This window comes from Synchiropus splendidus, chromosome 12 (assembly GCF_027744825.2).
Source record: "Synchiropus splendidus isolate RoL2022-P1 chromosome 12, RoL_Sspl_1.0, whole genome shotgun sequence".
Taxonomy (NCBI): Eukaryota; Metazoa; Chordata; class Actinopteri; order Syngnathiformes; family Callionymidae; genus Synchiropus; species Synchiropus splendidus.
Window position 1 is genome coordinate 20,516,937 of NC_071345.1, and position 60,948 is coordinate 20,577,884.

A 60,948-nucleotide genomic window follows, 5' to 3' on the forward strand; every position below is an offset into this window, starting at 1 on the left:
CCTGCTGAGAAGTGCACGCTCCTCCTGCCTTGCTGATGTTTGTAGACAGGCATTGCACTGTGTCTTGGACTGAGGCTTCAGGCTTGTCCGATAGAATCTGTTCTCTTTCTCTGCTGGCCTGCATGATATTCTGCTTCACACAAAGTCACTTGTTCTGGGTTCAATGTTCTAAAAATACTTGGCCCAACTAACTTAACTTCGCCAAAAAGTGTATGGCAGTAAATCGTAATCAAGACCACAAATATAACAGAAGTAGTAGTACCACGAGGGAGTGAGCAAAGATATGTGACCAATAAAAGAGCCTGTCTGCGATCAGATGCCACAACAATATCAATGAGTTAAAGCTGAACGGAGCTGGAGTTACATCACATGCTTTTGATTAAATAAATGAGTAAATACAAGGCAGAAATGCGTTCTTTGATCTGGACGCAGAAGTGTTTGTCTAGAAATGAAGGAAACCATACAGTAATTCACATAAACGATCATTTATCTATTGATAAAAATCAGGATGAGAGGAAGACACTTTATTTCATTTTAAGAAAAGACAGATTTTACCATGGTGTGACACTGGTAACAATCCATGTCTTCACAGCTGGTTGTTTAACTGAAACAATGAATTAAACTGTTGTAGCTCAATGATAGCCAGGATGACATCAGTTTTCTATACAAAGTTAAATTAAAACCCCAACTATATCACGACTAAATAATGTCAATTATTATGATATTAAAATGGCAAAATTCATATTGCTGATGAGCTCATGTTAAAAAAAATAATTCAACACAAATGTATTTGATTAAAAATATTATCACGCAGCGACAACAAAAAACTATCACAGTTTTTGTCCATTTGTACACAGTTGGATTGATGATGGGCAATAGGCAATTAATGAAAATAGTAATGATGCACAGTCAGAAAGATTAGCAAGAGAGAAATTAATTCCGGGTTTCCCATGCAACAAAAAAAGCCTTAATATTCATACATTGAAGTTTCACTCAACATACCATTTATTTAATTGCATATGCCGCTAGCTATTTGCTCAAATAATAGGTCATGAAATGCGTGCCATTCCTGTTTTAGCTGTTATGTTGTTTTTCATTTAGAGTTTACAATTGTGTAAAATGTAACACCATCTGTCATAAACTATCATGGACTAGTTTTAATTTGGGGACATTTGATTAAACATTACAATAATGTTCATTTCAAGCATTTTCAATAGAACATATACTGCACAGTGAAAGGTAGATTGATTTTCTTCGTCAAGATTTTGCATTTGTCGAGCGAAAGACTAAAGACGAAAGATTTCTGACATCATGCTGGTTTCTAAACAAAAGGGGAATAACTGCAGAGTGCTCTGACAGAAGAGAGGTGCTGGTTGCTACTCACAAATGGAACGCAGCTCCTCACTCGGCGTGTGTGGCGCAGAGAGAGAGTCATACCTAGTTATCAAACCCTCACAACCTCCTTAACCTGGCTACTTCCATCACCTAAGACAACCACCCCCATCCCACTCCCAGCCACCTCCACGCTGCTCTGGATTTAAAGAGCAGTGTGGGTCACGCTTTTGGTGATCCAACTAAACTTTGCCAGACAAAATGAAATGCTGTTTGTGTGTGTGCATGTTTGAGCATCTTTGAACATTGACATGCTCAAGACGACATCAAAGTTGTGTTTTTTCAGCCTCAGTCGAATGAGAAAATGTTTGGAATTATTTAAAGCGTATGTTACCCTGGTTATGCTCCCTCCTCACTTCCTGCTTTTTTAACTCACTTTTTGTCACATAGTCCTTTCTTTCTGTTCTCTCTGTGGTCAGTGCTGTGACGTTACTAAACTAGATGTGTCTCTGTCCTTCACAGATGTGACAAACCAAGAAGATGAGGCGGAGCAGATGGACTACACTGTCATGAAGCACTTTCAACCCTTAGGATCCATTCCCTGCAATGAACTCTAAATGACAACGCTAGAGCAGACGTTCTGGATGCTGATCTTAATTTTATCTAGTGTGTGTGCACACATACGTATGTGTATATTTGCTGCTACTATTTAAAACAAAACGTATGCGCCGCACGGCGTATGAAGTGGGAATATTTCAGTGATGTTCGGAGACTGGGTGGAAACCTTTTATTTAATGTAAGACTTCACTGGATGCTGGTGGTGGTTGACACCCTCTGAACACAAAAGTGAGTGATACACATCAGACCCGCCAGCGGTTTGCTGAGCAAACTTCATTTGTTGGTAGTTTGCGGTAACTGCATCTGATACGAGATTAGAATTCAAAACGCCGTTCTTCTTGGGTGCCCTGATATGACTGCTTGTGCAGGTTATATGCTGTGATGACAATGTGAAGGTGACTTCCATCCCAAATGAGGAGACCACATGTGAAGGCAACAGAACCGCAATGCTAAGAAATGGATGCAGTCATCCACTTCAGTGCTCTCATCCACAGCAACTCTTGGAGTTGATACTGACTGAAAACCACTAGCGTTTGCTGGTTTCACCTTCTCATGTGACTTCTTCTTGGTTGGAGAACAGATGTGTCTTTATTTTTTCTAAGCACAGAATTTTATTATTTGTATTTAAGAATGTTTGGCTCATTTCACAAGCTGTATTGAGACCAGGTTGACGAAAGGGATATCAGCGTGGGTATACACGTCCAGACAAGCTGATCAAAGATCAGTTCTCCAAAGAAATAGCCACAACATCACCACAGAAACAATCGGTATACACCTCCCTGGTGTCCCTTAGTAGATGACATTTTATTTATGGACGTTTTTGACTATTCTAGATTGTGGTATTTATATTCAGTGTTATGTTTTATCCATGCTAAACTCTTTTCAATAACTGATTGAACAAGAAGGATTGTCTGTGTGTGTGAGTGAGTGAACATGAGTGAGCGGATGGGGAAGACTGAAAAACAATGCTTTGACATTCCGGCTTATAACTGAAGCTGTGTTACTAAACCAGCCGCAGGGGGATCATGGAGGGTTGACCGATCAAAACCCAACCCATCAACATGTGCGGAAAATGATGGGCCAAAACAGGTGTCTTTTCATTTTGGACTCAGAGGCGGCGGACATCTGGTTTTGCACTTGTTTGGCCCAAGGACACGTTATGGTGAATACTGGAGGATACTTCAGTTCAGTTCTGACCTTGTCCCACTGTGGTGCGAGGGTCGCACTGTTCCCTGGAAAGTCTAGAGACCTCCCAAAATAAGTCCAGCAGTGCAGCCTACACGCCACTGCCCCAAACCTGACATACTTGAAATACTATGACTGACATTTCCCTCTTATCATATTATGGCCTTGGATCATAGTTACCTCACGCTTTTCATTTCCAATCAAGCAGTGATGGAACAGGTTAGTGAAAGGGAGGCTCAGCTCTGACCCTAAGTTACGGTATATTAAAATATGCATTTCAAATTCAACGTAAATTAACTTAAATTTTGGTAAAATTTGTGTGGTGTGGACTCAGTTTGCAGAGAGCGCTACACTGCACTTCAACACAGTCACTGGCTGAAAGATTTGAGAGAACTCTAGATGAAATTGCCCTCACATAGTGAATTTTGGTGTTGTCATCATAATGTTATAGCCATTGCTGTGAAGTGACTTAAGTCTAGACTGTTACTGATGAAATGGAACAGGACTGCAAATCATTTTTAGTGTCCTTGGAGCCTTTGTTTATTGGCAGTGTGTACAAAATGATGATTAATACTACAGCAGCCTGATCATGTGATGCATGCAGCCTGCTTTATCTTCACAGAACGCAAAACAGATGATGGGAAAATGGTTGGGTTACATCACCAGTGCGTGAGGATGGCCCATTAGCCTTCACAAGGCTAGAACTTGATGCTTAATTATTTGCACATGTTGCCCTCCAGACATAAATGATTACTGACACATATCTTATCAGCCAGCTCTCAACTGTGAAATCCCTGCACTTCATTATGACTCCTAAATCCTTTTTTTTCCCACTGTTGTGGGTTTCTCTCTTCTTCTGTTTGCTCATACCGGCAGATTATTTAATCAGAGAAACCTTTTTATTGGGTTTTCATTGCATTCCTGTGTACAGGTACAACAAAGTTGCTTTTTCTGGATCCTTCAGAAAAATCGAGTTGATCGAATAGCTGTTCTTCAGAAACCCTATCCTTTCACAAAATGAGCAGAGGGCTGCCGCCTCCACAGTCCCTTCAGACGAGCCCAAAGTGACTTTCACTGACACTAGCTGCTGGTTTCAAAGCTTCCGAAGAACTCTATTGTTGAGATCGTCCTCATTGTTTTTGAAATGACAAACAGCCTTTGGTTGAATTTGTAAAGCCACAAATGTTTAGTATAGTTTCAAGTTAATATATTTATTGTTATTGTAAAGTGTTTTTCATTATGAATACTATTAAGTATGAATACTACTTAATAGTTTCTAGTGTAACTATTAAAAAATATTTATTTTGCAAATGGCTTGGTCTCTTTCATTTTCTCTCATAATTTTCTTTAAAAAAATGCAGCACAACAAATATGGAGGACACCTGCTGTGGATCACACTGGGTCTTACATTTGTCTTGGGAAGCCGATGCATTTTAAATCAAGGTGGTTTATCTTTAGCATCACTGAATGAAATGGCTTCTCAGTTTCAGTCGCTGTTATCCACAGAGGGAAAATAACTGCACGGCTCCTGAACTGTTTATTATATATGTTATATATAAATTATTATTTATGGATCACACAGGAATTACACTTAATTGAGATATGAGTGAAAGGACATGTGCTACAAAACTGATTTTGCTTGTTCGGTGCAGTATATCATTATCTAACCTTTTGATGTTTGCAGCATGGCCAACAGATCTTAATACTTTCTGGCTGAAAAATACTTCTGAAGCAGTTCATATGGTGTCCTGAGCTTTCTTGAATCTGAAACTTCGAAGTAGATCTCAACTTATGGTTGTATTCTGTGGTTCATATGGTTCTCCAATTTTCGACAAACAAAGAATGTTTTCTTGGTCTTCTACAGAGATGTGTATCAGTTTAGTCATATTTCATTTCCTTTGTTAATCTGTGCTGCAACCTGAGGTTAATTTTTGATTTTTTTTTTTTATGGTTGATTCTCTCATTTGGGTCATTCATTCTACAGAAGTTATGTTTTTACTGTGAATGTTGAAGTGAATTATTTTCTTACCCTGTTACGCACAGTTTCATTTTCTCTCATAATTTTCTTTAAAAACATGCAGCACAACAAATATGGAGGACACCTTTGCCGCTCTGGATCACACTGGGTCTTACATTTGTCTTGGGAAGCCGATGCATTTTAAATCAAGGTGGTTTATCTTTAGCGTGACTGAATGAGATGACTTCTCAGTTTAAGTTGCTGTTATCCATAGAGGCAAAAGAACTGCATGGCCCCTGGACTGTTTATTATATATATGTAATATATATATTAGCCATTAGTTTTATTTGGTATGTGTAATATATATATTAGCCATTTGTTTCATTTGGTTAGGTTTGGGGCAGAGGCTGGGGAAAGCGTTATATCAATGAGAAATCTCAAAATGTCCCCACAAGGAACAAATACAAGTGTGTATGTGTGTTTGTGTATTTAACTTCATTTTCATTTAATATCCTGTTGCCTGTAATGTAATCCTTTTGTTTTTTTAGTATGATGAAACAAATATATATTTCAGACACTGATCACTCATATATGAAGTCTTCTGATCTTAACATATTTGTACATCAGACCCTGATGGATGTTAATGAAATATCAAGCAATAAAGTCACAGCTAGACCTTTGCTGTATGTTTGACCTCTATTATAGTAAATATTTGGTCTTGTTGCTCAGGCAAGTTCTGACCCCTTCCTTGTGATGTACAAGAACATATTGGTTCAGCAACACTCATCTGAACATGGCTAAGCAACACAAACACACTCACAAGGAGGTGAGCTATGTTTTTGATAACTTAATACCATTACCAGCATATGAGACAGGAAGTCTAAATTATTTATGGATCACACAGGAATTACACTTAATTGAGATATGAGTGAAAGGACATGTGCTACAAAACTGATTTTGCTTGTTTGGTTACAGTACATCATTATCTAACCTTTTGATGTTTGCAGCATGGCCAACAGATCTTAATACTTTCTGGCTGAAAAATACTTCTGAAGCAGTTCATATGGTGTCCTGAGCTTTCTTGAATCTGAAACTTCGAAGTAGATCTCAACTTATGGTTGTATTCAGTAGTTCATATGATTGTCTAATTTTCGACAAACAATGTTTTCTTGATCTTCTACAGAGATGTGTATCAGTTTAACTGTCAGACTTGAATTCCTTTGTCAATCTGTTTCTTATGGTTGATTCTCTCATTTGGGTCATTCATACTACAGTAGTTATGTGTTTAGTGTGAATGTTGAAGTGAATTATTTCCTTACCCTGTTACGCACACTTAATTTTGAATTAATTTTAATGGTCAACAATCATAAGGGTTAAAAACAGCTCTGTAGGAAACAGCACAGACAGTCACAAAGTTTTGGATACAATTGGAGCAAACATGAATCACATGACTCTCCAGAGCAGCTGTTTCATAAATCTTAAAGAGTGGAAGAACGTTCTCTCTAATCTAACCCGCTCCAGCAGTTTATGGTTGGCGCCAGTGAAACATTCTCACGCTGTTGCAGGTGCTTTATCCACAAATATATTTGATCACTCGTGACCAAGAAGCCTTGCATTTTGTTTTGTAAGAATTCTAATGCAATAAGAAGTTCCCAAGTTTTCACCCGAACTGCTGCTCACAACATCATGTCTTGCTTGCCTCAGTTTTAGCTTGAAGTCTAAATAAATGTTGAAATGATTGCACAGCTGTTCTCTAGGCAGTGGAAGTGTTAGCACTGAAATAGTAATAAAGACATGAACGTGTCATGAGAAGTCATGGCACAACACCGCCAAGTCCAGTGTTGCTTTGAGCAAAGTAAGAAATCTCGCTGTCAGTTGTTGTTTGCTGTTTTAACATGCCAAGAACATGCACATCTGCTGGATTCAGTCAATCACAAAAAAAAAAGAAGTTTTTATCCAGTTTCAATTTTACTTATATATTGTATTTTATATATGCAGTATACATTACAAATGAAGCTGCTTGAACAACACACACACACACCCAGACACAGTGATGTTTTTATGCTGTGTGGGGATATGTCATTTCATCATGCTTTCCCCATCCTCTCACCCTAAACCTAACTATCCAAAACAACTGGCTAACCTTAGTCAGGACTCTGAAACAAATTTAAATTCGATTGCAATGACCCAGTTATTTCGAAGTTTCAATCCTCAAATTGAGGATCAACCTCAACAAAAGATTGTCACAAAAACTACCATAGCTATACAAGTTAGCATACACGCACACACACACACGTTTGTCTTTCTATCTTAGTGAGAACCGTCATTGACATACCTTGACATGCATTGACATAACCCTTTCCCCAGCCTCTCCCCCTAAACCTAACAATCTCCTCACTTTGCAAAAATGTCCCCAGTCTGTTGATTAAAAACTCATACAGGTTCTCACAAAGATAGACGTACAAGAACGCACACGCACACACACAGACAAAAACCCCTTGAAGCTTAATGTCAAAAGAGTGCTCCGTAAAAACGAATCCACTTCTTCCATCCGCACGGATCAGCTTCACCAACGTAGTACATATGCCAGACTATAGAGGCGCTGTAATGCTCTAGCAACAAATAAGACAAATAACACGCTGCGCCATTTATTAGCACTTGATAGCATAAACAAACTGATCAACAAGATATATTGGAGTTTACGAACTGAGCTTTGATCAGAGTCGACAAGTGGCCAGAGGCATGAGAGAGTGCTTGGGGACAGAAGTGCTGTGTGCTCATCTGTCTCCTGTTTCATCAACTCCATGAAGAGTAATCCGTGTCAATTTTAGTTCCGTAAGTTCTTGTTTGTTATTGTTTGAGAAAATAAAGTTCACTCGTGTGTTTGTGACAGGCTTCTCTGTATGCTGTATCACGTCTGTCTCTTGCAATGACAGAGTAGATGAAGATTTCCTGTTAATATTAACAATAACATGAACAGCTGTTGCCGTGTGTATACTCCTGTCTTGTTTTATGATATGGGTGTGAGGTGGCAAAGCAGACGGGGCCTTGACATCATCATTTTCAAAAGTAATTCAATCCACTGTCCTCACAGTGAGGTGTTTTCTTATCGGTATATGATTATTCTCATGTTCATGTTCGTCTTTATTTTTGTTGGAACATTTACTGCAATGCAATACCGACTTTAACTCGTCAGATGCTCCATCCTCTGACAATGGCTCTTATTCCTAGATAGACGCAAACAAATCGCTCAATGTTGATATTGCTCACGACTTGCTCCACTTCTGCGCAGTTTGTTTACAGAGTCGGTACCTACAGTGTCATCACAAGATGGTGCCGGTGTTCTGACAACCGAGCATCACCCTCATCTATATCACAATGTAATTTATGGTGGTTATGTGGACATTTCGTTTTGTTTAATTTTTGCGTACATGAAATGAATGAACGAAAACACAGTGTTGCGTCTTTCTAAACATGTCTCCATTGTTGACTTGATGTTGGTGACCCTTTATCTTGTTCATATGAGTGTAAAAGAGTACACTCAAAAGTGAGTCTGTTTCAACTGCACCAACAAACTCGAGCTTTTCCATGTGTTGCCTGAAGATTGTGAAATACATGGATTGATATCCTGCCCTAATTATGCAGCAGTAGGTCCAGCTGCTTGGCTCTTCTTTGTCTGGTCAGTTCATGTCTCAGTGGGAGGGCGTGGTCAACCATTATGGGTAAAAACAGATGGTATAACCATGGTATTTCCAGACAGAGCGCTACAGTTTTCCCATGTGGCTTTTCAGTTGTTGAAACTGAGACAGTCTTCCGATGCAGCCATTAAGAATTTGCTGTTTTCAACATTTGTACTTTTACAATTGTAATTTGTACTTTACCTTTTTGTTAAATTCAGTTCTCATTCATCTGTTTAAATAGTACTAGTTTCATAATACTAGTTTCAACTTCATTCAAATTTTTCATATTCATATTCTTTTATATGTTCCAGAAAGCCAAGCAAATTCCATGGTTCGACGGTGTTCTCCAAGATTGACCTCCGCCAGGGTTATCTGCAAGTTCCCCTGCTTCCAGACAGTCGCGACCTCACAGCTTTTGTGACTCACATTGGAGTTTTCTGCTACATGCGCATGCTCTTCGGCCTCAGTTCTGCCCCCAGCTGCTTTCAAAAGATAATGACCACCATCACCATCCCAGGCTTGGTAGTGTACCTCGATGACATCGTGGTTTACGATGCTATACAAGCTCAGCGTGACGACCGCTTCAGCAAGGTGTTTGATGTGAACTGCGGCTGCCGCCTGAAGAAAGTGACTCATCCTGCAGTTCCTGACCACACTCACCCCAATGACGAAGACTGGGACTTCCCTGAGGCTCAGCCAGTGATCCCTGCTGACCATCCACCTGCACCAGATGTAGCAGTCAAACCTCAGCGATCTGTGATCCGGTCCGGACCCATCGGAGACCAGCTTACCTCACTGATGATGTGACTGAATTTTGAAGAACATTTACTATGGTGTAGCCTTTCATGGCTACACATGTGAACTGGTTTACTTTTATTTTTTGCCATTTTGCCCAGTCCTATCCTGAGGCATTGTCGACCAACCTGCTGTGCCCTGGACATGTCTATAGATTTGACCTCTGTGAACATCAGGGATGGTTCCTTGGTTGAAATGTTCTGAACAACAACCATGCCACGTCCAAAGAAAATGATGTGGCAGTGCAAGTGTGCTTTGGACGATAATGATGTTGGTGTCCAGGTCCAGATCAGCTGACAGACTGGCTCCAGACGGCTGTAGTGTCAGGTGTGAGCGACAGCCAGTGGCCGTGGATATAATGTCGGCTTGTTGTGGACACATGCACGAGGACCCCGAAATAGGATTCAGTTTAAAGACAGTTGTGTGACGCAACTTGTTGATAACCACACAATGTTTTTACACTCAATGGCACATCCAGGGAAGCTTGAAGAGTTTTATTCAGAGTGAAACAAAAACACATGAGCATACTATTTATGTACAATCTGTTTTCATGAAATTTCATCACGAACAAATGAATGATTATCTCAATCTCCTCTGATAAATGCCTTGCATGACACATTGTAATACCATTAAATCACATGGCTTCATTACTTATGATTCAGTCAGTATATCTTCTAACTTCCATTTCTCGGCGATTGAGAAGGAGCAAAGAAGAGCAGTTCTTATGATTCCTTCCCGTCAATAAAAAATCAGAAAAGAAAATACCTGATTTATACTTTGGCATAACAAACAGCTGAACTCTCCATAAGTCACATGTGATACAACCTCAGGGGCTTTCTTGGACAGAAGATCTGTTGCACCAACTGCTGCATCCACCAGTGAAATAAAGCGAAAAAAATGAGTGAATATTTAAAAATGATGAACATGGGAGACTTCCAGTGGTGCCGCGTGGAGTAGACGGAGGTTAGAGCGCTCATGTACCTTTTAAACTAAAAAATAAAATAAATAAAGTCGTGGATTTGGAAGGCTGGAGGTCGGAGGACGTCAGAACATTCACATCCTGGGGCTGAGACTACAGAAGGTGGACAACCTAGGTAGTTTTTATTGAAATTACTTGAAGTTTTTTCGACCAGGTGGACTGTGCACATTGCCTGAGGCCGCCCCTAGCCAAGTCAGAGCGGCGACCACAACCTGTCATCTCCCGTCTACATCGCTACCAGGTAAAGGACCTCCTGATCTGGGAAGCACAGCTAAGAGGAAATCTAAAATACCAACGACAGAGGATTCGGGTGGTGGAAGACTATGCTCCCGAGGTTCTGGCTCAGCGGGAAGAGAATCGACAAGTCATGATGGAACTTTACAACCGTAGACTGTAACCCTTGCTGTGGTTCCCTGATCGGCTTCACATCACACTCTCCAACGGCAAAAAGAAGTGACTGAAGAAGCCCAGAGTTTTCCGTTTAAATTCGAGTTTGATGGGTCTGTTTTCTCTAAGGATCCGTTTTTGGATGTATCATTTTATTATTATTATTATTATTGTGTACACTCTTATGTGTCTTCCATTTCAATGTTAGATCGGTTTTTTTTTTGTGTGCTCTGAATACCTTTATTTGTGGTTTTGGAGTGTTTAATATTTGGTTATAATAATGGAGCTGAAAGGGCCAGAACAGTGTGTTGCATGTAGAACGTCACTTTGGAAGAGCTTGCTGCCGCAGCTGTCTTTTGCTGGGGATTGAGGGTGAAGTGAGTAAGGACGGGGGATGAGCGTCAGTTAGGACTGGGACAATTTGTATTTTTTATGTGGACACCAATACATCTGAAGTCCTCTTTTTTTTTTTTAAAGGAAACACAGATACGAGGTTCAGACAATACACGTCTTATGTCCAAGGCTAAGGCCAGAGGTGTTTCCATCTTTATAAGTCAGAGTACTTCATTTGAGCAGCACAACATCTTTGCAGATAAAAATGGCTGCTATATTATAGTTTCAGGCAGATTGTTTAACTCACTGGTTGTACTGGTTGTCAATGTCTATGCGCCTAATTTAGACAATGTGGGTCTTTTTTTCTTTTCTGCATCTCAGATCTTAATGTTTATTCGCTTATACTGGGTGGTGACCTGAACTGTTGGCTCGATCCTCTCTCGGATAGATCTTCTCATAACTCTGCCCCTGCCACCATGGGCGAATATGTCTTATTCATCAAGTTCTTTCTCTTTGATGACGGAGTTTCGGACGTACAGCGTTCTCTCTATCCAACCAAAAAAAGAGTACTCTTTCTTTTCCCATGTTCACAAGACTTACTCCCGAATTGACTATTTTCTTGTTGATTATAGTCTCATTAACCATGTGACTTCTTGCAGCTATCAAGGTTTAGTGATATCAGACCACGGCCCTGTCACAATGTCAGTAAACCTTCCTGGTCGTTCGATCAGGATTTTTGCTGCCGATCACCGATACCGATCGGACAGAGTGGCATTCACCACCGATGCAGATCACATGGATTAACAATGAATTTGAAATAAAAATGATGAGACCTTCTGTGTACATGATGTGAAAAAAAGAACTATTAAATCATTTTGCACGGTTTCATATACCTCTTCAAGGAGGCAAAAAATAGAAATCCTTGCAGAATGCAGCTATTCTGTCAAAAACTGAAAAACTTTTATGTGAGCTGTTGCAATTTGGTGAATCTAGAGACTTTGCTATGTCCATAAAATATTTACATACTGGCCGCTTGTAGCAGGACTCTGAGACTGAGAGCACTGCATTTCTAAGTTTCCACTCCGGACATTCAGGTGGCTGAGGAACGCTGCACCCGACTCCACAACAAATCGGTCGTTCCCGACTACACATAAACGAATCTGAGAAAGGCTGGTCATCCAGCTCGGTGAAATAAATTATTATTTCTTGGGCAATTAGCTTGGCGTTGGGATGTCACGCTCATAACTTGTCAGCTGCGCTAACAGCCTGCTACTGAAGAACAAGCGGTCTCACTGTCACGAGTCCGGAAAACTCTCCGTGCTCCGTCAAGTCCCGGTGCTTTAAATGGCTTGTTCAATTTGAAGGTGCTTCCCTGCACAGCATTTTACCGTGTATGTGCTGCAGGATGCAGGAACTTTAAATGACAGACTGAAAGAACCTTCATAGCAGACATGCTGCTGCCAAGTGAGTTGCAAGTTGGGAGGCGCGGGCGCATCACAACCAGCAAGGCTTCACCTGAGCGCCGGCCGTCACACGTGATCAGCTGTTGTGATCGGCATGACTGGCATTTAACGATCACGCTGAAATCGGCCGATCACGACTGGTGACCAATCTGGTCACTACTGGTCTACGTTTTTGACCTAGATTGCTCGATAAAGCCCTTTTTGTTATTGCTCCAAAAATTGAGTCAATTTTCTGATTACAAATTGAACATAAACAAAAGTGAACTTCCTCATGGCAAAGAATTAATAAATAATTTAAATCTTCCTTTCAAGATAGTTAAAAATCATTTTACGTATCTAGACACAACAGTCACAACAAAACACAAAGAACTTTTTAAAGTGAATTTCTTTGAGTTGCTAAATCAAGAAAAAGGAGCCTCATTCACTGGTCACCTGATAGGCCGAATAAACTCTATTAAAATGAACATGCTTCCCAAAAATGTGTGTATCTCTTTTGTGTATCTTAATTTGCGCTGTATCACAATTTGGTGAAATTTCAATAGTAAGAAAGATCTCCCACTTTGGGTGGAGATGTAGTTAAAGTGTATCAAGGATCTTTCTCTGCCTGCCCTTCTCTCCTCATCACTTCTCCTGCCACTAAGCTGTCTGACAGACTATCTGGTTGTGTAGCATACATTAAGAATCTGGGTCCAATTTAGAAAATACTTTGGTCTAAATTATTTTTCTCTGTCAGGTCCAATTCTTTTTAACCACCTGTTTCAACCGTCAATATTTGATATTGCATTTCAAGAATGGCACAGAAATGGTTCCACAAAGTTCAGAGATGTTTTCATTGCAAATCATTTTGCATCATTCGAACAATTCACAGAAAAAAAAATTGGTCTCGGAAAGGCACACTTTTATAGATTCCAAGTTTTTCTACACAATCACGACAATTTGGTTGATGTCATTATGAACTTACACCCATCTACATCATTAACAGTGATTTGTGGAAAACGGCCACAAAAAAAATAAAAAGTGCATGGCAAGAGGACCAGAACATCTTTATCCCTTATCCATCCTTGGTCTCATGAACAAAACTTCATTCTGTGCCCGACATTGCCTGATACAGTTTAAGGTTGTACACCGTGCCCATATGGCGAATTCTAAGCTAGCAAGCTTTTATGAAGAGGCTGATTCTTGTCGTGATAAATGTAAGGGAGAGGACGCCAACCTTGTCCATATATTTTGGATGTGCCCGAGTCTAGAGTCTTTTTGTAAATACATCTAACAAACTCGGTCCACAGTTGTCAAAGTAAATATTGACCCTGATCCCTTGCTGGTTCTGTTTGGCCCTTCAGGTGAAGATGTAAGATTTACCACTTCTGTGATTGCTTTTTTCAACGACATTCTAAAATCAATCTATATTAACATCAGGGATGCACAACTTCCCTGGTCAGAAGTACATTCTTCCAGGTAATCAGCATCATTCTCTCCCTTTAATACTACAGATGTGGTCCTTGAAGGGGCGGCACTTTAGTAGCCTATGTGCGTGTGCGCGCATGTGTGCACAGCGAATTGGTTTCATTTATTTCCACCAAAATGCGGCACATTCGCTAAACTGTTTCAGACTAATTTAAACCCCTAAAACCATGTACTGTACATATTATGAGGCTTCACTTGTTTTGCTCTGTGAAGTTGTCAGAAAACATATACGTGCACAAAATACGTTTGTTTCCAGTCTGCGTTGTTGCTGATCCATTGGAGAGCGGAGAGGACTCTGGACCAGGAGTCTGTGACTAAAGAAGCAAAATGAAGTCCAGGTGGAGAAATTAGTGACCTGTGTGGCTGTAATGTTGTAACACGGGTCAGAGAAGCACAAATAACCTGCAGCAGCCAATGTTTTTTTCATTCACATGATCACAACCATGTGTCAACTTGGCAAAACAATTAAAATTTAACTAGGGAGGAATGAAATGGAACAATGATGCCAGCTTTCAAAAGAGATTCAAAAATAGATGGACAACTTCAACGACCTTCAGGTTTCGATACTGGATTTTGGTTGAACGTGAACAGGTGGAAAGTCTATTACCCAGTCAACAACATATTTTTGTGTTGCCCGAAGTGAATCTGGAATCTCAGCTACAAAAGGACGAGAGGTTGAATCCAAATAGTACCACATCACTGACAAAGTGAAGACGGCAGAAATTGAATAACATGTTTACCCACCCCTGTTGATATTGAAATCATAGCTTCTAATAATGGAAGTCAAATTTTGTACCTTCAAGTGTCCACTGTGGAACTTCTATTTCCCTGATCGTTTCCTCAACTAAGCGCGAAGTAAATCAATGAAACAAAACAAAAAAAAGAAGAGATACATTGACTCTGTTGGATGCAGGTGTGTAGTGTGACTTTCTTATCTGGTCACTTCTCCCGTTGGCATGTGGGCTGATGTGGTGAATGGTATTGGAGGTCATCCCGAATACTCTTGTTGCCGCGTTGGCTCTTATTTCCATATTTCCTTCTCATAACATCCATGGCAGATTTCTCACAGCTTTTACGTTTTCTTTTTGAACATTTTTTTATTTTTGTTGTTGTGGCTCTTATGCACCCATTCTTTATATAATCTGCTTTTCAATCTGCTTTTTTATGCTCTTATGGACTGTGTTCCACTGTCTTGAATTATTATTATTATTATGTTATAATTCTCACAGACTTTATGGACTCAGTCTCAAAACATTTCTCAAAGCTTTTTCATTCTCCGTGTTGAGTTATTCAACTCTCAGGGAACGTGCACCATGGTTTCAAATTGAAACATTTTTGTTTTAAGGCTCACAGATTTTATTGCGAACGAACAATGAGCATAGCAATTTCTCAAACACATGGTCATGTGTCTAGCAGTTCAACTTGTCACCGACCCAATAAATGAGTCAGATAAAACTTTCCTCAAAGAATAGATTCTGTCCACAACCAAGTCCAACTCATGACAGTTACATTCTTTTTCATTGTTGTTGATGTCTTTCAGCGCTTGTCACTTTAGCACACCTCATGCAACAGTACTCCTGACTGGCTGTCCCAGAGTGGTATGCGGGGCAGCTGATCCAACCACCTTGTGCTCTAAGTTGTTTTGGCCTAGACTGACAGCCGCTCTGTCTCATGATGTGGGTGTGAGTGTGATGACTCACCAAGGGAAATAGTTTCATCAGACACAAGCACATTCCCAATTGGCCACATGACAGTCAGAGAGTGTCCAAGATACTCTCTTTCTGAATGATTCTTGCTTCATCTTGAGACATGTGGCACATGGACTACATTCGAAAGAGAAAGAACTCCACAAATAATGGTGGAGCATCATCACACTGTGAACAATACTTTTTTACTTCCACAGTACGCCTTCATCCCAAACCATTTTGAAGCCAACGCCCATTGAAATTGTGTTATCAAAGTCTCAAAGAAAGTATCAAAAACTGAAAGAGATTACTAAAGAGTAGGGGAGCATCCCTCCACCAGATCTAATTTAATATCTTGGGTCCAGGTAGCCTCGGCCAAGAATGTTTGTGAGTGTAGTGTGTGTTTCAAAGAAAAAAAATCCAATCAAGCTGTTGCAAATATACCAAGCATTTTTGTTTTGTTGTTGTAAATAGCCATTGAGAAGCAGTGATGTTGCACTCAGTTGGTTTGACCAATACAGCACGTACACCATGGGCCTTTCAGAGGCCACTAACTGTAAATGTAGGCCACATTCTGAAAGAAAAAGTAACTTTTTTTCTGTGTGTTCCGGGTTAAAATGAAACAGTCCAGGGTTGATTTAGATTGCTAATCCCACCTGTCAACCAACAGCTCTGCAAACAAGTTAAAGTGCAGGCCGGTAAAAGGAGCAAAGCAGCGTTACATAAGAGTGCAAAAGTCAGGAAGAACTCATGATCAGGACTAAAGAGGTTTACGTAAGTCAGGAGCTGGTGATATTGAGGCCCAGGTTAGGCTGTCAAGACTCATTTCAGTGCATTATTGTTTTTACATTCACAAGGCTTAGTGGGTACATTTAGGAGGAGCTGGGCCGTAGACAAATTTGAAGTGAGTGTATCTAAGAGAGATTGAAAACAATTAACAGTTATTTGTGATCGACACACGCCAACGTGGACACAATAATACTGACACTGCTTTCAGGATTGTTAGCAGTAGCAGTGAAGTACGCTGGCCGCAAATGTCTGGAAATATTTAGAGGTCTGAAAATACCGTCAGTAAAGTGTGCTGGAAGAAAAATTAAATAATGGTTCATTACAAATGTGACTAATGAAACCAGTGCAGAGAATTTGGTAAAGCCTGTCTGCAGACTGGGATAACAAAGATAATCCATTCCAGTCTTCTAGTAGGGTCTAGAGGAATGTCAAAAACCTCTACCTCATCCTCTAGTGTCAATGAAAAGTTCAGTACAGTCTTGCCATGAACTCCATCGACACGGCAGCAGCATGAATTGCATAATCCAATGGGTGGATTCCATGAATGCTTGTACCTTGTGACGTCAGGAAACATGCAGTATGAATGAACTGGCTAAACTGAAGCATATTTGGTTGTTATATTTAAAAACTAAATTCAAGAACATGGTTTTCTCAGACTCCAATATATGTTAAGGTGATAGTCCATCTTGCAAACAATGTAGCCAACTCTTGAAAGTGATTATTGGTAACCTTCTTTGTCTATTCAGAAGACATTACAATGTATCAACAAGGCTTTATACAAGACATGATGAAGATTATAATCATGATGGATTAATGGATTCAGAATTCCTTTTTGATCCATGCCATATAAATTGAGTAGTCGAGTAGTCAACTAACCCCAACCAAGTGTATAACCATATAACAAATAACACTTAATTCCCTCAATTCTCAAATGACGTCTTTTCTAAAATATTTTCATCAGACAGCTCAAAGTTTTCCAACACAAAATTATAAGTAGACCCCTTTGAATGAAATCCACCACTAATACTTTTTTTTTTGTGACACGTTTGACAACATGCATAACATCATGTAACAATCGTTTAATGTATAGATTAAACCTTTAGGTTAACAAAACAACATAACACCAAATTTTTGGGGGAAACATGTTTCGCCATGCCATTCTATTCTTTGCTGATCCTTTTACACTATTCTGGCATTGCTTCTTCCAAAGTCACACCTTAATTTAATGGGCTGAACAGTGCAGTTTCTCCAGTGAGCAGTGAAGGTCTGGGTTTAAAACGCACATACACCATTCCTCATTAAAACTACAAAGAGTATCATACAACTCAGCTCCACGTGTCATGTTATGTTGCAGTATCTGGGTACTTGCGTACTCACATTCCATTTTGACATTGCCCTGCCTAGCGCAAAATCTGTGTGTTCGGGAAAAACACTTTCACGCTCCAGCTGTCCTAATGTTTTTATGTCTCCTCACAAACTGGAGGCCAAGGTCACCAAGATAAAGTCTGGAGGCCAAACATCACATTCATCCCGGTAGGTGAGAATTTCCCTACCACTGATTACACAGGAAATACTGTCTTGCTAGATATGGGTAACAGATCTGGTAAAAATCTTATGCTGACTGGATTTATACACAACAAAAAAAGAGTTTCAATCCATCTCAATCCATGTGCCCAGCTTTACTTCTTTCTGCACAAACACTGCCATTCTCTTCATCACAACTTTTAACTTCGTATGCGCTCACACTTGTTTGCTCTTCCTATTCTCCCTCTGCCTCCTAATTCTCCTGCTTCCTTGTCTGTAGTGTCGACTACAGATCGACCAATTTTCATTGGAGTCCTTTCAGAGTTCTTTTCCTTTTGGTGTCATTTGAGAGATCAAATGAAGTCTGATGACTGCGTTGTGATGCTGTTATTTTGAGTCAAATGAGTAAAATTGTTGGTCTTCCGACATTTCTTAAATTAATTCAGTAAAAATAGATTGCATAAATAATTTAATAATGCCTTAACTGACAAATAAAATGAAATAAAACTAAAATATAATACTCTTACTTAATTAGAGGTAAGAAGACGTCCATCTCAGCACCATCTCGAGATTGAGTTTTGTGTATTTTATCTAACCTCTTCAGATCAGAATGTTTCTTGAGTTTTATTTTTTGAAATTTGTCATAGGAATGACCAAGGAGGATTAAAAACATTAATAAATAAATACAGCATCAATTACCATGGTGCTAAAAGGCAAAAATGTAATCTATACATATGTGGATGGAGGGACTAGTGAGTTTTAAAAATAGCTTTATTTATGGTACTTGGGACTGAACCCTTAAGTGTTTTGCATAAATTGTGTCCCAACAATGTCACTCATGAAACAGTTCTATAATGAAAGTCTCACTTTCATTATTATAACACGTTTACACATGAACAGCTCACACTCCCATAGGTTAAATGATCTCTGATTTGGGGCGTCTATCATCACAAGAGACATGGAAGTGAGAGAGTGATGTCACGTTAACAAGTATTACATGCAATTTTGACATCACTGTTCTCTAGCCGACCAAAGCAGGAGCTCCGCATATTCATCATCCAAGCGTGTGGACAGAACAGTGCCCATTAGCTTGTCCGGACTGGCACTGCTTCTCTTCGCCCCTCAAGTTTAGAACCAGCAAGACCTGCAGAAGCACTGCTTGTCCATGGTAATAAGTGATATGTCCGTGTGAGACCTAAGCAGAGGTTTGCTTTGTGCTTCTGATATGAACCGCAAGTGCATACCACAAGTATAGGACAATAGTGATGTGGTTTTTCAAGAGTATGATTCACAGAGTGAATGAAAGTGTGTGCGTCATGTATATCATCTACAGGTATGTTTTAACAGACAGTGGTGTCAAACTAAGCTTTAAAAAATTAATATAACCATTCCTTCTTTATGTAATGAAAGAGACATTAAGGTTTCTCATATCAACCCTTAAGTCAACACATGCTTACACCAAAGGCATCACATACCGAAGTAAAAAACAAAACAAAACATTAGGACCATTGCATTAACAAAAAAACATTTAATATAGACCACCAAATAGTAAACCATGGAAGGCACATCCTGATGCCAGTAGATTGGGCTCAAGAACAAAGGACACATGCACAGGAGACGATACTGCAGTCTTAAAGTGAGCTGCACTAAGAGTGACTTCATGTTCCACCCACTAATTGTTGCATGTAGACTCTCAAATGATCACTTGGAGCACAGAGAAAGCACTAGCAATTTTGGTTGAAAGGGAGGAATGAAACATCATTTGTACTATTTGTGTTCAGAATGGGAAACAGTAGCCCAGAAGATTTGACATTTGCTGATTTGATTGCACAACCTTGTATGATCTTTGTATATACATTTTCTGTTCCACTTTGTCCTCCAGAGAAGGGCCTCGGAGGAGCTGTGCCAATCTCGCCATCAACATCCGGTTTCAATGGATCAGTGATGTTAATCACAGAAGCATTTAACATAATAAAGTGTCTTAGATAAACCTGTTTGGGATTTTTTTTTTTAATGACACACAGTGTGACGTTTCTTGCTTGAATGAACGGCAGGGTGTGTTCAAAATTACTTTGGCAGACGCACCACCAATTTGTTAATGTACCGTATGCCAGTGGACACACCTCTGATGGTGTTGTCGATAATAAATGACACATGTTGTGATGTATTGTGGATGGAACTTCTTTCTGTATACTGTATTTAAAATTGCAGAATAGGATTAGGGGTTTGAGTTGGGTTATAATCACCACCATGACATCAAATGATAGTAAAGACACTCAACATTCTCATGTACCAGTCATACAACAATAGTATTGCAACATGCATTCCAGCGTGTGTCTAGCTCAGTAAAGGGACAGGGGTGGGGAAGTCCCCTATACACAAGCTCAAATGGATGTGCTGTGAGAAACACACTGACCTACTGAGTGTGAGGCATCTGGTGGCTCATCACAGAGCATGAATCTTAAATTGATGGAGTCGTGACAGTTGTGGTCAGTGCCTACCCCCAGCAGGTAGAATGTTAGTCAGAATACAAAGTATGACAACGTGTATTCCCCAGAAGGAGAGTGTGGTGTTAGCAGACTTGTAGAACCAGAGAGAAAACCCAAGAAACAATGTTGGGACGGTAAGTCAGAAAGGCAGGGTGACAAACAAGGCTGGAGGATGGAGGGAACAGGTAAAGAACATTTGAATCACAAGCACAAATCTAAATGATAGGTAACTGTGAAAATTCCAGAACCACCGGGACAGTGTAGCACTAGTGTTGATGACTATCCTTAAGAAGATGCTAAGTACTGATGGTCTGATGAGGCTTCATGAAACAACGTTGGTTTTATTTCAGAGGCCTGCTTATGTCCCTCTCTGCTCTAAGATCTTTGGAATTTAGCAGGTGTTTCAATGGAACCTCATATTTAAACCGAGAGGGCCACGTGCTGAGCATTGAAAATGGGGAGATGGTCTCATAAAGCCTCAACAGACCATCACTAGTTACCAACAGTTTACATCAAGTGAACGAAGTGCACACGGAAAGTTGTTGGTGAAATGGCGAGATTCAGGAAAGAATATGTAACACAGCGGAAGTGACAGGATCCGACTGATCAGACGGATTGAACCCTAATGCAAAACTTGTGTATGAGGAAGACTCAAAACAGCTTATTTAACCGTCCAAGGTCAAACACCAGATGATCAGTCAGACAGGCAAACACTTTTCAGGGAGAAGGCAGGATCAGCTTCCAGGTCACATTCAAGAGGGTTGACAGTACCAGAAGAGCAGTCAAAACCTGGCAGATGTTTCCAGACCAGGACAAGGCAGAAAACAAGGACCAAGGTTCACAAGCAAGATTGAGAGTTCAGGCGGGCAAAGGAAAACTAGAAAAATGGGATGAATGGCAACTAGATAATCTGGAAGAGAATCACTGAATGAGGTGGTGAATAAAATAACGCAGAAATCACTAAACAGGACACTGGTGCGCCTATGATGATGGGAGGGAAACTCAGCTGTGGGTGAAGGGGAAGTGATTGAACAAAGACATGACTCGAAGAATATGAGTTCAAGAGAAAGATAATATGAGAGAAGACTGGAGAGATGGTGTAAACATGGGGGAAGACAAGAGGATTACTGTGTGTTGTATATAGTGTGCCCAGGATGGCCAGACAGACAGAGGGGGAGTGTGAAGTGATGTTGACATCAAGTGGAGCCTGAGGAAGAGACAATGTTTGAAGTGAATGTAATAAAGAGACATAGGATGGTTTTACCGAGGAGTTAGAGGTTACCATGACATGAAAGCAACACATTCTCTCTCCCAAGGTGTCAAATAACTATCTTTGAGTGACTTTTGTGTCCTATGTTGACGCAGAAGTCTTAGGATGTTGACAGATGAGGCTTTCAATTGAAACTTCTGTTTACTATTTCAAGTATACTCATCTATACACTACCAGTGTGATAGGACTGTGTCCACATTTATCTTATTTTAAAGTTCTTATGAATTTATTGAACATGTTCATTGAACTTACACACTGCAGACACCACGCAAAGGTTGACCTCAAAAGCGTATAACAATGACTGCGGCAGATAGTCACACTTTCACGATTAAACACCAGAATGTTTTTGCTAGGATGGTCGATTTGAAGTGACAGAAGCTGACAGGGACCGACTGGTCTTAAAGATGAAAGAGCTTCCACCACTTTTGGGTTGTGGTTAATGTACTGCAGTATTGTGAAAATGGTATCATCTCAATTAATCTAATTCAGGACGGATCGAAAAACAGAATCCCAGACGTGAAAACTTTTAAATTTGGTGAAAAATACACCATGTTTATAGGGCCCTTTAGACCACAAACTATCTACTTTCTGCGGTGTGTTTTTGGCAGTCTGTTAAAGGCTGTGATCAAAAACTAACTGTGGAAGGAGATTTGTGTTTACAGGCACACATGGGATATAAGCGGGTATTATTTTTCATTTATGTATGCATTTTTCATCAATATCTAATTTTTGTTGAACATTCAAAGAATAACAATGCCACTTTTCTGTTTTTGTTTCATTGCCCTCTGAAACCTCATTTTGTTTACACTCTGGTGTTCAGGTCGAGTTTTCAGTGGTGGCAAGGAATCGCCGGCTCTAATGTTGTCATGACCAGCTGAGTAGCAGAGAACATGTCTGTCACAACTGTTTGAACGAGAGCACCATCTATTGGGCACTGAAAATGTGATGCTGTTTTAGTGGCATTTGAATGAATAGTGAAATGTGAAGATGATGACCCGATTAAAGAAGGACAGACAGGGGACACACAGGCGACTGAGTAGAGGTTTGGGTGGTACATATGAAAATCATCACCTGCCTGGCTACATTTTGGCACTGAGCATTGCAGGTCCAAGCTGCTGACAGGGATCTATGCATGGAAAACTGGCACCTTTTGTTGATTTCGAGATCCTAATATGTCTCATTACCCATGTGGCATGTTTGTTCCAAAAGACACCCCGGCATCCGTTCATGCTGATGAGGCGTCTGCCTGACTACAGGACTAAAATGGAAACAGAGATCAACATTGTTTCAGCAACTTTCACTGGGTTGACTATAAGTCTTGTGTAAGTCGTCTAAAGCTATATCCATCACATCCAGACAAGTGCAAAGGTACTGTGAAAAGTCAAATAAATCATTTTTTGGACTTTCCCTTGCAAAATTGTTTGATGTTTATTACTGAGAGTTCAACAAAACTGTCAGCAAAATTACCAATAAACAGTGCAACAACTCACTCCATAGCACCATGAAAATGTGCCGAACTGTATACGAGAATCTTGGACGAAGTTGTCTATTTCAATCTCCTCTAATACATTGTAAATGCAGAACATCCATCATGTTATTAAAATTTAATTAATTTAATAAAACCATTTTACCATACCAACGTGTTACCATGGCAAGTCATATGACAATTGCATAACTGTATTATATCGCATTTTTCAAATCAGAGTGTAGCTGTGTGGGAACATGTGTTATTCCTTTTCTTGTCTTCTTTGTTTCATTTAGTCCGTTGTGTGATGTGTCTTCAAATCTTTGAAGTTGCATGTCCAGAATAATCTCAGATCAATTTTCTTGAAAACACTTATGTTGTACCGGTTTTTCACTTCCTTTGTCAGCGAGTTCCAGATTGTCACTCCCACTATTGCAGTGTACGTTAGTCTCAGAGTGGTTCAAGTATATGGTTGGTGGATCTTTCTTCTTCTCTGCTCCACCTCATCATTTCAAGTCTTTGTAGATTGTAGTCCATTTCTGGCTCTAAACATGACCAGCAGTGTTTTGCTCTCTACTAGCTCAGGTAAATGTCGTACTCTTGCATTAGCAACAGTTCACAGTTATGTGCTCTTTTATCTTCCTTGCACATTATTCTAAAAGCCTTCTTCTGCAGTAGAAACAGTGGTCTTATATTACTTTTGCTGGTGTTCCCCCACACCTCGACTCTGTAGTGACGAGGGACTTAAACAAATGTATGTTCACCTGTCCACATGCCAGTTTCAACCATAAGCCCTGGTCAACCTTTTAAAACAGGAAGTTTGAGTTTTGTCGAGAGACACAGGTCTTGTGTTGGTATCTCAAACTCATGGCTTTTTTCCCCACTTTGGACACTAGAGGAGGACAAGGAAGACAAAACAGCTCAGCAAGAGGAATCCTACATGATCAGTATTCGCAGTATTTGGTGGTAAAAGGATGACAGAAAATTAAGATGACATAACTGTCCAAACAATTAATGACTAGGGCTGGTTGTTTATTATGTTCATTTTTATGAAAAAAATATTAATTTATTTCACGGGTTACTGTTCGATTCACCACATTGTACAGTGTGATCCACAAATAAAACATCCATGATGAGGAGATGAAATGAACCAAAGCTGACAGAAAATGTATATTTAACAGATTACAAATTACACCGTGACGTAGTCAAATGAGATAGTCATGAATGGGTCAAACACCAGCACATCAGCAAAGAGCAAAGACTGAGCGATTTGTAGGAAGAAGAGCAAGTTCATGTGAACGCTGCGGAGTTAGTGAATGGTCATATCAAAATAAAAATGAAAATAATTGGTTATTCTTCTCTCTTAAGAAGAGAGGGAATGCATGTGGGTACTCTCTGTGCTGGTTTGATAATACATAACGTTTGAAAGCCTAGGGTATTGCAGTGGTTTCAGAAGCCACTTGAGGTGAACAATGATTGCACATCACCAGAAGTTCAATGGTTCTGCGTCTCTTCTCTGATACCGAAGTTGAAGAGCTTATTCACCTGCACCTAATGAAAGGTGTCGACAGGAACTGACTCTTCTTATGTCATTGAGGCACGTTGCTGGTTCTCACTTAGTGCAACACTGCACTGCACTAGGATTCAGCTTTACCCTGACTTGCTGGCTAGTTCAACAGAACCAACATTGTTGATGATCAATGATCATTTCATATTACGCTTCTAGGCAGAGTCCCATATCCTTGTCTGTGACCTTTTAAGCTCTTCCATCTACTGTATGTGGATAAATGATTTTGGTATTTGAGACTATGAAACATTTGAAAGAGCGAGACATTGGTGATGTACTTACGTCCGACCAAACTGAAGTGGGGTCTTCCTTTAGCCATTAAGGGATAACTCTCTGTTGTGTTGCTTAGAATGTAAAAATGTAAATGTAAATGTGTTTTTCTTTTCAAATGGTTGGAAAAATCTGCTTCATCAATCATGCTCTGGTGCATTTCACAATATGCCATCCTGCAGTCTATCCAAACTGGATACACACATACTTACTGCCAATACATCCCCCTAACCCACTATCCCAATGATGGATGGCTTGTAGGCAACCTCAGTTACGAGACAGTAATCTGATAATTCTTTCAGTTCACAGTCTCTTTGGTGGGACCATGTTGACCCTAATTTGAAGTAAATTTGGTGCCCAAGTCCTTCTCTTACCTGAGAAGGTGACCACCCGCTGAGAGACTTCAGAGACAAAGTGCAGCTCTCCAACCGAGATTAAGACCGCGGCCAAAACCCGAGTTGCTTGTGTTCACATCTCGGACTTCTGAGCCTAAAGACCTTGTCTCCAGACAGAACCCGCAGCGTGAAAGCGCCCTTAGTGACTTTCTGGTGGACAAGAGGGTCAACATTGCTTTGCATATCATTGAGCAACTTGTTGATGTGTTCATATCAGGAATGGTGTGATAGTGGCATTTACCAACAAGACATCATGGAAGCTGAGAGACGTTCCAAGATGTATAGGGCTGGCTGTCTGTTGTGTCCATTGCTCCTGATCCTAGGGCTATTAATGCTGTTTACTAAGGAGATCAGCTGCCTGATTGTTTATGATCGCCAAACACTACTTGTACGGTTTTCTTCTAAAGAGGACTTGTCGTTCCTCAGGAAAGAAAAATGTTTACCCCTCGTGATGTCGGGAATCCCGGCTGAGTGCCGGCTCTCCGCTACCAGCGATAACGCCTCATTAAATTATGAGCGAGTCTGCAGTCTGCTGCACCTTCAAGTCCTCCATGCTCCACCTTCACATATCGTGGACTGTGATATATGAAACGCTTTAAAGCTTTAAAAGGTCTAGCCCCACTGTATCTAGCAGGGCTTTTAGCCACTACCTCCATGGTCCTTGAGGTCAGCTGACCAGCTGCCCCTGGAGAGGAAGATGAGTGGAACCCGGGTGTTCTCAGTCTGTGACCCACAGCTATGGAATGCCTTCAGTCCTCATGCACCATCACCGTCCATTTTTAAAGCACTTCTTAAAATGTACTTTTACTCTTTGGCATTTATACTACCGCACAGCTGATATAGAAAGTAATTTAATCTGTTTTTTTTTTTGTCTTAATGGTTCTGCTGCCTTTCATGTATTAATTCAATTTATTTATTATTTTCAATGTTTGTTTTATACTGATTTTATACTCTGTACAGCACTAAGCGTATTTTCTAGTGCAAGTAGCAGAAGTTAACCATTGCAGCCCTTACCCATCCAGTGAATGACCAGTTTCCTGCTAGGAAAGTGCAGTAGAAGCCAACTCGAGTAGCACTGGCAACGGGGGTCCACAGGTATGCAAGCCTTCTCGGTTCCTGCACTTCAGAGCACCGAAGAATCAAGCACTTAATAATTTCCAGACCGTACCACCGTCATAGTTCTCATTCATGGCAGGTCACAACCATTTGTAGCAGATCACACTGAAGACTGGACATGAGAATGGATTTAAGAGGGTGTACATTCTTGCTACTTCCCACATTTCTGCACTGTTTGGTATGTATTGTGGAGGTCTACAGATTCTGTGGCTGCATCATCTCTCAGGACCAGAAGTCGACCTCCCACACGCAACAGAGTCTACACAGACTGTTCTCTTAGATACAACTTTTCCTTTCAGCTGTTGATGCGTTGGCTGTCATGATTCTCTTTTATTTTGTCCCTTGATTGCCGTTTTGTGTCTCCCTCCTTCCTTCCCGTTTTGTGGCACCGTCTGGTGAGTATAAAAACACCTGGATTCCAGCAACATGTGCTAGATCGACTCTCCTTGATCCTGTGGTAAATTGTCTCTCCTCATTCGTTCTCTCTGCGCGCCTGTTTGCTTATTTTGATGGCTCTTTCTGAAACCCTGGTGCCGTAGTTATTGTTTTGTTCCTTCCTCTGTTTCTGCGTGTTTCCTGGTTTGTTCTGTGATTTACTATTTCTCTTCATGTTCTGTGTTTTGTCACTCTGTTTACAGATTTAAGTTTGTTTGATTCTCCCGGTTTGGTGACCCTTTCTGTTGGACTCTTATTCTCCTTTACAGACTTCTCGCGGTTTGGTGACGCTTTGACTTTGGACATTTCACTTAGCCTTGTTTCTCCACGCTTTCTGTTCTGGTTTTATTGTAAATTATTAAATATTGTACCTTGCTCTGCACCTAGCCTGCTATAAGTTACTCATCGGTGCACTTGGGTCCCACCCCGCGTCTCGAATCACAACAATGGTAAGATGATTGTGGATATCCATGTATCCCCAACAACTTGGCAGTGCGAGTAGCACCCACGTATCAGAGCCCGCTGTAGCCTTGTGAACTTGAAGTGTACTCTTGCTGCTGGTCACAGCTCTAGCTAAAATAGAAGAGGTGTCAATCAAAGCAACTATGTAGTTAAATCTAATTTGGTAACACCATGTGCTCAGAAGGTATGTTTTACAACAAGCCAAGTGAAAGCATTGACAGGAGAAGCTATTCTACTGTAAGTGGCACTGTAAAGCAAGGTTTGTGTGTCTATGCATGTGTCCTTGTACAATTCCATCAGAACTTTCCCAGATTCACGGGATCTTTAAAAGCCACTGTATCACTGATCTCAATATGGATTTTTCTTTTTTATCACTGTAGTATTGGCAGTATGTATAAGTAAGTAATAAGGTCTGCACACTCAAATCCCAAATAATTTTAGATGTCTGTTTTCATTCATTATATGTCACTGTGCCCATGAACCGATGTCCTGTATAGATCTGGATTTTGAGGAGCCCAAAAACAAAATGTGGACATCTGACATTTGAAAGTTACTTTATCCCTAACAATGAGTAATTGCTCACAGAAATGGAATGTTATTCCTGTTCCAAAGAAACCCATGATCACAGGACTACAGTGGCCCTGACGTCTGTGGTCATGAATTCCTTGGAGCACCTGGTTGTCTCCCACCTGGAATCCATCACTGCTCCCCTCTTGGACTCAATGCAGTTTGCCTACAGAGACGACAGATCTGTAGACGATGCAGTAAACCAGGCCCTTCATTTCGTTCTAGAGCTTCTGGACTCCCTTGGAACCTATGCCAGGATCCTGTTCATGGTCTTCAGCTCTGCTTGAAGACAGACGTGCCTGACTCCCTCTGCAGGTGGATTAGAGACTTCCTGACCAGCCGGAGACAGCGCGTTCGGCTGGGGACGACTGTCTCTGACACTCAGACCCTCAACATCGGGTCTCCTCAGGGCTGTGTCCATGGCTCTTCTCCCTGTACACCAACTGCTGTACCCACAGCCACCAGTCTGTGAAGCTGATCAAGTTTGCGGATGACACCACCATCATCGGGCTCATCTCAGATGGATATGCCTTACAGGAGGGAGGTGGAGCGGCTGGTGTCCTGATGTAGCCACAACAACCTGGAGCTAAACACCCAGAAGACAATGGTGATGACCATGGACTTCAGGATTAATCACTGCTCGTCCGACCTCTCTCATGTTGGCTGGTTCGCCCATTCACATTGTGGATTCCTCCTGCTGCCTGGGAACCACCATCCTCAGGAAGGTCCAGCAGACAATGTTCTTCTTGTGGCATCAAAGGAAACGCCGACGAATAAGAGAACGTTCCATCACAGGAACAGCTTCTTACCCACGGCCGTCAGATTGATTAATTTGTGATCACTTCTTGTTGTTTGTGGGTTATTTATTTATTAGTTGTTTCTGTTTATTTTATTTTATTTTATTTTATTATTCCTACAGTATTATGTTTTGACTGCACGTTTTCCAAAGCACTTTCCTACCTAGTGGGATCCCATTTGACCGTGGCAATGAATCTGCCAATTCTGATTGTGATGTTCCGTCCAACATGCATTCTAACATTTGACATTCGATTGAGGTCAAAGTCAAATTGCTTTTTGTTGCAGTTGACACTTACAGTCTTGTTCCGTCATTCACCTGACTGTGCTGAAAGTTATTTTTGGTATTGGTATTCTTACACAGCATGGGTTACTGCCGGTTGGTTCAAGGCTGTCTGCAGTATGCACTCTGACATGGTGCAAAAGGACACACCCCCTTTCTTCTTGTCCTTATGTGATCCCTGAATGAAATTTGTAGACTCCCCCACAGGCATGCACACATGCTACCTCCTCCGTGGGCATGGCTTATACAAAATGTCAACCGCACATCAGCTGATGGCTCAGCAGATGTCGTTGTCAGTTACCAAAGGTTTATCTTGAGTAACTTACATCACAGTATTAATTGATTTCCACATTTGAGTCTTGTGCGTTTGTATAATTTACAATGGTCATGAAATGATGATGATACAATCGCCACTTCAAACTAACTGAGACAAAACCAATTGGAAAAAAAAAAACCACCCACAGTAGTGTGACAGGAGCATGACATAGGAACATGACAGTGTGATTGATGTGTTTATAAAGGTACTAGTCATTGGTTCTTCGTTATTTGTGCCTGCATGTTTGATTTTATGTCAGTTGAAAAATTTTAATAAGCAATTTCATTTTGACGCAGCTGCTGTTATAGCTTCAAATTTGGACCCAAAAAGTAAAGCAAAAAACACTAACAATTTAGTCAGAAAGCTATCTAAAGACCTTTACGGGGCTGATAGGGACTAATGGTGCTTTTCAAGTCCTCTTTGCTTCTTCCACTGTGGCTCACACATTTTTCATATCACACTCAATCAAGACAACCAGATACGTCCTCCACCCAAACATAAAGGAATGGTACCTTTCATCTATTTTGGAGTGATCCTCAAAGGCTCTGAGTGAGGGATCACTCAACAGCATGTCACCTCCAACCATGAGCAGAGGAAAGTCTTATTTCTCTGTAACAGATCTGTAATCGGGTTCAAACAGATAGTTTGGGTGAGTCCAGCTGTACCTGGTCAGTATTTCCCAGTTGTCTGAAGCAATGAGACCTCTTCACCCAGTTGTTTTGAAGTGGCAGTTACTGGAGTACCATGTTGGGCCAGGGGCATCTTCGTGTTTTGGGGTTTGGCCTGATAATATGGCCAGGGGACCTACAAGATTTACCTCCTTGCTTATTGACACTGGTGTCAAAAATGGCAGACTGTCTCACTAGAAGGGCTGGGCCAAGTCTCAGGTGAGCTAAAATGGCACCGGATGACAGGGCGCTAACTAGCTTAGCCTCTTATACAGGTCAACGGTTGTGTCATCGTCTCTCTAAGAAAGCCCTCATGCTACTGAAGGTGGTGTGACTCGTGGTTGAATGTTCTCCCAGTTCTGTGGAGATCCACACTTGAAGAGGACACATAGCATGTAGGGGGCGAAGCATGACCATCAGTATATGAATATTAGAGCCAAAAAAACATCACTCACTGTTTTTCACATCATACTTTTTGTTCTTTTCATTGAATTTTATGCTGTGCCCAGAAGACTGATGGAACCACTGGTCAGAGGTTTCTGGCCACTGACGCCTCTGTGCTGAGGTCTGGTGAGAGCCGCAGGCCTGGGATCCTTGGTAGAGGCCTGTTCATAGAGTGAGCTCGTGAAGTGAGCTCGTGAAGACTTGTGGCTCCAAGTCCAGATATGGAAAGGCAAGGTGTTTTGCCTTCCACTCAAGTTGGTGCTACTGACTTCTTATCTTTCTCTTCCGCAAAGTCATGGCAAAGAAAGTCAGTCAATCATTGTCTTGCCAAATTAATCAGAATCAGAAAACTATTAATCCCAAAGGAAATTATATTCGCAACATGCTCTGTATCACAATAAAATAGAAATAATATTATAAAGTGCAAAAATGGCATCAATGTGCCAGAAAAAGCAGATTCAAGGACAGAGTGAACAGAAAAAAATGTGCCAAAGAATCCTTCACTGTAGTTTTTTCAGGGATGAATTGTACAGTTTTAATGCCATTATTCCTGTGGCACTCAGTCTTTAAGATGGGTAGTCTCTGTCTGTTGGTCCATGTGCTACTGTATTGGACCAGGAGCTCAGGAGCCTCGTCTTGTCTCATTGGACCTCATCTAGATGGTGTTTTACAAGGTGTGGCTGATCTATACAGTTTTTTTTTCACCAATGTATATACCATTAGTCATCCAGCTCAGCCACATGAGGGGAACCTTAGCAAAAATATAATTTAAAGTTCTCAATTAACAAATAAATGGTGCAGAAGTTAAAAGATTAAGGGTTGTGGGGTTCCCAGGAGTAGTAAGGTAATCATGGTGAAGCTTTGCATTTGTTATAAAAAAATTTTTTTCATTATTGTCTGTATTGTGGAATAAATGTGCTCCATCCACAGCTTAACAGCTAACAAATCTACTGCACTATATCTCGACATCAGGATTAAGGAAGATGACACCACCTCTTCTGTGAAGTGGGCTGAAGCGCCAGTCGAGGCCTCTGCTGTAAATATTTTCCCGATGGTGAGCAGACACTTCTAAAGGACACGTGTGGGACTCTCAGTGTGTTTTCCGTGTCTTCCTTTGTGGATTCATCCATGAGTGATGGCAGCTGGCAGAAGGGAGTTGACCCATAATGACCCGAGGCCCACCAAAAAGAGGCCTCATGGGAAAGACGTGGGTGGACACGGACCATTTGCCCTGCAGGAAATGCAAGTCTGGGCTGATGAGGAGCATTGCCGTCGGTCCGGGTTCTAGGAAACCAAACAAATGTGTAATGTGGTTCTGTAGAGTTCTGCAGGGTCTTCTCAGACTTGTTCGATATGTCCCAGGGATAGCAAGGGTGTTGATATAGTAAGAGGGTAAAAATGTCAGCGAGGTATATGTGGCGCACAAACGTGTAAGTGAATAAAGGTATGGAGAAGTTTACTAGTATGTCAAACAGTAGCCATAAATACATTAATGTGGCATCAAAATGATTTTCAGTTTTCATGGGAAACATGTATGAGAAATTTGCTTGTGTTTTTAGGCTAAAAATATTCCTGGATTTTCTTTACATATAAACTACTCATATTGCACCATAGACAATCCAGATAATCAAGTCTTATCAGACGATATTCTTACTATATTTCATTCCATTTAATTGAAGATTTTCCCAAAATCAAACATATGGGTCGTTCGTCGTTGGTCTAACAGCGGACTTTCTAACACTAATTTCGTGGCCTCATAGCGCCCTCCAGTGCTGAAGCTCTGCAACGTCACACACTCTGTGAAGCGTAAAGGGCACCTTACCGAAAAAGAAGCTCGGCACTACGGTCGTCATTAAGTGCGTTAAATGCATGGACAAACACATAAGCAACACACTGCAAATCATCAACACTTTATTCCCTCAGAGAAATATAAACATTATTTTTACAACATTACACACAGTAGGCGATCTTCAGAACAGGAGCATGCACTGCAACTCCTCCTTTACCACAGAGAGTCCAGAGGACTAAAATCTGAACACATCTTGAACATTTGTTTGAAATCAGACTCCTTAATAGCCAAGGAAATTACGTGAGCTACAGTGTTTTGTTTATATCTGTGTGCATAACAATTGATAGCAGTTGAGATCAAGTTCCAAGTGTGTAAACAAAAACCAGGAATTTAACATAAAAGCCAATCATAACCTTTTTTTCTTTCAAGCCTCACAAGACGGTGTGATGGGCAGCGGAGGAAGTCCATTGATGCTGTGCCCTCTGCAGTTTGGGATAGACGTACCACATGACCACACCAGATGGATTGACAGAGATGGTCAACGCAGTTGTGGTGTTTATGCCTTTGACTAGGGCCCCACTGAACACATCATATGCCTGTCATGATAAAGCAGATTAAGTACAAGTGATGGATCTCAAGGATGAGGATTACATCATAATAATATAATAACAATAACACTAATAATAACAGCAGATCAGCTGTATTCTAATGACAGGTATCCAACACTGATGGTTATTTTGTAGAGAGTACTGTAAATAGCATTCTGACAAGAAAGTGTGTAGAAACTTGATGGAAAAAAAGAGGGTCAAATGTTGTTGTAATGGTGTGGAAAAGATGACCATAGCATAAGTGTGCCACCTGTAGAAACCTATTTAAACTGAGACCAAGTTTGAATACCAGCAGGAAATCCCCGACCTTGATAAATAAATCGCTATTATAATGCAGAGCGGTGCGGGACTTGCAAATGTCAAATGAGATTATTGAGGATATTGAAATAGACATTCATTCATTCATACAACACTGGTGGTCATATTGTTTAAATGACGATCTTAGACGCTATCCCGTGACTGTATCATCAGTGCTACTGCTGGGTCATGCTTTTCGCAATGATCACCATTACGAACCATAAGCATAATAATTGTCAGTGAAAGTAAATGTTCAAACTCAGTGGAGTTCAATGGACAATTGCATTGGTAGAATTAAGCAAGACAAAATTATTAGTGGTGGGACTTTGACAAGTTGATTAATTACTTACAACAAAATTTAATTTAATTTAATGTAATAGTTTGCTCTCCAGACAACACAAAAGCATCTGTTTGCTTTTGTTCAGGGATGTTTTTTGCTACACAATGGCCAGGGTTTCCACGACTCTGAATGTATTTGAAATTCTTATAAAATTGAAATTCTTATGCAAATATTTTTAAGACATTACGCATGTACAAAAAGTATAAAATAATATGCATACTTTGGAATATATATTTCAGGGCTCTACAGTTATCATCTCAAAGTGTATGTCAAAAAAGTGTTTCAGTCCAAAGTGAAGTTTCAATGTCAAAAGCCTGATTTTGACTAGTGTAGAATGGTGTTTTGATTCAACTCAATACCTCAATACGTCAAACCAACATTGGGAGCAGGGCAATACAGGAACTATTTTTTTCCTTGGTTTGACTTGTACTTTGCCAGTTCTGTTGCATTGAGAGACACTACACAGAGACACTGTCTGTGTGTTCAGGGTGTTGTATTTGTAGCTGCCTGTGATGTTGGTAGGACTCATGCGTCATGCTTTCACCACCAGACTATTAGTCTGCTACTGCTGCAGCAGTTATTCTCACAAAAACACGAAAGATAGGAAAGTACACACCTCATAGTCGCCTGCATCATAGTTGAGTTTACCCAATGAGGTTCGATAGAGGAATGGCATGTCTGTACGGCGACTCAGGAACACAAGTGCACTGGCCGAGCCTGCCAAGGGTCTCCAGTAGACCTCGATCTGGCTCTTCTCCTGTTCATATAAGACATTTTACAACTTCTGCAGTGCACAGAAAGGTGGCAAAACACAGGGATGAAGAACCGAATGATCAGAGTTCTGTTTCACTCCATACAGGCAGTACTCCTCAAAATGAGAAGCTTTTTAGCCAACATTTAACTGTCACGGAAAACTCATCAAACCTCAGAGAGAAGTGTCTACAGTCATTAGGTCAATTCATTAAAAATGTTTTTAGACCCATGCAATTTCTAGAGAAACATACAAAACCGCATACAAAAAGCACTGGAAGATGAAATCATACCCATAAGCTTCCTGATTTGAGACTGACCTGTAGAGGGAGAAAGCCTGGTGTGAAAGCCCGGAAGTAGAGGAAGAAAACTGGTGCCCACCTGCAGTAAGCGCCTGCCCTGAACACCCATGGGGTCCTGATTGATTGCAATGGCAACTTTGTTTTGCAGGATGGCCCGCACACTGTTGTCTAGGCTTCGGAGGTCGTTGGACATGATGAGTGGGGCAGCCATGACTGCCCACAAGGCCATCTGAGAGCGAGCCTGGTCCAAGCTCAGGCCAAAGTTTCCAATGATGAGCTGAAGAGTTGGGAGAAAGCAAGTGATTAATCTAGATTCCGCTTAAAATTCATAATTTCAGTCACAGTTTCACAACAAGCATCAGACCATGTCAGGGTCATTCCACTGGCCAGCTCCCGCAGCTGGCTGCAGGATGTCCTGGTTTTTGGAAAACCAGTCAATGATGTCCACCACACTGTCCCAGGAGTCCTGAATGTCGTCGTAATTTCTCCACAGGTTACAGATTTGGCCCAGTAAAGTATAGTTCACCTGGGAGAACCGACAAGGTCACGTTCAATCATTCTATATAGAAACATGTGACCATGACTAATATCAGACAGGCACTTGGGAAAATCGTTTTTATATGGCACAGATTGTCTAATATCGCAAACATCTGGTTTCAACTGTATATGACACTTAACAGAGGAGGCACTCACACTCGGTGGAAGCCCGCCTAGATAAGCAGGCCAACTGCAGGAGTAGGCAATGGCTCTGCCAGTAGCGTTCAATGCCCTGGACATCAGAGGGTAACCTGGTGGCAAAAAGAAAACATATGAAATCACCACACGTAGAAAACATAAACCCTGGACGTTGATGTTCCCACCCAGCATTTGTTCTGCAGCATTGGAGTTGCATCCATCAAACTTCAAGTAGTCCACACCCCAGCTAGCAAAGGTCTGAGCATCGGTCTGGATTCTCTCCAGCGTGGTCCCAGGGTAGCCCATGCAGGTTGCAGACCCCATGTCTGCGTAGATACCTAGCTTCAGGCCGCGATCATGGAGATAACGTGCCAACGTAGCAATTCCTCCTGGAAACCTGGCAGGAAATATTGACATAGAAAATCAATCACAACTAAATTGGATACAACATTTTCCTTTTGATTGGAATTGCTTTCCCATTGCTGCTTGTAAAGTTGCGTGTGTGATAACAGCATTCACAATTAGGCAGTGGACCACATGCTGCCGATGCAAGCTAACCTATAACCAGATCAACAGGAAATTAAAAGGCACTTAAACTGCATCATTACTGTAGTTAATAGACTAATGTTAAAGGATAGGATATGATGACGCTGAGGATTGCTGTTACCAGCCACTTTTTCATGATACTACAGCCCCAAAAGCATCTTACACTGGCACTGCATGTGGTAAGGGCAGAACAAGTTTGTTTCATCTGTCTCTTCATGAACTAATTTAAAATCATAGCATCTCGCTGTCTACATGGCTGATGAAAATAAAGAGAGCTGGGTCATCAGACCTGAACGTTGGACTTTGGTGTTCCCAGGTTTATGTAACAGTCTACAATGATAATAAACTCAGTGCAGGAGCAGAACATCAACACTAACACCTAAAGATCATGTGACATTTTCATGACAGGCAAGCTGACATTTTTACCTTGAAGGATCTGGCTTGAGTCGCCCTTGTTCGTCTCTCTGCATAGACATCCAGCAGTCATCGATCATCACATACTCGTAGCCCAGTTCTCTCCAGCCATCCTCCGCCAACCGGTCTGCCATGTCTCTGAACAAGTTCTCGCTGTGAGCAGAGGTCGATGTTTTAAGTTCAATCCTCATGAGATGGCAAACTTAAGAAGACCTGACGACTAGAAAGATTAAAAATAGGAAACAAGAGATACAAGGTCACTGCATGAGATCCTTATCCTAACCTAATGCAGTTCTTTGGGTCCTCTTTGCAGTCTATATCACAGCGAAACCGCTCCCAGGCCATCCATCCCATCGGTGGAGTTTTCAGCAAACCATTATCCAGTGAAATGGTCAGCGACACCAGGCCCATGAGGAGAGTCACCACTGATGAAGTCATCTCTTGGAGGAAAGACAAAAGAAACATTATTTCATTGGTTCAATCATGGAGATGGGGTGTGATGATTAAGAGAACAGCACCCAATTCAATCTGTCTTTTTTTTTTTTAAGATCCATAGTATGCAGGGCGCCACGGTATCACAGTTCACAACGTAATTTTCAGCCATTTAGAACTAATTCATAATTCAACTTATTTCCATCATGTGATTTAAACAAGATGTAAAAATCACAAAATAATTCTCATCATTAAAATAATAATAAAAAATAACCAAAATTAAACATTACATGCACTCGTTTTTGCATTCATTTTAATAGTCCGAGAGAGAAATAAAATATCATTATTAAACAGACACTGTCAGTACACGCGACAATAAAAAAATCTATGATAAATATAAGGATGGTTCGACAGCTGGATATTGCAATTAATTCATCTTTGCATTGCGATCGTTTGTAATACAGTTCAGACCCAAGAGATACGGGTATTGCATCGCCATTTACCTCCGTTGTCTTCCACTAAAAGTTCTCAACAGCGTCTGTTTGAACAGCGAACACTTCCGCAACAAGACAGTCCAATAAATTTGACGCGAATATTTTTTGGAGAAACAACTCTACTTTCAAAGTTGGGTCGAAAAGCACTGTTTTCTGTTCTTCATAGAACTTTGATTTTAAAATGTAATGTAAATATTGACATACGCGTATGCGTACTTTATTCTTATAAAGTTAAAAAGTGCAGCAGTTGAGACTGGTTTCTGAAAGAAATTATTCGAGGGCGAACATAGAGCCACGTCCGCGTACTGACAGGATCTTGACAGAAAAAAGCTAAGTTCAGTCACATGACTGATTATTTTAAGGGACCCGGTTTTGCTCACTTCCGCCTCACTGTACCAGCTCAGGCAGCATCAGAGTCTAACTTGGTAAAAATAAAATAATAATAATTATTATTATAATTACATATTTATGGAAGACATAAAAAAGGTTTTCTTAATTCTTTCACAATCACTAATTATGTATATTGTCAAATATCTATATGAACTGTGAAAGGATTGAAGTTCACATTTTTAATGGCACCATCTCGTGATAAACAACTGCATATCAAATTACTTTAAGATGAGCCTTTATTCTTCCCACCAATGCGAAATTCGACGCAGCGTTTTTTTTTTCTTATGACAAAAGTACTGAATATTAGATTACAGCTAATTGTTGCCGATGAATATCACCAGTGGAGCCCTGCTCCATCATCTCAAATCCGCCTCAATACAATGCCTACATCTGGAGTTAAAAACAGGCAGCACGGATGTCATGGGACCAGCACGGGGTCTTTTTCTTTTTTTTTTTTTTTACTCAGAATGTCAACTGCAGTAGGAAAATTCATCTTTGTAAAACAAACATTTTGGTCTCAAATTAAAAAAAAATCAACTCAAATTATTTACTGAAGAGATTTGTTTTTCTGCTTGTCAATTGGATTACGAGCGGCCTTTTAATTGTAGGAATTAAGTATACATACAAATAAATTCGGATTTTTTAAAAACCTAAAACTGTCTATGGATTGAGGACAATGTATTTCAGTCAATTTACGCGGAGGGATTTGACGTGTCCACTATGATATATGATAAATCCAGATTAAACGGTCGCACATTTATGTGCTGAAACTATCGAAACATTTATTTCCCACTGTGTTTTGAGCCATGAACGCATCTTAGTGCGACGTAGGTTTAGGTCGCGCTGTACGTGTGACGTCAGACCTATTCTGTGTTGTGGTGGCGAACGAGCTGTTGGCCTGAAAAATACATTCGACGTTGGATTCTACGAGGTACGACGTTCGCTGCTAACGTCATTATTAACACACGAAACGAATATACGTTGATGTTTTCAGCTGGGTGTGAAACACAAAGCAGCGTAGGTTTTAAATGTGGCTCCAGTCGGTCAGGCTGATCTTTCTCATAGCACGGATGTCGGGTGCCTGTTGTGTAATTTGTCTTATTGATTTAGGTTTTCTTGTTAGTTGTTTTTGGGCCTAAAGAGATGACTACATCACGTGATGCGGGTTACTTAGGTCGCCGGTAGGTTATTTGGACCACATTGGGAGTCGATCACTGTCACAAACGGGCTGGTTAGAGATGATGAGTCGGTGTCCGGAATCGCTACGACTCTGTAACGTACGGTTGTAATGACATCAACGAGCTGCCACCCCAATCTCGTGAGAGCTCCGGGATCCAGGCGGCCGAGCCAGCCGGTCTGTTTCACCGGACATCCGCCTGTCTCTCCAAGGCATGATGGGAGAAAGAGGGGGCACAGCTGGCTGGCTTTAAACTTGGTCAACAAGCGCAGTTGTTGTGTCGTTGTTGTCAGTGCGGATGATGAACTTTGATCTCTCGGTCTAATCTTGTCCAATCTAGTTTATCAGATGAATAGCACAGGCACGAAAAGTCTTCGTAGACTCAAGATAGTTTGATACGAAACTCAAATTAATTTGCATATTGCAGGATCTTAACATGAACATTTGATTAACTTGGCAAAGCCATAATTGCAATGGCAACTACTTCCTGTACTTCCACTGATCATCACAAAGGTATAGGTGTAGAACTCAAGGACCCCTGTGTGCACAACTTGAATCAAAAATATATATTTTCAATGTTTATTTAGAAATTGATTCCTGAAATTTGTTTGCTTCTGAATATGCATCTTTGTCTGTATAGCAAAAAAATAAGGACACAAAACCCCCTGAAATACCAAAGCACTATCACATCTCGTTGTCATCATGTAGACAGTGAAATCCTCTTAAAATGTGAATCAGAAAGCTAAAACTGATGAACTAAGAACAAAGAGTTATTGGTCCTGGACACTTTTTAACTCAAGGATTTCCATGTTTGGCAGGTACACAACACTCAAGTGGTTGTCGATCGCACTCCTGAGCAGAAGCAGACCTCAAAAGCCAGGATGTCGTACGTGAGAGCAGGTGGAAGCCGATCCCAGCCACGGGACTTCAGCAGCCTCCTCCAGACATGCAGTGCCAATATCCAGAAGATAAGCCAGAACAGTGCGTGGGCCTGTGGCATGTTTGTTGTTTCATTTTTCATGTTGAAAACATTTTCTCTTTTACAGCTGCCCAGATTAAAAATCTTCTTACCCAACTTGGGACCAGAGAGGATTCTCCTGAACTGCAAGAAAAACTGTAAGTAGTTGTGACCACATGACTGACTTTCATCAGGTTATAATTGTACCTTCTTAATTCTTTATAATAACTTGAGTGCCAAACGGATAAAGGAAAAGCATGGAATATAAAATAGGGCTCGAAAGGGTGGTACCAATAATAGTATCAAATTTGATACCCACCCCTAGATAAGAAAAAAATAAACATCTTAACATTCAATGAGCAGCAGATGTCAGTTAACTGCTCATGTGCATACAAAACACTCCATATTATGAACTCAGACCCCACATCGCATGGAAAAAACTCCACCAAACACTACAAACCTTGTGCCCATGTCAGCTTGGAGCCTGTAATGTTTCATATTCAAAGTAAGTCAGCACATCTTCACTTGCACAAACTCTCAACAAAGGTGGAAAACTTGGAAACTGGAAATTCTCCCAGCGTGTGCGCAACTTTTCAAAAATATAACTCAGTTAAACGCAATGTTTTATTACATAAAACAATATATTTCTGTTAAACAATCTTTAACAGTTAACTGCAATAATGGTTAGTGGTAATTTCACTGACCTGCAAGTTTTGTTTTCCATGGGTTAAATGGTTTGAAATGAAATTCTAAAAACAAGACGAGTGGGAAAGGAAAAGGATTTACTTCAATCAACAGATGGAATGTTTAATTCACTACTGTGGCACTTTAATTCGTTTAAGACAGTGCTGTTCCCCAGGTAGATGAGACCTCACATTGTCGGGCATTCCCCAAACTTAATTGTGGTCTCCTGTCGGTTCTATGTTGCTCACTACTGACACCTACACTATATGCAGTCAGTGGAGGAAAAGGTTGAAGCAACAAGAACATAAAACAAATTCTTTATTTGCAATAAGATGCCTCCTCATGAAAAAAGTTTTCTGTCAGGCTCCACATATTATTGAAGACAAGAATTTGAATTTCTATGAGTGAAATGCATCACCTTACGTGCTTTCCTTGTAAACACAGTTTGATGGCATGGTGACAGGCAGCCAAGTGTCATTGTTAATGATGTCACTCATTTGTCAATGTAATCTTAGTCTTGTTGTAAAGTTAATTCCTAGTCTTAGTCAGATTTAGTCATTCACATATCATTTCTGTTAGTCATGTTCTAGTTGGCTAAAAGTGACAGCAATTTAGTGTAGTTTTAGTAAAAAAAAGTATTTTAAGTCAAGTTATCGTCAAAACATTTTAGGAATTATGTTTATTCCCTAGATGCCTATTGTTTATTTATTCCAGTTGACTTATGTTCCAGGGATAAAATATTGACTAAAATTTGGAAGAATAAGCCTCTTGAATAAACTGAATAAATGAATTAATCCTCAAAGCAACTGCAACTGCATTTCGGTTGTTAATATGCATGTTGTCTAATATGCATTTATAAATGATATACTTGTTCAGTTATTCATGTTTTATATTTATTACAAAACCAACAAAATTTAAAAAAATCATTTGCAGGTTTAAATAAAATGCAAACTTAAAAGGCTGTGTTTCCGCCAGGATTTATAAGACAGAAATTAATAAAACAGAATTGGAATGCAGCCATTTTAGAAGCAAAGTGAAGTTTTGACATTTGTTGAATTGGTGACAATAAAACCACTAGTTTTTAAGTTAAGATCTCACTTCATTCTGCTGCCGTCTTTGCACCGTTCGTCTCTTCATTTGTCCGGCTGGATGCGTGACTTTAGTTCCGCAAGCAGTAAACATCACTTATTATGATTCTTTAGCCAGGAATTTCCTGCTAAGACACAGCAAAAACCACTGTTATCATGTCCATTTCCATGATGCATTGTGTTTTCCGCTTGTTTCGATGTTTCCACTTTGTTTCAATACGTTTGCTCGTATGACAGTCCAACTTAAAGAAAATAAACACTATTTTGAGAGCATGCTGGCTCTCATTTAAGGTGTGGCAGCGAGCCGCTATTGTTTACATGTCACTGAAAACTTAAAATAGCAGATCTACTGCAGCGCTGAAGGCACCAGCGTTCGCGGGTAATCCTCCTGCATGCAGTTCTGTATGAAGCCACAGAGGTGCTGCAAGTGGAGATGAGTTCTGCTTTTCCTTGTGTTGAAAAGGAGCAGGGAGTTTTGGTTTATTTTTTATTTCTTCTTAAGCATTTTAGTCTTGTTTGTATTCGTCAGTGTTATTATTACAATGGTGCCGTGTCATCATTGTCTTGTCTTCGTCATGGGCAGTGAATAACGTATTTTGTCAACGATATTAACACTACAGAATATCTGTACAGGTCCTTAAGGAGTATCTATCCTACTGCTTTAAATGTGTTTTGAAACTCTCTCGTATATTTTCAAATAAGTACATCATAAAATATACAAATATATTTTTTCACATCAGCAGAAATTTTGTTCTGCCCAACCACACCCATTCAACTGTGATTAATCGAGGGCAAACCTTCAGCCTGTGTCTGCTCACTTCTGCTACAGCAACGAAAACTCTTCAGGAAAAACACAGACAGGAGAACGGGACGACGTCATGTATTCCAGTAATTCCAAGTAATCACAATTGAGGGAAGACAGCGTGATGTTCATGCTCTCTGTGTTACTAGAATCTATCTCCAAAATTTACAAGTGCTCTTGTGTTAGAAACTGATGAAATGTATGAGACATCACACAGTTCTGTGTCTCTCTTGAGCCTCTGCCTGTAATGACAGGCCTGCATTGCGTGATGAGCAGTGACATGTTCTCAGTTGAGTTTGTGGGAAGAAAAATAATGAAGAAAAATGAAGGACAATTTATATTTATTCAGCTCTATGGGGGGTGTCATTTCCCATTTAAACTCAGAATTGCTGCTATTTCACCTTCTCAGTTTAAAGACTGAGAAGAGACGGCGGTGAGGCACCAGTCAGCCTCACCTCACATTATATTGCGCATGACTCTGCCAACAGTGCTGCACTCTCTGCAGTGAGATCATTATGCTTGTCTCCCTCTGTATCTTGGAATTCAAATGGTCAAACACCTTAGGTACATGGCAGTAAAGTCGATGTTTTCAGTCTCTGTTTTCTTTGCAACTGTCTGAAAGCTCAGCATAAGAAAAATAGCTGTGAGCAATTTATGTGTATAATTGCTCACAGCTGTATAATTAATATTTATACAGCAAATTGATAGTACTCCGCCTCGCTAAGCTCTGATGGTTTATTGGTCAGATTTTTTGTGGAAGGCATGAATTACGAGAGTTGTATGACAATGAACTATGTCCACCCGTTATTATGAGCCAAAATAAACTGTGTTAATAATAACAATGTCAAATCCTGACCTAGCTTGAATCATGTGTTGATTGCTGATCTGATCCAATGCAGACACCTGTTACCTGCTCAGCTTCATCTAAGAAGGAGGTAAACATGCTAAGAACTGCGCTGGCAAGCGGATCCCTAGGATAGGTCTTCTTATACAGCCACAGACACCTGGTTTAGCTCTGTGAGGTTATTACATGCGTCAGCACAGCAGTGTTACCAGGCCCATCAACATTTCTCACCCTAACCATTCCTCTGCATCCTACCTACCAACTAGACTGTCTGATTGTTTATATTCCTGTATGAGAACTTATGACAAAGTGTATAAAGAGAGTGTAGTGTTGACAGTATTTGACTCTGACTGTATAAGGAGATGGTTATGTCAATTTTAATGAGCTCGATGATCCAGGAAGCGCTTGACATTTTTGCCATGCAATTATAAAGCAATATGAATACTGTAGCGTCTGCTGGGAATCACAAAAAATAACCGTTCTGTAGTTGACAATCTTCAACTACAGAACGGTTATTTTAATTCCGTCAAACTATGTGGATTGGTCTCATCAACAACAGCAGCTCGTGGCTCTCTTAAACAACTCGAAACAGAACTCCCTCTCCCCTTAGGCGCAGCCCCTCGCTCCACCCCCACTCACCCGTCACCACTGACTCCTTAAAGGAACAGCATAAACATAAACCCACAACGTTACAATACATTGAGTCCACCTCTTATAATGCTTCATGTGATATTGTGATGGTGATTTAAAGTTTGCTAATAATGTGGTTGCTGTGATATATGTTGTTCTGTGTCGGGTTGTGATCAATCATCTGAGCCGGCTGCTGTGTTTGACCTCAGGCAGCAGCTTCAACACTACACGAACCAGCTGGCTAAAGAAACCAACACACACCTCAAGGAGCTGGGTTCTCTTCCCTCACCTGTGTCACCGTCAGAGCAGGTGAGTTTGCTTTGCTTCCTATGTGAATTTGTGCAGTGCAGAAAGATATTACAACGGGCACATGAATAATAGAAAAATTATGAATATTGGAAAAATATTTTCTCTTTCTCTAATATGAAACTAAAAAAAAATGTATTGAATGGTCAGTGGGACTCTTAATAACTCAACTTTGTATTTGATGTTAAATATCAAAAGTGAAATGTTGCTTCACTGTGGAAAGGCTTTTCAACTTGCTGGTAGAAATGGAGTTTGCTGCTTCAAGAGTGAAGCAACAGCAGCAGGCTCCATTATGGTTGTCAGAGGAACATACCTGTTTATCAGAACTATAGTTAGACTGTCACAAAAACTGGTCTGAGAAATGGGACAGTCAAACAAAAAGCAGATTTCAACTGTCTTGTTCACATTCATTCCATTTGCTCTTCTGACACACCTTCTCCATGTTTTTAACCTATTTATTTTGTTTTCATTTTCCTTGACACATACCACACTCTAATTCCATAATGGAATAACAATCAAAACTGGACACATTTAAGTTGCTTTGCATACAGTTGATTTTATTGTTCCAATTTAATGATAATAACAACATTTACTTTTCACTTCAGATTTTTAGCTAGCATTGGCAGTGATTGTTACTTCTTGTGTCAGATTAAAAAAAAATGCATACATTTACTATTTCCTTGAGGTTTTCATTGACACTGTGCGGTTTTCTCTTTTCCAGAGGCAGCAGAAGCTTCAGAAGGAGCGTCTGATGAACGATTTCTCTGCTACACTCAACAACTTCCAGGTGGTGCAGAGAAGGGCAGCAGAGAAGGAAAAGGAGTCAGTAGTCCGAGCTCGAGCTGGCTCCCGGGCAATGGTGACCAAAACACATTTTGATTCAGATGTTCATCTAACTTTATATCCATCTGCTGAACGGATCTGAAAAGCCTGCATGAAAAACTCTATTCTTCACAATGAACCCACTCTGTTCACCTTCTGTGCATTGGCATAATGTAAGGTTCACAGTCTCTTTTCTCTTTAGGGCGATGGACAGAACACAGACGAACAGCTGGTCTCTTTTGACAAGTAAGTAAGCCTCCTGTGGGTTTCGCCTGAGTTGTCATGTGACATTTTTTTTCTTTTTTCTGACCAATAGGTCTCAATGATAGTTGTCCTTCACATTTTCATTGTTGTGCGGAAGAATGCAATTCATGTCTTGGCTTCATCAAAATCCTGAATTGTGTAGCTTTTCCTTCTTACATGAAGTTGTTTGTGTGTGTGAAACTACTCCTTTTTGAAGGTCCCAAATTATGTACACATTAGGGTTGTTAACCAATTAAAATTTGAGCCCTTAGTAGCTCAGATGGTGATGGACAAGACTCACACCCTGTTACTTTCCAGTTTTTATTGTTTATTGTTTGAACATGAATGACAAAATCCATCACACTTCCTGGTCAAATGCAGTGTTCATAACGATATAGTGATACCTTCAGCGGCAATGGTGAATTCCTCCCCACGTAAATACTCGGTGTACTCCATAGACAACAGAGTTCACATCCACAGTAACTACAAATGACTTCAGCTTTATCGAAAGAAACATCTGGCCTGACAGTACCTAAACCTGACGCTCAAGAGTCCATCTCACTTTCATCTCTGCTCATGTCACAACTGCTCAGACGGCGGGCCAATCTAAACATGGATATGGAAAAGCGGCTGGTCAAACACGTGCATGTTATGGCACGTCAAAAGTATGAGCAGCGGTAAGATTAACTACAGTTTATTTTGTACAAAATCAACCCTTTCTCAGATGATTTTCAAATGCCTCGACCCATTCTGAGAAAGCCTCTTTGGGCCTCATGTCAAGAGGCTGAGCCTCACTGTTACTTCACAATCTGCCACAACAGTGAGGAAAATGAATCGTATCCAAATCATCTTACTTGCTCTGAATTTTTCACTGAAGGAATATGATTTGTCCCTGTACAACTGCGCCATACAATGACATTGAATCAGGACGTTTACGAGCATAAGAAGTAGTAAACCGAGAATTCAACAAAGATTCATATGGTCACGTCAGGTGGTGATTTCCAGTAGTCAAGGCAATCATGGTGACAATAGATCAATGTGTCAAACTTGAACTTCATCAGTGGCGAATGGAGAATCAAACAGCGTCGACTTCTTGCTGGGGGTGATAGTTCTACAGTATTGTGTTATCGGTGCATCTTCGTGTTGCTCTTTTGCGAAAATGGAGAAGAGATGCGTGCTCAATGTAGGTCTTCACGCAGGGAGGATGACTGGGGTCTGGACCAGACTCAGACTCAGGAAGCCGACATCACAGAGGAAGATCTGGAGCTCATCAGAGAGCGAGAGACCAATATAAAACAGCTGGAGGTGCGACTTTGAAACCTGCTGTCGCTACAAATGTTGTTGTTCCGTGGTGATCATTTTCCTCCTCTTCTGCAGGCTGACATCATGGATGTGAATCAGATCTTCAAGGACCTTGCTGTCATGATCCATGATCAGGGAGACATGATAGGTAACTGTTTCTGCTTGTTCTCTAGAATCCTGGCTTGAATTTACAGAAGTTGATCTTATGGGTCTTCTGATTTGCAGACAGCATTGAGGCCAACGTGGAGAGTGCTGAGGTTCATGTAGAAAGAGGGGCTTCACAGCTGCAAAAAGCTGCATATTACCAGGTGAGAGCCCACACCTCACATTTACTGTATAATAATAATAATAATAATAATAATAATAATGCCTTTTTACTAGTGATTTGTCGATGAGGTATCATGAACTGTGTTGATGAAACAGTGTTCATGTCCACCTGCTCCACTAACCTCTACTGATAGGACACTGTTTCCTGAGGCATCATGAAACAGTGCCCGAATTTTCAGAGCTCAGTAGGTGGCCCTCTTGGGTTAAAAAGTTTTATAAAACAAGGACACTATTTCTTGAAGCCTCAACTGCCCATTACAGCAAACCACTGTTTTTTAAGGTCAGTCACTTGTTTTGTCAAATTCTGTTGAAGCTTCCATTTTTCAATTTAGTCTTTTGCCAGAGTTAATTTTTAGTCATAGTCACATTTAGTCCTTCACATATCATTTTTGTCAGTCAATTTAGTCTAGTTGTAGTCAAATGAATACTCTATAGTAATTTTTGGAATGTCCACGGCTAAAATATTGACCTAAACTCTGGAATAATAAAGATACTATTAAATGGTATAAACTTTACAGCTATACTTTTGTAGCTGAGCATCAAAACAGGTTAATAGAAAATACTTAGTTAAAATGCCATGATTTTTTTAACCCACAAATAAATAAATAAAATAAAACTGGAATGGAAAGCAGCCAGTCAAGAAGGAAAGCCAAGTTTTGATGATGGTGACAACAATAATAGTAGTTTTTATTCATGAGCAATAAATCCAGCATGAGTTTGTAACTGTCTGTAACCGTTCCGCAACCAGTCCGCCTCTTCATTTGTCCGGCTCGATGCGCTTAAGTTTGGCGAGCAGCGGATCAATTCCAGTCATTTAGTTGTGCGTCGCTCAGATTTTTCTGTTAAGTACACGTTGAGAACGGCCATGATCATGTTCAGCAGTGTTCTCCGCTTGTTTCAACATTTCTGCTTTGTTTCAATATACTTCATCACGTGGGATTTCATCTTTAAAAAGAGATCATGCGCAGCCCTTTCCCATACCAGTCAGTTGGTAGAACTTGCAAATGCGCGTTACTAACTTCCGATTCTAGCACCGGAATTTCCGGACCACGTTGGGCAGTACTGTGTCACAATTGAAATGGTAGAGCTACTGCTTCCCCAAATACTCCAGCGTTTGCGGTTGTCCCCCTGCATGCAGTTCTGTTTCAGCCACAGGGGGGCAGTAAGAGGACACGTAACTGGAGGATACTTCTGCCGGAATAAACGTGTTGTGCTCCGTTTTATGTGAAACGTGTCGTAAAAAAAAACAAAAAAAAACGATAACTTCCTCTTAGTTTTCGTTTTTTTTTTTTTTTATTTCTCACAACACGTTTTAGTGCCGTTTTTATTCGTCAATTATAACGCACATTTACAGAGCTCCAGACCTGACATGGCAAAAAGTAAATAATAATAATAATAATACATCATGGCATCGAAATAAGTAAAATGTGGCCACAAAATGCTAATTTGAGGGAACGAAGTACTAATTCCAGGGAATGAAGTATTAATTCGTCTTCTTCTCGGGGAAAAAAGTTGATGAAATTGTCTGACGAAATTGACGCAAATGAGTACAAATTCTGAATGAGTCATCAGGGAACCAAGTGAAATGGAGCAGACAATGTGGTCATTTGTGACGTGCTACATTTGTCTTTTCTGCAGAGAAAGTCACGTAAGAGGATGTGCATACTGGCAATGGTGCTGTCGGTGGTCCTCGTCATTCTCATCATCATCATCTGGCAGGCCTTAAAATGAGATGGGAGGAAGGTCCATCCTCAAGCTGCAAGTGTGTGTGTGAGAGAGAGGGAGAGTACGTGACAAGTGTTCTTGTTTTCCATTGTGACTTCAATATCTGACGATGGAGTGTCCACTAATGCAAGGAGTTGATGTATTTCAGAGTTAACTGCTTCTATAGCTTCAGTCCAAGTGATTGATCTCATCCCGTCCTAAACGTGACCCTTCTTTATCCGATCTACGCACATAACTTGGGGTTGTGTTTTCAATAAACTGACAGTGTATGACAGTGCCGGGAATATACCTGCTATCAGATTAGAATCCAGCGGTACATGAAAGAACACAACTACTAATCAAGAGGAGCGCGTCTGAGATATGTACCATTCATTTTATTTGTTTGTTAGTTGTTCCATGAGTCTTTATTTAATGACTGGTGATGCACATAGTCGTCCACTAAAACTATGTGTAAAATAAACATTCCTCCTAACAAAACTCCTCTCCACTCTCTGCCCAAGTTACCATTAAGGTATAATTTCTTTTCTCCCTTAACTGATTATTCCCTTGTAATCAGTTTGTCATCTTTCTACATCCCTCCTCCAAAAATGGTTGGAGGCTTCTCATGGCTGGCAGAAGTTATTGCGCTTGCTGTTGAAAATTCATGTTCCAGAGCTTTTCTGGACATCCTCTTTAAACCAACATAGTGGTTATAGTCCTCGTTGCTGATCTGAAGTGTGTAGAAACTTTGCCAGTCTGCAATGACCAATAGTTTCCAAATCTTAGCAAGTAAGTCACACAGTATCTTTCCATCACACAAAGCGCAACAAGATATTCAAAACCACCGGAATCAGGTTCTCAGCCTCTTCTTCCTGTCCTGATGTTGCTCTCGCCGACCAATGAGGGGTCGCCATCACAGGCTCACAGCCACCTGGAGTCCAAATGATTTCAAGACGTTTCTACTCAGTAGTTCAAACATAAGTGAAGAGTGTACATTTTTACTGTACTCGGTAGCATGCACTCCCCTTACGTCACAAGTGAACTGACTATGAAGTCAGTAATGATTAACCCAGCAGCACAAGCTATGAGCACAAAACATGAGGCTAGAAAACACATTGGCTCTGACAGCAGAGGCAGTGTTGACGTCTCCTTTCTGACCTTGCCATCTTCTCTTGACATAGACTGCCAAAATAAAATTAGCGTTGTGTCAGTGATCAGCAGCTGTGACAGAAATGATACATCCTCGCCTTCATGAAATTCAACTCAGAAATAATCTCCTTTTGCCATGTAACCATTGACGCCACGGTACAAACACTCCTATAAAGAATTGTTATTTTATTTCTCAGAGAAACTTGTTTCTCAGCTCATGGAATGTCACCCATTGAACAAATAAATAATTTAAACATTCATTCTGCCTCTTTCTTGGAGCCAATACAAATGCATCTTAAAAAAGAGTTTACAAAATGGAAAACTCTGATAAGTGTGTGAATCCAACATCCACATGCTCTTTACAGTATTGTCCTTGAGAATCGTCTTTACTGCCTGCAATTGTCATACAGTCCAATACAGGTGTGTCAGTCAGCCCCAGAGAGGGCAACACCAGCTGGGCAGCAGTGCCAGTGGGGTCGGTGAGAGTCCAACTCTTGCCTGTTTCTATGGGTTTCTTGACCAGTGTGTAGCCAATCCTTTTGCCGGAGCTCCGCCTACCTTCTGTGGTCCAGGAAAGAGCAGATCAGTACAGGCACTGAGGCTGGAAATGAGCCGCCATCTGGACCAAGTCACCAAGTTCAGCCTTGTGTGACGTGCATTAGTGTTATTGGTTTTCTTTTTCATCATTTCATGAATTAATAGGGAGATATAACAACTCAAAACAGACAAAGCCATCTTTGTAACACTTGGGCTCTGTCAGACTGCCTACGTGTTGAGCTCATTCCCAGACCCTTGCGACGTTTAATTCAGCTTTACTGATCAGAAGCATGTCATTAGTGTAGGGAATTTCAGCCACTGTGACCAGATCTGTTTCATTTCATTCATTTCAGTTTATGCCAAACACAGTGCGATATAACCATAGATTTAAATCAAGACCTACTGTACGGACTGATTTCCATTCCTTCAATTTCTTTTGAAATGTCTCGATAAAACCAAACAACAGAAACATCAAAAACATGTCTCCTTCGCACAGCAGATGGGAACTTTGTTAGAAAACCAGTCTTTGTATATTCTGTACTGTCTTCATAATAAAGAGAAATCTTAATTTAAAATTGGAAAACATGCCTGTCATTTTTTGCCACTTGTGTTTTGTTCGTCTCTCAGTATTTCTGGTTTAATTTTGGTGGGGTTCATCTGGTCCTTCTCGCCGGTCATGCCTACGCCCCCCTCTAATCCCTTCGTTGATCCCGTCATTATTCAAGTGAATAAGGAATAATGACAAATATATTTTAGTCAAGTCTTGTCTAAGCACAGTCAAATCATTGTCTCACCAAGTTAAGAGAAGTCATGTCTCATCACATGTCGTCGAGTCATTGTCCTGCCATTGTCCTGTCGTGTCAGGATCAATTATTTTCCATGTTTAGTTCTGTTCTTGTCCAATTTTGTCCTCACCCTCCTTTTGTGTTGCCCTTTGAAGTTTTTTGTTTCGACAAAGCCATGGTTAAAATCCATGGTCCTAAACCTCAGCAGACATCATTTTGGGATTATTGAGTGAAGTCACAGAGGTGACTTCACTCAATAATGTGGTTATCTCCCTGCTGCATGTCAACCAACAATCAAACTCTGCAGCTTAATCAAGCCGTTGCCTCAGTTGGGTTACTCTCTGCATAAAAGCATGGTCACTTCTGTGAGTGGGACTGAAGGAGCACCTTGTTGGTGACTCTGTGGCCATTATTTTGTTTTTACTTTATTGTGTGCAATGTTTAAGCATTGAGGAAATAGCATAGCTTGATGCTTTGCTGTGCACAATTCTGCGTTTGCCGTCGTGGCCTGTGAAGCCAAGCTGAAGCAAAAGGTTCTTCTTGGCCTCCCGTCTTCAGGAAAAATAATTTGCACAGTCACTACATCATTATTGTGGAGTTTTTTTCAAGTTTCTCGCATGCCAAGCAGGAGGCCAGTGAAGATGGCAGAAGAGACGTGAGGCGCTGTCACGCTGTAGGAAACATTTCTCTTCTGAAATGGTTTCAATACACATTCAAATAGTGGGAACCAGTAGCCAAATAAAAGGGTTCTAGATACCTTAGTCCAGGGCAGTTTCTTTTCGTTAGTTGACACAGCGCGCTCAGTCTTGAACAAAGTTTAACAAAAAGGAAAAAAAAAAACAACATTATGTTGCAGATGTAATTGCTAGACGTTGTCAATGTTGTCTATTTCTTGAACAATAGAGCTTGCGTTATCAGCTGCCTCCTTCTAACTGACAGCTTCCCTGGAAAATTAATGTCAAAGACGAGGATGAGATTCCCTCTCCTGGTGCGCTCCTCGAATAGTGGCATTCCCTCACCAGGCACTACTTTCTTGTATGACGGACTGGTGGATTCACAAGCAGGAAATTAAAACACAACCAAAGGTAGGTGGAACAGAAAGAAGCCATGAACTTACTGGACAATCTCATTGATGGGGATGTTGAGCTCGCGGCTGTCCAGAGTCTTCACTGTGACTGAGAAACAAGTCAAAGCCTGAGGAGGAGGAATGTTGGTGTTTTCACTTCTGGTTTGGCGTCTTATGGAACACCGATTTTATGACTGCCAGTGCAGACATCACGCACTAAATCTATCTTGCCATTATAAAATTCAATAAATAAAGCCACTATGTATGATTCAGAAACCCACTTCCATGAATGACAACATGCTCTAGCTTGATGCAATACGTCGTTTGAGATGTCACGTGGGATTTACCGTGATCGGATAAAATCCTAAATCATTTATTTACCACATGCAGTCACAAAAAGTCATTCTGTACACTGAAAATGTTGCACAGTAAAACAGAGGAAAGGAAATGTTGCATAGATAATGGATTAGTTGTTTTTATTAAAATTGAAAATAAAACTATGATTGGATTTATATAATAATGTATATAGAAAGAAATATTTAGGAAGTCTCAGAATCTCTTGCCTCTGACTCGGTGCCTACATCAGTACAGGGTTAATCGGAGACAGCTGAACAAGAAGCAGTGAGCACTCGTTCGGACAGTATTATACATTACATAATCATTTAGCATATTTTATACACAGTAGCTTGGTTCTATGGTAGTTCTATAGTGTTAATGATGTTCTCTCCATGTACACCCATTGAGAACCTCTCTGATGGAAATAGAGGTATAAATCGAAATAAGTACTCACCATCAGCAGTGAGATCTGCGTCTTGTAGATCAAGTCATCACCTTGTCTGACAAATAGAGGGTGACTCTTCTCCCGCACAATGAAGATAATGTCGGCAGGGATGATGTTCGTGCCCTAAGAGTACAGAACAGGAGTCAGTCACATGAGTTCTTTGTTTATTCATTATTCATTAGTTAATGATCTGATGAACTGGTGTCCTCCTGCTTTTTATTCCTTTGTATTTGCATTCAATATTTTGCAAATTTGAATTAGATTAATTTAATTGTAAACACATCTAAAAAAACAATGCCTGGCAAGGAGATGGTTGAACTTCGACCATGAATGCAATCCTTGATTTCATATGGGACGCAGCTGATCACCTGGTGGAAGGAAGCATGGCGCATTTTGCAAAAAAAGGAAAATGTGGTCTTCCTTGGTATGAAGTAGTGATGCTTTTTGAGGCTTCATGAAACAGTCTCTCCAGTCCACTAGGTGGCTCACTGCTCTGAAACCTTTGGATTTGACCAACCATTTGACAAAACCATACATCATACTTACTTTCACTACACCTACACGTCACTCCCATGACGTACTATATTGACGTGCAGCAGAAGGCAGATCATGTGCTGCAACTGAAAGCCCAATGCATTATGGCTGCCTCCCACGTCAGCATTGGACGCAAATGTCTAGTTCAGGAGAATGTGTTGCAAACACTTACCTGATCTCCTTCTCGGGGGAAAACAATTCTAGTCCCTTCATTCCATCCAGGTTGGACATGTATGGTCAGTATCTTGTCTTTATTACTGTACGTGCATCCATCCTCGTTCATTACCTGTCAGACCACACATTAAAACACTGCAAAAAAACATAAAAGAAGAAGCAAGCACTTTGTCATCTTACCCGACGAGATATCATGACCTTCTTCATGCGTCCATGAAAAAGGTCATCGAGAGTCAAATGAAGCTCTTTCTCGATGGGGGGGTCCTGGACTTTAACAACTTCAGGAGTGAGGCCAGCAAACTTGAGCGGCGCGTCGTCAGCATAGAAATCTGATGAAGACAGTAGAGATGATGAATAGGTGTGACATTTCCAACCTTTCTGACTCTCACTTCCCTCACCTGAGAAGGGCATGTCTGCTCCAAAAAACTGCCGGAAGGTTTTCTCCGGATTGCCATGGTAAGAATATTTTGATGACCAATCCAAGCCTCCCTTCAAACCTTTCTCCCCATAAATGTCATAGGTTGCCTTCCTCAGAGCTGAAACGTGAAAATACCTCATCATCAGCTCATTTCAGTCCAGGTACAAAATAGTGTGTGATGTCTTTCCAGAATGCATGAGATCTGTTTAAGACAACTGAAGATGTCCAGGATATATATATATATATATATATATATATATATATATATATATATATATATATATATATATATATATATATATATTCCTGCACACAACGTGTAAGAAATCAAAACTGGCATGATTATTGACTTCGGATGAGCCTGAACCTGTTATGAACTATGAATAATAAATAACATTATTTATCAGGGGGTTGAGCCAAGCAGGAAGAAATATTCCGGCCAGGCGTGAAGACATTGACATTGGGCTCACAGATTACAGTATATCTGTTTTTATGAGAGGCATGAATATCTGTCCCTTTCCAAGCAACATACCATGGACAAATGCATGAAATCGCTTCTGAATGAGTAGAAAAGGGGATTCATGGTCAGAAACAAAGGCGCAGTCTGGGGGTTTCAAAGGAGGTGGGAGCATTAAACTGTCAAGGACATGTACAGGGAGAAACTAGGGCAGTGGTTCCTAAAGTGGGCCACGCAACCCTGTGGGATGTGTGACAAGTTTGGGGGTATGAGTAAAACCAAACGACCAAACAGACAATTTAAAAATGTAAAAAAAAAACAACGTGTAATTAAGCACCATGCATTGAAGTATAACGAAACATGATTTCATGAAACAACCATAACAGCATTACTAAGAAAAAACTTACAGTCACACAGAACATCATAGGCTTCACCCAGTTCACTGAAGATCCTGAGACTTTCAGGTTCTTTGTTGTTGCTTGGATGAAATTTCAATGCCAGACGACGATAGCTGAAAACAAACAGTCAACATCTGAAAACGACAGTTTAACTTAAGATCCTTCGGTGAATCATCTTACGCATTTTTTATCTCGGAGTCCGTCGCACTTCTGCTAACTTGCAATATCTCATAATAGTCTTGATCCATTTTCGATGACACTTATTTTTTACTGGTTACACATTATTACAACTGATCTCAGGCGCCATTATAGTGAACCCTTCCCACTATGTTAAAACTTCTCCTCAGTTTGAACTGATCAGTTTATGTTTTTATACTCTCTGTTGGATGCAACAAAGGAACGTCTTCATGACACCATGTGATTTTGTGACATCACTCAGGCACAAATGGATTCATTTGACCAAATGCTATTTGGTAATGCTCTCTTTCAGTCATCAAAGATACCAGGTGAGATGGTTAAATGAAAACCAGGTACAGTATATTGTTGAAGACCGAAGATCTGTTTTTAAAGACTGTTTTTAAAACAGCAGTAGGAGAGCTGTGAACTGTGATGGCTCACCATCTCACTCTCACGGTGTGTGGAACACCCAACAATAACTGCTGAGTAAACTGGTAAGACATACGACCATTTTGGAAGCATCAAACATTTGTCACTTCTCTTATTTGATGTTCTAACTCGGGAAAAAGAAAAAAGGTCTGACCCAAGAGGAAGCCCTAGTGCCACTATACAGTACATTACTGGAGAATGTGAAACCAAACTAGGACATCACTGTTCATTCTGTCTGCCCTAGATGTAAAAACACTCTTCCCTGTTGAACAAATATTCAATGTCACCTTGATGAGTGCACAGAGGGAGGAGCACTGCTATTCTGGTCCTCAACAGCTCACCCCACTGGCAGACATGTATTTGACTAATGAAGGGGGAGGGCCATCACACAGCCTCCTCAGTCGGTCAGATCCAGAAACACATCTACTGTACATGCTCCCTGTACATGCTATGAATGAGGTTAGCTGGCTGATAAGGGTACTCTAATAGAGGAGTTTGATGTGCTGGAGAAGTTTAACGCGAAATTGTAATTTGTATACATTTACATTTGAAAAACCTCTGTTTACTTCGGGCATTGACAGGCAGGTACCACAGAGACTAACCAAGCTGAATGAGCAACATTTAATTCAAAGGACATTTTTATGAAATGTAAGCTCTAAAAACTGTTAGTTAATTGTATTACTTGGTTTAAAAAACAAGCAGGATGATAAACCTGGCGTAATCATTCTTTATAAATGGAGGGTAGATTTCAGACAAATTGACAAATTGAGACAAACAGTAAGTGGTAATCACCTTCTTGGAAACAATCGACCCGTGTGATGTCCCTGTTAAACCAGTTTGCAGAAGAAAAACCGTTGGCCTGGTCACAATAAAACGGCGATATTAAAATGAAAGATCAAAAATGACAATAACAGAATGATCAAAGGGATACATTTTTACAGGCACTCTGTCAACACTGCAATCCAAAAAACATCATGATACACACTGTAAATTATAAATGCCAAAATTGAGATCACTCAACTCACTGTTGTTTTGTTTTCATTCATGGGTCCCCTGCTTCTGTGGAGTCAAAATGACTTTATTCAAATGTATTTTCATTGAGATATAAGCTGCATGCATCAAACTAGATATCGCCATTGTTTTGACATATTGAGGTCTCTCTCTCTCTCTCTCTGAGCAAGTGGTCCCTGATGCTTTAATTTTAATACATTAAAGCATCATTTTAATACAAAACATTTGCACACAGTGTGAGCATCTCCATACCTTATTGACCACCTCATTTATGTGACTGGAAACTCAACAGCACAACATCCCACATAAGAATTGAGATCTTCCTCAGAATATTTTATCTGTAAGTAACCAGTTGAGAATCTGAGATTCTTTCCATTTAAGCTGGAAAGACTTAGGTTCTTAGGCATCTCTTTCCATTGAGTTATTGCTGCACCTCTGTGAGTTTATGTGATGCAAATTGATCTGGCATCAGAACAGAGCAAATCATGCTGTGAAGAACAGAAAGAACAGAAGAGAGTATAGAGGCACATTCAAGTTTGGTGACTGGTTTGTTGTTATTGGTTAGTTTTTTGTACAGTTTGGTTTGTGAATTGGTTGTCATTCACTGACACACAAAATCACCGCTGACAAATCTGCTGTCACTTGCTCTGAAACTGTCTCCTAATATGGAGGTTAAGGACCAGATGAACAGCTGCTGAGTGATGAAGAGACACATGCAGTCAAAGATGACGAGTTAAACGCGAGTATGAGAGTATGATGTTTTGGATTTCGCATAAGGAAGTCCATCCAAAAGAAGAGGAAGCTGAAAACTTGCAGCGGATAATAGGAGAGCGGAAGATAGGAAGCGATGAGCAGGGCAAAAAATGGAAAGAACCTCAGGTGAGAAAACCAGCTCCTCATTTAATTGTTGAATAGTCTCAATTACTCAGTTCTCAGCATAACAAACTTTCACTCACCTGAAAATGATTCATGAGTCTTGTTTCAAGTTTTTGTCTGACGTTTTGTTTTAGTAACAGTTTTTCAATCACAACTTTTATTGTTACTGTTTAAAAATAAAATTACCTTAATGAAAACAAGTGTGTAGCTCTCGTCTCTGGTAATTCCACTCTTCTGTTCTCAATAAAAGGGGGCTGAAATGAAGAGAAACTTGGATGACTGGAGTCCATTATTGTTCCTCTGTTGAATAACTGAACCTCGGAGGGAAAATACAAACTTTCACTCTCCTCAACCAACAAAGCTTTCACATTTATCGGGAAAATTTTATTTAGGTGCTGCATAGGAAAATAAGTCTTTTAAACAGTTTAAACTGAGCACAATGACGACTGTCAATACAGTCAAGAACTTCATTCCAATGGGCTACTACACTGCAATGGCCTCACCTCAATCATATAAAGAACCACCATTTCAAGGTTGTGATGTGGCACCATTGTCCATCCGCCCTAGCTCCAGGTCATGTCAGGCACTTGGTAGGAACATTATCGGGTCAACCCTCACATGACAGACTGAAGAACCATATCATGTGTTACAGTGGTTCCGCTTCCATAGCCGGTTAGCTGAGCAGCGCAGCACTCCGAAGAGAAGTGGGAAAAAGAAAAAGTCAGAATACATATGGACAAAAACTGCATTTTAGCACTTTAATGTCAACAAAACGCCTATAATTACATTGGTCTGATGGCTCAGTCTTAGCAGCATGAAGCTCATTTGCCTGCAAAATATATTGTAGTGATCAACAACAGTGATTGCTTGACTGCAGTTCATTGTCGAGGTGGATGCTTCGGACACCGGAGTTGGGGTGGTACTCTCCCAGTGGGATCCCTTCGACGACAAGGTCCACCTATGTGCATTCTTCTTCCACACCCCGGCAGAACGGAACTACGATGTGGTGGTTGCTGCCTTACAGAAATGGAGGCATTGGTTGGAGGGTGTGGAGATGCCGTTTGTCATCCTCACAGTCCACAAGAATCTTATCTATTTAAGAGCAGCGAGACTCGTCAGGCCTGATGGTCCCTTTTCTTGGGACGTCTTAATTTGTCCATGTCTTACCATCCAGGATCTAAGAGCATTAATCCCAATGCCCTGTCTTGCTAATTTGAATTTCCGCAGGAGACTTTGGAACCACAGACAATTGTTGTTTTAATTGTGCGACCACATGGGATATTGAGCGTGTGGTGCTGGAAGCCCAGGAGATGGAACCGGACACAGGTAACAGATGTGATGATTGCCTTTATGTAGCCCTGGCCGTTCGTTCTCAGGTCCTGCAGGTGGGGTCATACATCCAGGATTACGTGTCACTCTGGAGTTCATCGGACACTTTGCTTTCTACGTCAACGCTTCTGGTGGCCAAATATGTCTTGTGATATCAGAGACTTTGTTTCCACCTGCACTGTTTGCTCCAGGGGCACGTCCTCCCATCAGACTCCTGCAGGTTTTTACAACCACTCCCGGTCCCAGGACGCCCGTGGTCCCACACGACTGTGGACTTAATCACCGGTCTCCCTCCATCACAAGGTAACACGGTTATACACAGTGGTGGACAGATTCTCAAAGATGACCCATTTTATTCCCCTCTCTGCCAGAGAGACTTGTTAGTTTTGCATGTTTTCAAGAACCATGGTCTACCATCTGATATTGTTTCTGATCGAGGACCACAGTTTGTTTGCCAAGTTTGGCAGACTTTTTGTAAGGCTGTTGGTGCGTCCTCATGTCTCTCGTCTCTTGTCAAAAAAAAACAAACAAAAAAAAAAACGTTGACAGCTCCAAAGAAGTGTGTGACCGTAGAAACTACAGACTCAGATAAACCCAGGTTGGCCAGTCTCATCCTCTCAGCAACCAAACCTTGAGCGGACGTCCCAGGACACAACAACCGCTCAAGAGCATCAACCAAGTCCAAACGCCCTCAAGGAGAACGAGAGGGGACATTTTACATTCATAATCCAAGGAGACAACTCCCACTCCTCCACCAGGGAGCCTCCTCTGGACATCCTGTCCGCTCCCACATTAAGGGACCCCGGGACGTGACGTACTCTCAATGACAGCAGGTTACTGTCCGCCCAAACTAGGATGGAGACTGCCACTTTGTTGAGAACAGGTGACCTGACACCCCGCTGTCTGTTCAGGTACACTACAGCAGATGAGTTGTCTGATCTGATCATGATGTGACTTCCACCGATGTGAAAAGCAACGTGGCGGAGTACTAGGTCCACTGCCATCAACTCCAAAACATTTATATGGCATGGCAGACCTGACCAGACAACCCACGCTGGCGTCCAGCCCCACAGGGACGCATCCATGAAAATGTGAAGATACCATGGGACACATAAAAATCACCACATCCTTGATCAGACGCATCAGAGAGTCCCAGAACACCAGATCCCGATGTTCTTGGCTGGACAGCACCAGTTGGCGATTCTTGTCCCTTATTGGTTCCAGCATTGGCTCCTGGATCTGCAATTTTTTACAGATACCCGATCCCACTTTAAGAGGCTTCATCGTTTCGATAACAATACCGGGATCGACATCGATGCATCCCTAGTCAAATTATCTCTCATTCATCTTAAATCCACAGAAAATTAAATGCTAGGCTAGGACATTTCAGTTATTCAAACAAAGGCTTGATCTCCACGTGTGTTCACTGCTTTTCAGTCGAGGTACTTATTACAAATGTGGTGACAAACTGACTGTTGGCTCGCCGAATTCAGCGATAAGCAACTTCAAATCACATCATGGAGATTAGAAAAGTAGATGATTCATTAACAAACATAAATGACACTTTTATAACCTTTTATTCAGATTTATATTGTTTTTTGATGATGATAGCAAGGTGAGAGGTTTCCTGAACAAATCGAATCTTTCATATACAGTATTAACGAGAATCTCCGTGAGGAATTGGATACACGATTGAAGAATCAGAAAAATACGATCAAATAAATCCCCAGGACCCGATGGCTGTCCTATTGAGTTTTTAAAATCATTTCAAGGTAAATTGGCCCCCACACTACAACCTGCATTCAATGAGACTGTGGAACTTTTCCCCCCACGTTTACCCATTCGGTAATATTACACAAGAAAGATATGGATGGACCCGTGTTTTGTGGATCTTACAGACCACGAGCCTTTTTAAATTCTGATGTCAAGGTTTTAGCAAACATCCTAGCCAATCGACTGGAACGAGTGATGTCTACCATAATTTCAGAACAACAAAAAGGTTTTATTGAAGGTCGTCAGTTATTTTTTAACACTTAACATAATTTACTCACAACCAACTGACCTTCAACCAGAGGTTGCAATATTATTAGATGCAGAAAAGGTTTTGATAGAGTGGAGTGGGCGTACCTATTTTCTGTTTTGGAAATATTCAAATTCGGAAACACATTCT

The 60,948-nt window shown here is 40.7% G+C and overlaps 4 protein-coding genes across 6 annotated transcripts in view; 2 read left to right on the forward strand and 2 right to left on the reverse strand.

Annotated features, from left to right (window-relative positions):
* vegfaa (vascular endothelial growth factor Aa) overlaps positions 1–4,377 on the forward strand; it is a 13,092-nt gene extending 8,715 nt beyond the window's left edge. The window contains exon 7 of the mRNA XM_053881694.1: positions 1,855–4,377. Coding sequence (XP_053737669.1) covers positions 1,855–1,876 — 22 coding nt within the window. The 3' untranslated portion in view covers positions 1,877–4,377. The remainder of the gene's footprint in view (positions 1–1,854) is intronic.
* Positions 4,378–32,640: 28,263 nt separating this feature from the next.
* LOC128768174 (alpha-N-acetylgalactosaminidase-like) lies at positions 32,641–39,150 on the reverse strand. Of its 2 annotated transcripts, none has more exons than XM_053880851.1 (9): positions 39,052–39,150; positions 36,738–36,894; positions 36,467–36,607; positions 35,680–35,891; positions 35,513–35,607; positions 35,184–35,345; positions 34,899–35,096; positions 34,384–34,524; positions 32,641–33,118 (listed from the first exon to the last, which is right to left on the reverse strand). In XM_053880851.1, exons 2-9 carry the CDS (start codon positions 36,890–36,892, stop codon positions 32,954–32,956), a joined length of 1,269 nt encoding a protein of 422 aa, XP_053736826.1. In that variant the 5' UTR covers positions 36,893–36,894; positions 39,052–39,150; the 3' UTR covers positions 32,641–32,953. The 2 variants fall into 2 exon arrangements, with proteins under 2 accessions (XP_053736826.1, XP_053736825.1); XM_053880850.1 differs by lacking the exon at positions 39,052–39,150 and adding an exon at positions 37,390–37,546.
* Positions 38,608–50,066, forward strand: stx12l (syntaxin 12, like). Of its 2 annotated transcripts, none has more exons than XM_053880855.1 (10): positions 38,608–38,701; positions 39,766–39,928; positions 39,994–40,063; positions 44,163–44,262; positions 44,981–45,118; positions 45,284–45,327; positions 46,524–46,629; positions 46,702–46,774; positions 46,852–46,934; positions 48,592–50,066. In XM_053880855.1, exons 2-10 carry the CDS (start codon positions 39,829–39,831, stop codon positions 48,682–48,684), a joined length of 807 nt encoding a protein of 268 aa, XP_053736830.1. In that variant the 5' UTR covers positions 38,608–38,701; positions 39,766–39,828; the 3' UTR covers positions 48,685–50,066. The 2 variants fall into 2 exon arrangements, with proteins under 2 accessions (XP_053736830.1, XP_053736829.1); XM_053880854.1 differs by lacking the exon at positions 38,608–38,701 and adding an exon at positions 38,740–38,787.
* Positions 50,067–51,537: 1,471 nt separating this feature from the next.
* LOC128768175 (dnaJ homolog subfamily B member 13-like) lies at positions 51,538–55,292 on the reverse strand. The gene is made up of 8 exons (XM_053880853.1): positions 55,137–55,292; positions 54,966–55,069; positions 54,082–54,219; positions 53,864–54,012; positions 53,682–53,795; positions 52,985–53,098; positions 52,246–52,322; positions 51,538–52,173 (listed from the first exon to the last, which is right to left on the reverse strand). The coding sequence occupies exons 1-8, from the start codon at positions 55,202–55,204 to the stop codon at positions 52,014–52,016; spliced, it is 924 nt and encodes a 307-aa protein (XP_053736828.1). The 5' UTR covers positions 55,205–55,292; the 3' UTR covers positions 51,538–52,013.
* Between the last annotated feature and the right edge of the window lie 5,656 nt (positions 55,293–60,948).

Excerpts from the sequence above, each read along its gene's own strand:
- LOC128768175 (XM_053880853.1), bottom strand. The coding sequence starts at position 55,204 with ATGGATCAAGACTATTATGAGATATTGCAAGTTAGCAGAAGTGCGACG. Across the intron at positions 54,220-54,965 it reads CTATGATGTTCTGTGTGACT|CTCTGAGGAAGGCAACCTAT; the intron begins GTAAGTTTTTTC and ends TTCACGTTTCAG. Across the intron at positions 53,099-53,681 it reads TCCCCCGAGAAGGAGATCAG|GGCACGAACATCATCCCTGC; the intron begins GTAAGTGTTTGC and ends CTGTACTCTTAG.
- stx12l (XM_053880854.1), top strand. The coding sequence starts at position 38,755 with ATGTTTTCAGCTGGGTGTGAAACACAAAGCAGC. Across the intron at positions 45,119-45,283 it reads GAGCTGGCTCCCGGGCAATG|GGCGATGGACAGAACACAGA; the intron begins GTGACCAAAACA and ends TTTTCTCTTTAG. Across the intron at positions 46,630-46,701 it reads CCAATATAAAACAGCTGGAG|GCTGACATCATGGATGTGAA; the intron begins GTGCGACTTTGA and ends CCTCTTCTGCAG.
- LOC128768174 (XM_053880851.1), bottom strand. The coding sequence starts at position 36,892 with ATGACTTCATCAGTGGTGACTCTCCTCATGGGCCTGGTGTCGCTGACC. Across the intron at positions 35,346-35,512 it reads TAGGCGGGCTTCCACCGAGT|GTGAACTATACTTTACTGGG; the intron begins GTGAGTGCCTCC and ends CGGTTCTCCCAG. Across the intron at positions 35,097-35,183 it reads AGTGGAATGACCCTGACATG|CTCATCATTGGAAACTTTGG; the intron begins GTCTGATGCTTG and ends CCAACTCTTCAG.